The sequence below is a fragment of the Fusarium vanettenii genome (genome assembly GCF_000151355.1).
Source record: "Fusarium vanettenii 77-13-4 chromosome 9 genomic scaffold NECHAsca_6_chr9_2_0, whole genome shotgun sequence".
NCBI classification, from domain to species: Eukaryota; Fungi; Ascomycota; class Sordariomycetes; order Hypocreales; family Nectriaceae; genus Fusarium; species Fusarium vanettenii.
Window position 1 is genome coordinate 803,933 of NW_003315877.1, and position 60,948 is coordinate 864,880.

General features: G+C 53.7%; 10 protein-coding genes across 10 annotated transcripts; 5 read left to right on the forward strand and 5 right to left on the reverse strand.

Annotated features, from left to right (window-relative positions):
• Positions 1-1,545: 1,545 nt before the first annotated feature.
• Positions 1,546-3,167, reverse strand: NECHADRAFT_48671 (uncharacterized protein; the record flags this gene model as incomplete). The annotated part of the gene is made up of 3 exons (XM_003050393.1): positions 1,546-2,055; positions 2,113-2,340; positions 2,394-3,167. Coding segments are annotated over 3 exons (1,512 nt in total), but the record flags the coding sequence as incomplete, so codon positions are not given.
• Positions 3,168-21,894: 18,727 nt separating this feature from the next.
• On the forward strand, positions 21,895-22,403 carry NECHADRAFT_84774 (uncharacterized protein; the record flags this gene model as incomplete). The annotated part of the gene is made up of 2 exons (XM_003050003.1): positions 21,895-21,990; positions 22,134-22,403. 2 exons carry the CDS (start codon positions 21,895-21,897, stop codon positions 22,401-22,403), a joined length of 366 nt encoding a protein of 121 aa, XP_003050049.1.
• A 186-nt stretch (positions 22,404-22,589) lies between these two features.
• NECHADRAFT_71843 (uncharacterized protein) lies at positions 22,590-24,475 on the reverse strand (the record flags this gene model as incomplete). The annotated part of the gene is made up of 6 exons (XM_003050394.1): positions 22,590-23,392; positions 23,448-23,592; positions 24,170-24,198; positions 24,260-24,288; positions 24,347-24,393; positions 24,449-24,475. The coding sequence occupies 6 exons, from the start codon at positions 24,473-24,475 to the stop codon at positions 22,590-22,592; spliced, it is 1,080 nt and encodes a 359-aa protein (XP_003050440.1).
• A 1,221-nt stretch (positions 24,476-25,696) lies between these two features.
• Positions 25,697-34,506, reverse strand: NECHADRAFT_105311 (uncharacterized protein; the record flags this gene model as incomplete). The annotated part of the gene is made up of 8 exons (XM_003050395.1): positions 25,697-27,211; positions 27,261-27,367; positions 27,419-27,979; positions 28,038-28,153; positions 28,204-29,682; positions 30,602-33,738; positions 33,910-34,381; positions 34,432-34,506. 8 exons carry the CDS (start codon positions 34,504-34,506, stop codon positions 26,376-26,378), a joined length of 6,783 nt encoding a protein of 2,260 aa, XP_003050441.1. The 3' UTR covers positions 25,697-26,375.
• Positions 34,507-36,624: 2,118 nt separating this feature from the next.
• Positions 36,625-38,668, forward strand: NECHADRAFT_48922 (uncharacterized protein; the record flags this gene model as incomplete). The annotated part of the gene is made up of 4 exons (XM_003050004.1): positions 36,625-36,676; positions 36,732-36,799; positions 36,862-37,029; positions 37,082-38,668. The coding sequence occupies 4 exons, from the start codon at positions 36,625-36,627 to the stop codon at positions 38,666-38,668; spliced, it is 1,875 nt and encodes a 624-aa protein (XP_003050050.1).
• A 732-nt stretch (positions 38,669-39,400) lies between these two features.
• NECHADRAFT_48391 (uncharacterized protein) lies at positions 39,401-41,004 on the reverse strand (the record flags this gene model as incomplete). The annotated part of the gene is made up of 8 exons (XM_003050396.1): positions 39,401-39,570; positions 39,630-39,929; positions 39,979-40,149; positions 40,209-40,299; positions 40,435-40,462; positions 40,516-40,547; positions 40,603-40,845; positions 40,933-41,004. 8 exons carry the CDS (start codon positions 41,002-41,004, stop codon positions 39,401-39,403), a joined length of 1,107 nt encoding a protein of 368 aa, XP_003050442.1.
• A 1,465-nt stretch (positions 41,005-42,469) lies between these two features.
• NECHADRAFT_49362 (uncharacterized protein) lies at positions 42,470-47,635 on the forward strand (the record flags this gene model as incomplete). Its single annotated transcript, XM_003050005.1, has 6 exons — positions 42,470-42,719; positions 42,769-43,348; positions 43,442-43,992; positions 44,080-46,496; positions 46,547-46,747; positions 46,796-47,635. The coding sequence occupies 6 exons, from the start codon at positions 42,470-42,472 to the stop codon at positions 47,633-47,635; spliced, it is 4,839 nt and encodes a 1,612-aa protein (XP_003050051.1).
• A 474-nt stretch (positions 47,636-48,109) lies between these two features.
• On the reverse strand, positions 48,110-49,376 carry NECHADRAFT_101622 (uncharacterized protein). The gene is made up of 4 exons (XM_003050397.1): positions 49,120-49,376; positions 48,850-48,895; positions 48,641-48,758; positions 48,110-48,453 (listed from the first exon to the last, which is right to left on the reverse strand). The coding sequence occupies exons 1-4, from the start codon at positions 49,275-49,277 to the stop codon at positions 48,335-48,337; spliced, it is 441 nt and encodes a 146-aa protein (XP_003050443.1). The 5' UTR covers positions 49,278-49,376; the 3' UTR covers positions 48,110-48,334.
• A 1,824-nt stretch (positions 49,377-51,200) lies between these two features.
• On the forward strand, positions 51,201-53,273 carry NECHADRAFT_101623 (uncharacterized protein). Its single transcript, XM_003050006.1, has 4 exons — positions 51,201-51,963; positions 52,014-52,083; positions 52,134-52,346; positions 52,399-53,273. The coding sequence occupies exons 1-4, from the start codon at positions 51,544-51,546 to the stop codon at positions 52,728-52,730; spliced, it is 1,035 nt and encodes a 344-aa protein (XP_003050052.1). The 5' UTR covers positions 51,201-51,543; the 3' UTR covers positions 52,731-53,273.
• A 3,099-nt stretch (positions 53,274-56,372) lies between these two features.
• Positions 56,373-58,290, forward strand: NECHADRAFT_48803 (uncharacterized protein; the record flags this gene model as incomplete). Its single annotated transcript, XM_003050007.1, has 2 exons — positions 56,373-56,716; positions 56,781-58,290. 2 exons carry the CDS (start codon positions 56,373-56,375, stop codon positions 58,288-58,290), a joined length of 1,854 nt encoding a protein of 617 aa, XP_003050053.1.
• Positions 58,291-60,948: the final 2,658 nt, after the last annotated feature.

A 60,948-nucleotide genomic window follows, 5' to 3' on the forward strand; every position in this document is an offset into this window, starting at 1 on the left:
GAACCCCCACGGGGGTTTAACCGCCAGTATGTCAGCACCATACAGCATGTACCGAGGATACCCAGAGAGACGGAAACGGATCCAATCTCATCTCTATCACGTAGCATGAAGGAAGCTTGTAATCGAGGCTAAGCCGGGGTTACATACGAGTGCCCCATTCATCAGGCCCTCACGTATCCCGGGAGTTTGGGCATCACTTCTCCCCCATCCCCGGTATCTCGTGAGCTACCTATTCCCCTTGAAATGGGAAAAAGGTAGCGTTCCGTTTGTCTTCCAACAATGGTGTAGTCCACCCGTTAAAGAATGCCATCCCGTCATGTGGCCGGACGAGGCTTGCATGACAGGACGCCAAACAACCTTGCGGCATTTCTTTTTGCTGGATGGGCTATGCCGTGATGGCCTCGCTAGCTCTGTTGGCTACCTATCGCGCGAGACCTCTTCTCGGCTCTTGTTCTGGTGGTGTAGAGGACCGGCTGTTTGATCCCGAAGGGCTGGAGACAAAGTCCGAGTTGGAGGGCGACAAGATGCCAAAGCTGACCCGAGTATTCCCTGTCAAGTTTAACTCTGTCACTTGTCATAGAGATAATCACATCCAGTCACTGGTTTCGAGCGAGACTCGTGTTTTTCTTTCAACATGTTTGCTAGAATTTCAATCAGATCTACTCTGTCCCGACGCCTAGAGGTTCCGATTTCGCCCTCCCCGGGACTACTCTCGCCTTTTCCCGCTCCCATCATGTCCCATTGATTGATTTCAACCCAGAGGCTCCCATCCTGGAGAGTCTAGAAACTCCAATACCCATGCACCAACGCTCCTTTGAATGGTCTAGTAACCAGTGATGCAACCCAAATCCTTTTCCCAAATCCTCATGGACCCCCAAGACACCCGTCTGGGCCCTCCACCAGCCCATCCCATCCCAGCCAAGAAAATGACATGAAAAAAAAATGTGTGAAAAAAAAAATGTTCAGAAAACCTCTCCTGCGGGTGAGACCGCTTTTTTCTCTAGCACCGAGTCCAGGCCAAGAAGCCAATGGACGAGTCTCTTGGTGAGACTGCAGATAGAGCCACCCACACGTTCTGCTCCCTTGCATGAGTCGGATCCAACAGAAGCTTCGTCCCAAATATCAACAATTAAAAGGATAATAAGCATGTCTCTCCTTTTGTACAGAAAAGGGCAAGAAAAGTGCAAGGAAATGAAAAGAAAAATTAAAGCAAAAAAAATGATTGGTATCAAAGTCGCAAAAATTCAACCTCTGGGATAATACCCCTGCATCAATCAATGTTCAGACAACCAACCAAGAAAGCAAAACTTCAACCCCCGAGTTGGTCTCTTTCCGAGACCTTTCCTTTTAACTCCGTTTGAAACACATGTCGTTTTGAAAAGTTTTTGATGTGGAAAAAAAAAATTCGCTGTTTTGCCTCCCTTGTTGGTTCTGTTGTAGTTTTCGTCAAATGAATCGCGTAATGCTGTCAAGTCCTCCAAGCTGCATCATTGTCGTTTTTCTATGTCTTTTTTGTTCTTTTTTTTGTACTGTCATCTCCCTCGCTCAGTACATGCGCTCGTTGAAGCCCATCTCGCGAGCATGCTCTTCCTCGTACATCATGCCGTTGTTGTTGGAGGGTTGGACATGGTGGTGTCCCCCCTGCATGTCGTACATCTCATAACCGCCAGCGTGAGACTCACGAGGCATGTTGTTGATGACGTTGGGGTGTCCACGGCTCATGCTGTAGGCTGCAAGGCTGCCAGGGTGAGACAGGCCATGAGGCTGGTGAGGAGAGGGGATCTGCTGGGTAGGGGGGATCTGAGGAAGAGGGTACTGAGGTGTGACAGTGTTGGGGTTGGTAGGAGGGGACTGGGAAGGCTTCGTCTTGCGCTCAGCGACAGTGCGAGCCTTTCCACGGCCCTTGATACCCTTGTTGCTGTTCTTGTAGTGGGTGGCAAAGTACTCAAAGAGCTCACGCTCGGCCTCGGGGACCTCCTCTCCAGAGTTGAGGATCTGAGCGAACCTCATGGTGAGGTTCTTCAACGTCTTCTTGTGGAAGTTGTTCTGGTGAGTCTGCAGTGAGAGGCATTAGTATTGACCATGTTCCACAAGAGCAGCGAGGTCGCTCACCTTCATGTTGCCAAGTTGAGAGAACGTCTTGTTGCAGTCATCCAGGCGGCAGATGAAGGGCTTGAGACCTTGGTGAGTCTGCTCGTGCGCTCGAACATTGCCACGCTGGGCAAACTTGCGACCGCACTTGCCACAGGAGTAGGGTCGCTCGCCAGTGTGGCGGCGCATATGGGTCTTGAGGTTTCCCAGTTGCGAGAAGGTGAGCTTGCATCCAGGGAATTCGCAAGTCTAGATGTGCCAGTTAGCCCTGTACATGTTGCACAAGTGTGGTTCAGACTTACATAGGGCTTGTCACCAGTGTGTGTGCGGCGGTGGATGTCGAGATGGGTCTTCTGGGTGAAGCTCTTCCTGCAGTTGGGGCCATTGCAAACGTATCGCTTCTTGGATGTCTTGGAATCCGCAGGGGCTGGGGTGCCGTTGTTCTCAAGGCTGGCCTCCGAGACAGGCGACATGCCTGGGGTGAGTGGCTGTTGTGCGACATCCAGCTCCTTCTCTCCCTTGCGTTGGATAGCCTTCATCAACTCATCCACCTCGGTCTCGAAGTTGACCTGGTCATCAGGGTTGATAGTCTCGTTGGAGGTGATGGTCTTGGAGCAGAGTGTTGGGTTGTTGACCGAAGACCGAGCAGTGGAGGCCTGGGAGTCGCTTCGTGCAGGAGAGGGCGCTTGCTCAGCGTAAGAGTACTTGGCACCCCGGTGGTAGGAGGGAACTCGTCCGTTGTCGCTGTCGGGTCCCATGGGGCGACGGTCGTGGTATTCCACCTTGAAGGGGGAGGAGTTATGGGGAGGAGTAGGAGGGCCCTGGTAGCCGCTGAACTGGTAAGGGTTGGGCGCCTGGTAGTGAGTCGCAGTGAGGCTGTTCATCTGGGCCGAGCTGTACGAGTTGGGTACCATGTAGGGAGCCATGATGGGTCGCTGGAGAGGGGCAGTGGTTGCGGTTCGAGAGTCAAAGGGGAGCATGGATGGGGACTCCATCATGGTGTACTCTCCAGAGAGTTGCTGTGGCCAACGTCCCCAGTTGGGGTTGGCCGTGGGTTGAGCTGCGAGAGCCAGTTTGCCGGATAAGTCAGTCTCGCCTCGATAGCAAGACCGACAGGTTGAGAGGTCGAATTGGTTCCCAGAGGGAGACACAGCGAGGTGATACTGTGTTGCTGGATGAAGTCCTTGGTTGTTGACGAGATGGTTGTCAAGTGCTGATGTGCGATCAAATGTTGAACAAGTTGTAGCCAAAGCAAAGAGTAGAAGGATGTATGTGTATATGAGAGCAGAGCAGAGAGGTGATGGCGTAGTAAAGAATCTTTGGCAGTGGCTGAGGAGGAAGTCGTGAATGAAACGGGATCGACTGGATGTTTAAGAAGTCCGGAGGAGAGACACAAGTATATATCCCATGGGAGTGCAAAGGCACACTGATGTGCGACAAGGGTCAAATCTCTTGGAGCCAATCGAGCGGTAAAGCTCGGAGATCCTCTCCAAGGCGGGTCTGCAGAGTCTAGTACCTCTGCGACCAGGCTCCGGGATGTAAGAGAAAGGTGATCCAGGTCTCGTCATAATTCTGGCCTGGGTCGTCGAGTGTAAGCTCCAAAACCCCCCACTGGTGGGCAACACCTACCTAGCAGCGGGCGTGGGCCAGGGGGTGGGTTGGGACGTCGGCCTAGTCAAGACGGCAAAGCCAGGGTCAACATGGAGTTTCTGGGTCGCTGCAAGTTGATCAAAAGGAGGGGGTGAGAGAATGTCACCAAGAGGGCTTGGCTCTTGGGAAAGAGGACAGGCTAACCCATGTCTAGCTCCTCCATCCAGACTGGACCGCGAGAAGCTGTTTCTGTGTCTTTTTTTATAGTGAGTCTGGCGACCTCATAGTCACAGATGAGACATTGGGGAGGAAATCTCGGCAGGGGGGCCCTCCCCCGGAAAGTCCCTCAAGAGTGCTGAATTGACCTCTCTCTTCTCTCAATGCCCAGCTTTGCTCAGTTGCGGCGATTCTGGCGGCCGCCTGGCTGGAGAGCGCAAGACATCACCAGCAGGGCCGTTTCTGCGAGTCATTCATCTCCTGCGAATTAGAATGAACCAAATGCTCCCCAGTTGTGTGCTTTTGCCGCGCTGACAGTGCAGAGCCCTTATAAAACCGCATATCTGGAGATGCTTTCTTTTCCATCTCAAAGATGTGAAGTCGAGTTTAGGGACGTGGGTGTGGCATTGAGACGCGGGATCTTGACAAGGGTCTTGAGACGCTAAAAAAGGCGCCGGTGCTGGGGGAGCTTTGAAGCTTGGGCGATGGTGGAGGGGGGGTGTGGCCTCAAGGGCAGTCATGGACAATGAGCTTCCAGGGCCATCCCTGGGCCTGGGATCCAATCTCGAAATTTTTCTTCCCTCTCCATCAAGGCCTCGCCCAACCCGGACTGTGCCGGTGTTGGGTTGAGCTTCAGCACCCGGCTGTTGATGCCGGTTGTTGGCTTCGGCATACGTTGGCAGCTGCCTCCGTACCGTATCGCATCCATGGATATGGCTGTCAGTCCAGTCCGTCCAGGTCAAAGTTCCGTTTTGTATGTCTCGGCCAGAGGTCCGTCTGAGAGATGTCTCGCTCCTGTTCGGCGCTGATATGAACCACAGAGCAGCACATAGTTGCGGCAAACGTCTCACTTGTATTGATTGCCTCAATCAGTCATCAATGAATCCCATTGACGAATCCACCGGCGGCAGCTTCTTCGGAAATCGCCTCCGCCGCAAGGCCTGGTGGAGGATCCGCTTGACGGCTCCGTGTTCTCGAGCCTGGTTGACCTCCGTCGCCTACAAGATGACGGCGGCTTCCGCTGTGGACAGACCCTGCTGGCGGTGCGGGCCCGATGATCCCGTCGCCCGGCGTCGAGCAAGTTCTGGCCCGGCACCGTTTTGGACTGCCAGAGCCGTTATGCTAACTGTACTGTTGTGCTATGCGAACCTGTTCCGGGGGTAGGAGGAGACCACTGGAGCTTTCGCTATGGGTGTCTCTTGTGAGGCCACCAAACGCCGAATCCCTTGCGTATACCTACGCCGCACGACCGCCTCACTCAGCCTCTGTAGGGCGGTGGATCGTCGTGGAGTCGACTCCATCCTCGTCGTGAGGCGTCGTCCGTTGTGTGCTTGGAGAGAGGAGAGGGCTCGACTTGAGACACGAAGGCAAAGTCAGCGCGGCCGCTGGAAGCGCCTCTGGGAACCCCCTGACTCCTGTTTGACTGCTGAGGAGGCGCTAGATGAGTTCGTGCTGAGCTGGCTCTTCGGGAGGGACGCAAACACAACGGTCAAGCGTTGAACCAGCGTTGGCTCCGCAGCGCTAGAGGCTGGAGGCTTAGAGTCGCCGTTGTAAGACAAGTCAAGACAAAACGGCAGAGTCGGCCATTGCGAAAGCTGGCCCCAAGTTGGGTCTTGGAGCCAATGGCGTTGAAATCCCTCGGCCTTGTAAACGTTGACTTGGGTTGGTTCATGACGGGATGTAGTGTGGTGTAAACGGTGCCCCATTGCATCCACCGTTCGCTACTTCCGTCCAGTCTTGTCGTGCACCGCACCGGCCGCGCAGCCCTACTGCGTACTTGCGATGGGAGGACTGCACCTGCCTCTCCCACGTCGAGTAAAACTTACCCTGTATTCGGCTTAGCTCTTTTGTCTCTTGCTCCTTTTCTCATCCTTTGGTTTCCAAGCTGAAGCTGAACTGCCAACAACAGCCAAGCAGTTTCCAACTAAGCTAGGCCATCCATCGACAATCAGCACAACCCCTGGCTCCCTCGAATCCGCCGCCGATTCTCTAGAAACAAACATTGCCAAACATCGCCTATTGGAAAGCGGCTGAGATTCGTTGCCATGCCCATCCCAGCATCAACAAGACGCCCGACCCTTGGCCGGCTGTGTGCGCGTGGCCATTCTTCTCTTGCCCGTCCAATATCCGGCGCCAGATCCTGTCCGTTGCGTCTTTGAATTACCCTTTATCGTCCTGCGACTTTCATATGGCCTTGAGGAGCAACAGGCCTCTTGATCCAACAAGTTGTTGTGTGAATGCGCCTCTCAGGTCGACCAGGGTAGGGGCGTGGCTTAGCCACAGGGCGTGTCATCCCCAAGTCCCTCTTCCGCAGTGCTATTAGACGACAGGCAGCTTTTGGCCAACTTGGGAGGGTCAACGACAAGGGGTATTCCGATTGCGTTCACGGCCCACGAGCTAGGATCATGCATCTCCGATTTGTTCAATCACAGATTCAAGATGCCTTTCTTGTGCACTGAGACGCGGGCCAATCCCCAAGCGTATTCATGCATCCCAATAGAGAGCACGACAATATGCACGCGATACCGCCCACCAGTTCCTAGCATACCGTGCCTGACTGGCAGGGCAGGCCTTCTCTCTGGAAAAGATAGCATCCTCACGAGACGATAAAAGTCATCGGGCACGTCACGTCTTGCAGACCATGCCAACCCTCCTCATCCTGGCAGTTTCCTAGGATGATGCTGCGACCAGTTCGGCACTCGACGGTCCAGTGAAGTCGAGTCATCGGCACCAGAATTCTCGTCAAACTGGTGGGCATACATGGCCTGGCTGTGTTCAGGGTCCTAGTTGCTGTTGGTGAGCCTCCGACAACTCCGATTGAGACACTGGGCGGCCCGGTGCAAGACAGCCGACGGCCTCGAGGACCGGAAGGAACATCATCCTCAGACAGGACCCTGAACGGGACAAGGCGGCACAGTTCTTGTGGCGGAGGTAGGAACCCCGTGTGCTCAGGAGGCCGGCGGACGGCGGGATGCGGAGGTGCACGGAGACAGACTCAACCAGCCGACAGCTTCTCTTCTCTTTCTCGAATGGTGTCTCGACCACCACCAAGTACGTTCTGAGTCCGGCAAGGCTCGCCTGGTTGAGCGAAACCCCCACAGTATTGCCTTGACATCCCGCTTTTGCTTTCCAGATTCCCTTGATAGAGGCCGTCTTCTTGCGGGTCAAGCTAGGTTGGCCATGATTAGCCGCGGCGCAACCAACTACTGGATTATGGCATTTGCTCCATGTGACCGGGATAGCGGGCGCCAAGACCATGTCCAGAGCTTTCTGATGGTCGTTTTGAGATGCGAATGGTCATGTCCCTTGTCTTGCGGACCTGACAGACCCCGCCCGCTCTCCTCTTGCGAATGGAGTCCACGACACCAGACTGCCGCTCAACGCGCCGTTCCGAGAGATTTTCAAAGCTTCTCAACGGTCGGCCTTGTGACGCCGCGTGTGGCGTTCGGGTTTGGGCCACCGGGCATTGTCGGGAAATGGACGACCCATTTCAATACCTGAACGGAGTCGCTCCAACGGTTCAAGCTACGGTGGTTTCGCAGCCCTCCGTAAGTCAAGTCAATCTCCAACACGGCTCCCCGCCAAGTCTTGTTTTCTCGTCGATTTTGGAATCTGTCACATTTCGCCCTGCGTCGCGATGGGAGCAGACAGAATCAAGGCTCATGGCGGAACCCGAAAAGCGTCGGCCCTGCCCCAGTCTGGGTCCCCCTGGTCAAGACGTCTCAGGCTTCTAGCATCACCACGATATCACGGGACACGGTTTCATAGACGGATGACGAACTTGCATATCAATTTCATAACGGTGTCCCCCAGCGGAGACGGTGTTGTTTTCTCGGCCGATGTCAAGTGAGGAAACATGGAATTCTAGCCAGACACCCCAGCTCACTCTCATTCTGGGGTGCGGGAGGGAGGGGTGTCCCTGAGATCTATTTCGGGATAATCCCACCCTCCTCCTCAAATTGTCCCAAGCAAAAGTGATACATCATCTCAACATCCCAAACCTGGATCCAGGCGACGATTTCCACCTCTGAAGGAGCCATTGGCAGTCCTGGATCTCGCCGCATCAAAATCTCGATTGTGCTGTATATCGAAGGGGTGGTGGGGACCCAAAGACAGAGGTCATGGAAGGAAATGAGAGGAAAACGAGAGAGGCCACGAGGGATCCCACGGTGCCCAACGCAGGCGCTTCTAGCGGAACACTGGATGAGGCATGAATTGCCGAATAGCTCACCTGCCTCGTGGGGTTCTCACTCTCACCACTGCCAGGCATAGAGTTATTACCTGTGTTATTACAGAGGCGTGGGCAGGGCGAGCTCGAGAGTCGCAAAACGACGCTCGCTTGATCTATCACAAATGGTGGGGTAGAGTGGCCCTTGGTCACATGTGCAGTCACTCTTCAGCCCTGGCCCTGCTTTTCTTGGTGAGGGCCGTCCCGATCTGGGATGCAGCTCTCCAGATGGACAATCGAGAGAGCCCTGGGGGCAAGTTCTTGATCGATCTGCGTCACCCTCGACGCGACGTTTGATGGCGAGGCGAGATCAACCTTGGTGCTCGGGTTTGACCCCCAATTTCGCCGTTGGGGAGGGGGAGGAACGGGGGATTGGAGAGTTGTCTCCCACTAGGATACATGAATTGGAGGGCGACCCAGTACCATGGTAAGGACTAGAGGCAGACTGCAGGCCGCTTCAGACTCACGGACAATGGCAGGGTGCCTGAGAGCCGGTGCTCCCAACTAACCGGCAAGCATTTACCAACACGCGCAAGCTTGAGCCAGGAAGGGACACTGTCGGATCAAAGCGGCAACGCCTCTTGAGCCGGCAAGTGTCACAGAGTCAACAAGGCGCCTGTCAAAGGCATTTCGTTGCATCGTCATCAGAGCGCGGCTCACTGCCGCTGCCAAATGCAGCGCGCGTGCCAGGGGGAGCACCATGCTGATGACGCCGAGATGTTCTAACACTGGGGATCAGGACTTCAACCTGAATCTTCGGCACCGGCCAGGGGAGTACGTAGCCGGGGACTTGATTTCTCAGCTTCGCTCACGACAACAGCCACATGAGGCGATGCGTGGACGTGGCCTACGGGGGGGATGTCACTTCAAGACCCTCCCGGTGTGGACGAAATGTGATAAAGGCGTCTCAGTTGTGATTGCTTTAGTTGGGGAAACGAGAAAGCAGCCCTTGAAACCGGCTGGGGGCCAGCAAGGGGGGCACATCATGGATGTTTGCAAGGGCGAGGCCAGGGCCTGACAGGGGCGGTAATGACAGAGCGGGGGGTCAAGGCCGCGTTGGTTAGACGCCCTCCGTCTTTGACTGCCGCGAATCTTGAATGCGACTCTGCGCGCTGGGCGGGAAAGCTGGAGATGGCCAGCCTATCAGAGGCTTGCTCTGAACCTGGTCTTGAGGAGCAAGAGGACCACCACTCACACAGGCAACTTGAGACGATAGCTTTTATTCGTCGGCGTCGTGGGATCTTTTCTGTCCCCGTGTGCTTGTCCGGTCCAGCCATCATGACCTCCAAGGGTACTGGCATGTCATCAATCACAGGATGGTGGTGGGAGAGAACCAACAAGAACGAGTACGGATTCGCATGCTTGGCGGCAAAGAATGCCCAGTCTATTTTGGATGTTTGCTTCAAGGCGCGCGCGCGCGCAACCACCAGCCGCAATGCCAAGGGTCCAGGCTTACGAAGGCTCACGATTGGAAGCGGGAATAGGCCCTGGTCGAATTGGACGGTGCTGAGTTCCAGAGTTCTGGGAGAATGGGCGATCCCCCGGCTGATTGGCTGTCCCACTTGCAAAGCAACCAGGTACATGGACCCAAACCCTTGGAAATGAATTGCCATGTTTACCCTCCAGCTTTGACGTCGAAAACTGGGGGTACTGACGAGGTCAGAAGGGAATCGAGACCGCGATGATGAATTGAGTGCAACCCAAGGACCCTCCAGATGTGTCAATCACGATAAATTGCAGAACAGGCAGTTCAGAGGCAAACATGGCAAAGAGAGCTCAAAAGAGCTCTAGAAACTGGGTGGTAGACAGGGGTGCTGGTTTCCCAGGGGTCTCTGTGGACTCTGGTGGAGGAGTGCTCCGGGGACGAGAGAGCCGAAAACGGGGACGGCGGGGGCCGTCTCTCGTCCCTACGCAAGCCCGTCTGGTCTGGGAGGACGGGCTTAGGCCGGCCGGCGAGCGCAGCCCGAGTCAACGGACGTTTCTTTTTCCTGAACCTTCTCCAGACTCCGCCTTATGCCCGTTATCGTGACAGTGGGCGGTCAATTTTCCGGATCATTCGATCTATACGCATCTCGAGCAGAAAATTTTCCAGTCGGCGACCCTTTGGGTTCCAGTTGTAATCTTGAGACAGGCACATGTGGTTCGGAGCATGGCGCCATGCCGTCTCAGCCCGAATGCAAGCAAGGCTGGTTTGAAGCTTTTCCCATGCAAGGTACGACGGCTCTACGCATGCCACAGTCACAGAAACAACGGCTCAAGGGGTTTACACGAGGTTCTCGCAACGGCTTTTGGCTCATACACGCCCTTGCCAGCCGCAGATGCTGCTGCTGCTACTCGTCCACCATCACCACCGTTTCGACATTCCGTTTTATTCTCTGGGGCTGCCGCCGGGAATTACATGGCCCCGTCAAACTTCCTGGATAAAAGGCCATGATGATGACAGCCGCACCTTTTGGGGTAAGAGGCACGCAGTCAACACGAACACCCCGGGGCGGCTGCTGTCGTGCCAAGTGCATCCGGATATGACCATGATGCCATTTCGAGATTGACTTCTCACTGAAAAGATGAAGAGGGCGTGTTGAGCCCGCACCAGCGACCCTCTTTCTGAAGTCTCGAAGATTTCTAGATGGCGTATTCGCTAATCTTTGCCATGTTGTTGACAGGGACGTTTATTAAACGTGATGGAGGCGAGCTGAGATGGAGACTGTGGATGTTTGGGGTGCTCATGACCTTGACCATGATCCCAGAAGAGAGCCGAGGGAAGACGAGACTGACGATAATTCAGCCCTGACGATCCAGGACTGATGGTGCAGGGCAGGAGTCGTCAATCTCAGTACGGGCAGATGACGGTTGCACGACGTAGGCAAGTTAATACTTCCGATGATTTGCATGGCATGGCATGGCATTGCATCGCCACTGAATGACCGACTTGCCTCCATACTTACACCCTCATGTCATTCATCCGTGGTTGCCGGCAGAGATTACCATGGAGAATGCGAATACGGCCATGGACAGGCCGTTATGCATGGAGGAATGGATATTGACTTGAGCATGGCAGTCGTCTTACTTACACAGATTGCATGCACGTCAAAAATTTTGGTGTATCACGAGTTGAAGAGTTTCGCAGAGCCCCTCAGTGCCATTCACCAATCCCGAGGCAGAGCTTCATCATCAATTCAAACCCGTGACTAACAGCACGGCCTCGTGGGGATAATGCCCAGCAGCAAGTCCCGGGGCTGGAGGCCAATGAGGGGTCAGGATGAGGTTTAAATCCCGACATTTCTCCTCGATTTTCACGCCCCAGAAATGACCCTTGTCGACAAAGACCAGGCACACCCACACCCGTCATGCTTGCATGGAGCATCATTAATTGAGTGACGCTCTCTTGCAGAAATGCTGCGGCTTCTGTCCAATAATTATGTCGACCTCGAGGGCCCCTGCTCTCCCCAACAACCGAGCCTCACGCTCTCGCATTGAATATGCACGACGGGACCGAGTGCATCTCCAATGTGCGTCGGCCAACCTAACGCAGGACCTTCAATACAGCTCTCTCTCATGCTCGTCTCACCCCACTTTGAAGCTGTTTTTACTTCTTCTTCACCTTGGTTTTTCTTCTTCCATCATTCCTCTCCGCCATCTCGCTTCTGCTTGTTTCCTTTTCCTGACTCGTGGCAATTATTCTGATCCGATGTTTAGGGCTGCGGGCCGGCGTTCGGCGAGATCTGGGATTCGCTGAGTGGACGACTCCATGGCAAATGTCGTTGTGCCTGGACAGCCCCGACGCAGGCACCAAGCACATGCAGGGGAATAAAGAAGGAGCAGGAACGCCTACTCGTCCGTCGGATGGCCGCTGGTCTCCATCCTTTGTCACGATCCCCGGTCTATTATACCCCCCCTAGGTAGTTGAGGCGCCTGGCAAGGCTCCATATTGTGGTCTCGAGCCATGTGCTCATCTGCCTTGTGCCTGGTCGAGAAGCAAGGAAAAGAGACAGGTCAGACGCCGAGAACAATGGAGAAGCAGGCAGGCAGGCAGTTTACGAGGCAGGCGTCCTTAACAAGCCGGTCAGGGAAGCGAGGAGTCCACCGCGCGCTGAAGATGGAGAGGGCCAGACCGGGGCGATGGAGCTCCTGTACATGGCAGAAGCAAGAGTCAGACCAGAAACGCGGCGGAGAACGCCAGAAGACGAGAACTGCGAGAATGATGAGTGTCAACAAGAGTCGGAGGCGGCTTGCTCGGCCGTTGAGGACCCTTGCTCGTCGGTTCTTTTTCCTTCTCTTTCTCTTCCATCTTCTTTCCATCCATCCCCTCGCTCCGAGACCGAGTGACTCTAACTCTGATCATTCACTTACACTCTTGCTCACATGTTCGCCTGGCATGTCTCGGGACCGGAATTAGTGTGACGCCAGGCGGCCAAGCTGCCGACGGCGTAGAATCCGTGACAAGACCGGTATTCTCTCAACCTTGCTCGCTCTGCTAGATGACTGACACAGGACGAATCGAGAGGCCAGGACGATCCTCTACGAGAACAACATGTGCGCCATTTGTCACGGCCCCTCCCTCAACAGCGTCAAAAAAAATGTTTGCTTCTACAGCAAACGTTGAAGAACCAACCCACCGATGCTCTGTGCTTTCAGCCCCAACCCGCGATTGCTCCCAGCCACACGTCCTTGGGTCATCGTCAGTGCGGTGACTGTGTGTGATGCACCGTTTGCAGTGCATACATACAGGCTGCGAAAGGGCAGTGGTCAATTGATGGTCCAGGCTGGGATGGGTCGGGGCTGGTGGACGGACGGAGCTCTCGGGTGTTCTTGGGCCGTTGAACTGGAACCCCGTCAAAACCTGCTCCGAGGCTTCGGCACAGCGGCGGGTAAAGGGCCGGGCCATTTCTAGCGGGAGCTCGGACGGAACCGATGGGCAGAGAATCAATTGGCGCGACACCGTTGAGCGAGGGCTTGGAATGCGGTTCACCGACGGCCCTCCCCGCGCCCGTGAGGGAGTGTTCGTCCCCAGCAACCGAGCCTCTCATCAAGGAGTATTTTTTTTTTCCTCTCTCCATTGGTCGTGTGCACTCTGTGCGCTGTGCGGCGCCTCTACGTCTTACCGCACAGGGCGCCGGCTCTGGTGGCTGTCGTCGGCGATAATGCAGGGAGCGCCTGGTGCCCTCAGCGCCGTGCTAGAACTCAGCCAGCCCAGCGGCTCGGGCAGTCATCCATGGCTTCCATTGGGACCTGGAACTTTCCCCTCTCCTCTCCGCAGTGCCCGCGAAGAGCCCTGGGAGCGGGCCGGAGGTCGGGATTAATTTGGGCCGTCCGGGTGTTTGTTTAGCAGGGTAGCATCGTGAGAGTTGAGGCCGCTCTCAGGTCCATGCTCCTCCACCGCTGCGTCGGGACCAAACCCCCCAGCAGGGCAGGTAGCTGGACAGCTGGGCTGGCAGAGATGTGAGGTCGCCCTGCAATGACGATCTTCAGCATTACCAGAGAACATGCATCGGAGAGCGCGTTATCCGACCGCCGGTGTAGGGGGCCTCACACCTGAGCCTGCGCAGCTGTGCATCCAAGGTAAAAAGGTATAGTGCGAATGGATCGCGATTACGCTATCTAGGAGAGTAGAAGCGGAGCATCGGCGATGGTTCAATGGGTTCCATGACATCAATTGGCCGACTTGGTCAAAGCCATTACGAGTTCCATTGTGCAAGGGGGAAGTTTTAGGGTAAGTCAAGGCGATGCCGCGCCGCACCGAGGTGGCTGGGAACCGCATCTCGTCAAAGACGGAATGGAAAACGGAGAGATTCCACGGCTCGCGAAACGGAGCGGTCGGTGCAACTGTAACTGTGACTGCAACCACAACCACAACCACAGGCAATGAAGCTCAACGCGGGGAGACGGGCGGGCACGGGCTGAGCCTAGGGGGAAACTCAATTCGCTCAACCTAACAAAACACAACCTGAACCAACCCAACTCTGGTTAAAGTCGACCTAGGCTGGTCTCGAGACGACATTACGACGATGGAAGCAACCCTGGACGTTGCAATCGAAGGATTGACACACCAAGAGCTGTCGGTGTGGTCCACGGATGCAAGATGCCAGATTGACCAAGAGATGAATGTCGGTCTACCGAGACCGAGAAAAAGAGGCCTGCTGCTATCGCATTTCATTATCTCACCGCGCAGGAACAGTATCCATGTGGCCATCGTCGTCGTCATGAGCCCAGCTTCCGCCTCATCTTTTTCACTGCAAGTCGCCTTGCTCTTTTTTTTTCGCTTCTCTCATCCTATCAGAGCTGAACAACCCTGGCTAGCACAGTCCAAGCAGCTGGTTCTGTTACGATGTGTCATTCCCGACGCCCCTCTTCCTGGTCCCCCCCCCCCCCCCCAATCTGAGATCTTCGCTCGGAGATTCCAAAGATGGGCACCAGGCGCAATGTAACCCTGCGGTGGGTGGGCAGCGTAGCAATTGCCGCACGCACAGCAAAGGAAACCAGTTAGGTAGTTGGCAGCAGGTGACTGATTCTCAGCGTGGGTTTTGGGAATGACCATCGGGCGCGGGAGATTATCTTTCTTACTGGATCAGGTTGCAGTTGGTACCTTGCATCAATATTTGGCCCCCACACACAATCTATTTCTTCTGGTGTTTATGCTTAGTTGTAGGGTAGCCCCCTCGGTATCGCTCAAAAGCAAGGACATGTTTGAATTGCTTTCTTTGTGTGTTGCTTGAGAGCGCAGGATCGGATACCGATTCTGCAAGGGCACACGCAATTAGGGGAGGGGCGTTGTTCGTCTCAGACAGCGTTGGTCCTTGTTTTTCTCTGGTTGGTTGTCCACGTCAGTAGTGCTCACCCGCTGGGTCCTCTTGTTGATGCGAGAAGAGAGCCCGTCGTGATAGCTCATCATCAGGCCCAACCAGGCGGCTTGGGGCTTGCTCTAGTTCCGCGTCACGGTCAACGGGTTTACCTTTTCCGGTACGCCGTCGTCTCTCCACGACCCCTATTGTCTAGGATAAGATCCATGTCATGCCTTGTCTTGGGACCAGAGACAACAACATGTCGCAATTCGTATCTGTGGCTGGTGGTAGCCTTGTGCGATAAGTCATATCCAAACACGCAACACAGCCAACGATGTCATGCTGTTTCTCCTCCAGCCCCTACCCATCTCGCCTCATCCGCCTCCTTTTTTCTCTCCCCACGACAGATGGTGTTTCGTCCCCTTACATCCCCATCAATTTACTTGGTACCGTAATCGGAGATCATTCTCATCACAAGAGCGAGAGAGCCACGATTACACCCCCTTGCGGCCCACCCTACCGGGTTCCCAAGAGATTGGCAATGGAGATGAGATGGGCTCTAGATGGACAAATAACAGGTCGCATAGGGCCTTGCACCCCCTCCCCATGATTAGCCCTGTCTGTAAACCTTGAATTTTTAGAATGGGAAATGTGCAAGCATTTTCGAAACGAGGCTAGGCAGATTTGTATCCAACTACCGTAATTATCTTGCGCGCCGCGGCTATTCAGCTGCACAAATGCGGTTCTTGCCTCTTTAGATGGCACCTCTTTTTTGTTTTCTCTTTTCGCATTTACAAGGTTGACATTGTTTTCGTATCTAATTGAAATTAATCTAGAAATTAAAGACAAAATCTCACCCCTTTTTTACACCCCAACTCTTTGGATAATTATCATCCGGTCTTTTTTTACGTCTGACGCGGCGGCGGACGCGGGAACGGGCGGCTAACTCTGGGGCCGTTCCCGCGCGTGCTTTTGCTTTTTGGCCTTGTGACAGAAACGGAGAACCTGGTGGTTTTTGCGAACCGTTTAGTTTTTTTTCTTTTTGGTACTGCTATTTCGGATTTGCCCCGAGCGTTTTTACTACTTGGATTTTTGTTATTTCCCTCATAAGGCAAAAGTCCGACGCCGTCGTCGCACCGGTGGTCGGGAGAAACGGGCACTAAACAAGACTCGACGTGGGATTTGACAGCTTGCGCGGGAGGTCTTTGGTGTATGAAAGATAGAGAGATGGGGGGGGACAAAAGGGTCGGGAGCGTGGGATAGTTAGTGGTTCGCACGGGGGGTCTGATCACGCCTTACAGAGGACGCGGGATGCAAAAAGGTCTGGGCTGAGTTGAACCCAAGCCGTTGAGATCCCATGAACAGGAGTTCGCAGGAGGAGAACTGTGCACTGCGTTTGCGGACACTGCACCGCAGGACATGGACAATTTGCCAAGCCACAGCAAGGGATGAGATGCTCGTTGTCTGGTTGATTCAATAGCTTGCGATTTGAGTTTCAATTCACGTGAAGTTTATTTCAGCTGATCAAACAGGGGGTTGAAGGTGCTTTGATGCTGAATGGCAGAGCAAATCTGCAGAGTATTGCACCGTATTACACAGTCAGTTGCCCAACCACCACCATGAACCCGTCAGCTTGGGTCGAAAATGATGTGTAGCACCCCTTCCCACGCTGCTGGGTCACCACCATGTTCCATCCCGCTTCCGAAAGTCAAAGCTAGAGGATGTGAGCCTCCTCGTTCGTGGGATATATCCCGCAAATCTGGGCGGCGCTTGTAATCATCCCGTGCCCCCGAGATCCAAGCCTCCCTTGAAGTTTTGGGACGAACCCCAAACCCGTGGCGATGGCGTCGCTCGCTGCAATTCGATCGATAAAGCAAGACAGACTGAAATAATAAAAAAGCAAAAAAGGGGGCAAGGCACGGGTGTGCTAGGCAGCGCCAGCGAACCCAGCAGGATGGGTTGCAGTGTCTGAGCGTACAGCAAATCCCATCCTGGGGGGGGCGGGATTATTTGGTTTTTCCTTGGGTAGGATGGAGATTTTCCCTCCCAAGCTCCGTCCATGGTTGCATCTTTTACACACAGACGTTGGCCAGGTTGCCATCCCCTCCCTGTGGCGCTGAGAGGCCGCCCTGAGCCACAGAGCTACGGCCTCTAGGAGCGGTTCGTCCCTCCAGGGCGGCACGAGGCGCACGGCAGACGGAGGATGGAGGGGGGCGGACCACGCCGGGGGCCCTGCTTGGGGCTGACTGCTCTCTGCCTCTCACGGCGCCGTCTCTGGTCGCACCTAATCTCCCCCCTCTCCCAGGCCGACGGAGCGGAAGAGGGGGAGATCGATCGCTGAGAGGCCGACACTACTGTAACCACACAGACCTTAATCCACGGCCCGACGAGACGGACGGCTCGCCCACTTGTTCGTTTGTTCAACTACTCGGATCGTTTTCCTCGTGCACAGGCATTCTGACGTTGTTCATTCAGCTGCTGTATGCATTGCGATACGTACTTCATTCTCAACTTGCACCAATCTTATCAACCACCGGCCAAGAAAATACCCGGTGGGTCGCCCCCAAAGATGATAGATCTCATCGCTCAGACGCGGCGCAGTGTTTCATGGAAAGATCCGTCCATGACTCGTCCGTGCTCCGTCTGAAAGACAAACAGCAGGAAACCATCACCAGCTGAAAAGGACACTCCGAAAAGGTGGGCTCAAACCCCTCCTCCACCATCGACGGGTTGCTGCTGGATCTGGCAGCGGCTTTGACAGAGCAAAAGAGGGCTGCCTTGGATGATGCATCTCTTGCCATGCCATGTCATGGCTCAAATCGGCTGCGAGATCTCTCTCGAGTACGTCCCCTGCCCCGCATCTCATCGACGATCATGGGTCATCGCCAACCAACCAACCCGCATTCAAGATCCCCTCTCCGAAAAGAGACGGCAAGACACACAAGAATGACGAGTCGCGTTGAGAAAGGACCTGCCACCGCATGTGACGAGGGAGTGCGTTTGCAGACCTCCCCCCAACCCACACGTGCCCTCGACGCAAGCAAGCAAAACACACGGCACAAAAAGAAACAAGAGAAAAATTCTGAGTGTCTCTGATGCACACCATAGTCCACCCAGAGACATGGATGCGCCATCTCCAGCCCTTTACACCATCACAAACGAGACGGACAAATAGGTCGAATCGCGATTCAAACACCCCAAGTCATGGCTGATTGCCCCCGGTCCATGGACGAAGCGTCTCTAGAGGAAAAAATCAGAGGCCAATAAAAAGACAAAGAAGCCTTCTCGTCTCTTCTCTCATCCTCATCAACGGCGGCCAACGGGGGGAACTAATGCTGCTACTAAATTCTGCTACAGTCACTACTGCTCAGCTCCTTTCTCTCTATCACCTCTCACATTCCCAGGAGATGGATGCTTGTGGGATTGAGCAAGGAGGGGCGTATGTCTTTTGCTCAAACGAAAGGACCAGAAATCGAGGGATCAGGCATGTTGCGATGGTGGCTTCCACGCACTCTCCTGTGATGTGATGCGATGCGATGACCCGATCCAGGTTTTATTCCCATCAGCTCGACATCGACAGCGTGTCAGCCAATTGACCGAGACAGGATTGAAATCCTGAAAAGCCTCATTTTCTGCTTTCCCATGTCAGAGGGACGTTTACGCGGTCTTGGCAGGGCGAATGTGCGGCACGGTTTGAATGGACCATGACCATGGGGCGATAAAAGCCCAACTCTCACGATAGGACCGCAGCTCTTGACCCAACTCCATGGTAACGATCCCAGGCAAGAGGCGACACAGCCTCAGGGGATGATGTGCAGCGCTCTCTTGTCTCTGTGAGCGCTCATCTTTTCCCCGTCACAGCGGAAGGCGGATGATATCCCATCCGGCCCTGTCCCAAAGGGTCCAGCCGCTCACCGAAAAGGTGTAGGTACCCCTGGCTCTTTTGCAAGATGCGCATCCTCGTCTTTGTGAGATGCGACGAAAGAGAGAAAGCCGGGCCGCTCTTGGGGACATGGGAGGGAGTGCCCGAAAAGCGTCGGTCTACGTCCATCCTTACCAGACCTTGCTTGCTTTCCCGACGTCGATGTGATGCAAGATGAAGGTTCTTGGTCGTCGGGCGACCAAGGTGCGGGACGCAAGGGGTTGATGGTGTGAACCGGGGCCGGAATAGGCCATGTGCAGACGGGCAAGCCACGGGAAGTGAAGGGAAGAGAAGAGAAGAGAAGCGAAGGAGAAGATGCTGACGGGACTCTATCGTCTCGGCTCGGTCACGGATTGAGTCTCTGTCAGATCTCTTGTTGGTCTTGGTGGTTTGTCGTTTGCTTTCTTTTTCGGTTCCAACGCTGCGGCGGCCGATGGGTTGCTGTGGCTTCGCGCCAAACGGAGCCACTGGTGCCTCTCCCCCCCAAGACCGGATGCAAGATTCGATTGTGGAGGTGCGTTTTTGGAGCTTGTGGGAGACGTCGGCCCCATCGAACCAGGGTCTAAGCAGGTGTCGAGGTGACATCGTTCCCACCGAGAGAATATCGTCCCCGCCCTCTCGAGGGTCACTCGGTCCCCTGCATCTGCGTCTGCACCTCTTCAACCTGGCCCAGCCCAGTCCAGCCTGGGTAGGCATAGGCGTGCCCCGGGCCGCGCCTCACCTCGACTCGACGCACCGCACCGCACTCACGCCGAGGCTGTGATGCCAGCCGCGATAATGCGATATCCGATATCTCCTCTTGTCTCTTTTGAAATCGCATGGTTCAAACACCTCGATTCTCACCACCCTTGTCTTGTTCCGCCCATCTCGTCGGGATCAGAGTAGGATAGAGTGGAAGCCCAACATCCTCCTCCTCGCTTGTCCCCTTTGGCCTTCCTCTTCCAGCCTCGAATGCCCCGTCAACAGGATCGCAAGGCAAGGTCTCGCGCCCCTGGAATCTCCAGGGGGAGGGCCGGCAATGGCCAGGAACCTGAACAGCCGTTGTCCTCGCCCGAGCACTCGGGATCCGGGGAGTTATGGCGGAGGGACACCGGCCGCTGAATTTGGGCCTGAGCTATCAATATTTCGGCTCGTCCCGTCTCCCAATTCGCAAGCTCTGCCTCTTGCGGTCCGGTGTGGTGCCCCTTTTGAGGCCTGACCGTCCGGTGACAGCATCCTTTGCCGAAAGTTTGTCGGCTATTCTTGGGAATGGGGAACTGGGACCGTTCAACGTCCCGGTTGATTACTTACTTCTCGTCCCTGGCCCTACTCTATGCGAGGAATTGCAACTGTGAGTGATCATGCTCTCTCGCTTGACCATGCTCCATCATGGATGCTCGGCGCTACCTCACATCGATCGGGAGCGAGCGCCCTCCATCACAAGGCCGTGATATCCATATCCCAGCAGGCATTCCTCTTGAGGGAACCTGAACCGCGGATCCAGCCATGCTCACAGTGGGACCCTCCATCTTTCCTCCTTCAACATCTACCGGGTGAGTTCCTGATTGATACTCAGAGTCAGGCCAGGTCAAGGGCAGGCGAGAATTCCGCACTGGAGCATGGGACTGTGTGCCTTGCTCCTCGCTCGTGCTCGTACAGGACAGAGGAAGACGCACGATGCTCAACGACATGCAGGTCCTTCACTCAACATTGCCGGGATTGCTTGGGCCAAGCGGACAGTTCTAGAGCAGAGAGTCGTCGAAGTCGGCGCTTACTGCCATGCCGTTTGCGTCATGGATCGCATCGACGGCGCAGAAAAGTTTCTCGCCGCCTGCGTGCAGCGCAGTGCAGCCCCTGAGACGGGCTTCTCCTTGGGTCTAAGGACGAGCTCTTCAGCTGCCAGCCCCCTTTACTGGCTGGGGTGACCTTGCCGAGGGACTTGAAGATGAGCTATGCAATAGTTTGCGGCTCTTGGACTGAAGCTGGCGGACGAAAACGTCTTGGTCGAGGGACACGTATAAGCAGAGACGGGGCAAGAGAGGTTGGGAATATCCATCGTCTCCTCTACTCTGGTCTGTGCTGTGCGTTACACTGACGTCCAGCTCAGCAAGGGCACTCGGACCCGAGAGAGAGCCTTTCACTCCGATTTCTCTTCTTTGCACTACATGATGGATGTGAATGGACTGATTCTCGTCATGGCTCAAAGAGTCGGGGCCTCAAGGGGGCATGTGCGTTCCCCATGTGCGGCAAAGACCCTGGGGCTAGCAGGAGCTGAAGCTGGAGGAGGCGGGAATTGTGTCAAGCCGGGTTCCTGGTCTAGAAGAAAAGAGGGGAAACTTGACTTCGGAGAAAATTTCTACGGCCGTTTTCTTCGACGTCCTGGGGTATATCGCGTGGCAGGGTAAGGGGCGGCTACGATGCGGATGTAACGGGTTCGTCTGGTGTAGCAGGAGAAGGGACAGAGCGGAGAAGATCGGAAGAGGCTCAGGCAATCTGTGGTGTGACTCTCTGCTGGGCGTCGGGATTTTGAGGAGCAGTGAAGAGGGGGGGTGTTGAGAGTCAAATGGTCTATAGGTGAATCTGGATCTCAGGGGTTGCTTGCTCTCGGCTGGAGAAGGAAAAAGCTGGGGTTTCTTTCCTGACGTGGTTAATGATGTGTAATGCATTGTCTGTAAGTGCTTGGTCATGATGGCGATGGGGCTGGATGAGGGCTTGGACAGGGTAAGCCACGGTGAGTTGTTAAAGAAGATAGAGTCTTGGGAGTTGTAGAATATGTTGATGAATGTTTGATATTGTTTAGAAGAGCCAATGGCAAAAAACAACCGAGTTTTGGCTGGTTTTTATTTCATTGATATCATGAGTTGTCGTGGTCATGATTGTTTGTGGGGTGGGGCTATAGGGTAGTTGACTCGAATTCGGGTTGGAATAGCATCATGACTGACACTTGATCCCTGGGATAGGAGATGGACAGTGATTTGGTGCCTGGTTATGGGTAATGTTTATTTATATACATATGTGTCTGGTTTGTGATGTTTCGTATTTGTTAAGGCTGTTATCAAGGAACTCGACTCCCAGCTCACGTTTACAGAATGTCTGACAAGCTGTCCTTCACATATCGTGTAACCGACGTGACGATGCAAACGCGAAATATGAACTACCGAAAGGAGACAATAGAAATACCGAAGGTATCACCAATATATGAATCACACTCAATAAGCCATTCACCTCCAAAAGAACAACTCGACTCCTCTGACTCGAGACATCATCCACACCACACACATCTATCCCATACACCCACCAGCAAACCCGAGAAACATAACAACAACAGACAAACACGGCCATGTGCACCCTCATATACCGCAAGTACGACTGCACAAAGTGCCAGCGCCGCGTCCGAGACGACAAGTGGATCGAAGAGTGCGATCGAGTCAGGGCCGGTCGTAAGGGTACATGCGAGGCCAAGTTTGAGCACGAGACGAGCTACGTTCCCGCTGACGAGTGTATCGTCTGTGAGATGGAGAGGAGAAAGAGGGAGGAGGAAGAGGAAAAGCAGGCTGAGAAGGATGCCATGGAGCAGTCGGGGTGCAGTACAAGCTGAGGATGGACTGCTTGATGAATGAATGATGATGCTGTTATTGGCTTATGAGCGTTGTAATCGTCTCGAGAACATTTAGTTCTTCTTTCAGTCTATATCTAATGAAGCGACATTTCAGTTGACCGAACCCATGCTATATTGTACAGACCTCCCAACGCCATACCATGGATACCATACCATACCCTACCCTTAAACCCACCGCGGCAAGTAATACTTGACATTCTCATACACCAAAAACGTCACCCAAGTCGCAGGCATAACCCTCACAACCCCGGGCATCAACCCGCGATAGAACCCCCTCAACCCGTCCTCCTTCCAGATCCTCACCACGACACCCCTAATACCCCGTCCGAACCTCTCATCCGCCTCATAGTTCTGCAGCCGGCTCCGGAGCACCTGGTAAGGGTAAGTCACGGCGCCGGCGACGAGCTTTGCCGCGCTCGAAAGGACGACCGTCGCCTCGGGTGTCATGGGGGCGTCTCTTGGGACGCCGTGCCTCTCCTGCCGCCGCGCGTAGTACCACCGCTTTGCCGGCTCGTACACGGCGAACTGCACCGCCCCGTGCGACACGCCTATCAACGAGACGCCCAACCCTCGGTACAGGCCTCGGACGCCCTCGGTGCTGAGGATTGAGCGCGCGCCCGAGATCATGGAAGGGTATGCGCCATGTGCGCCGCGGTCAGAGGATACCATGCGTGTCTTGAGGACCCAGACGGGGTTCGTCAGCGCCGACGTCGATGCGCCGGCCAAGGCGCTCGCGACAAAGTAGTCTCCTGCCGAGGGATGACCGTCGGGTCGGCTGTGCCAGGTGGCGAGGGCGCGCTCGAAGCGCGACTTGAAGAAGAAGAAGGAGGCCCAACTGGAAGCATTCCCGACGAGGTTGGGCGTTAAACCGCGGTAGAGAGAGGCGAGTGGTCTGGGGTTAGACGTTAAAGAGCGGAGGAGCGAGACTGTCGTAGGGCGAACGGCAGAAGACGCAGAACTGCGGTAGACTGAAGAGAGTTTGTTAGTTATAAGTGTTCAGGTATATATATGAGAAGGACTTACTTTGCATGCGAGTCTTGACAATGTCAAGAGGATGCACTACCAACGTCGCGACGGTACCGGCGCTGAGGCCGGCGATGGACTCGATGGCCGCGGGGGAGAGACCCGCATGGTTGAAGTCGGGCATATAGTAGGGGACAAGTTTAATCTATAAGAGACTGTCACATTTTATGAACAGGGTCAAAAGAGAGAGCGTTGTTGTTGAAGATGTCAAGTTTTTGATACTAAAGATGGTTGACATAATCTTTTTTTTTCCGGAGCGGAGCTATCACGGAAGCTATGCCGAGCTTTCGACGTCACAAGGCGCCTTGTTTCGGCTTCATGAACCAATACGCCGATTCAACAAGAGGGACACCCAAGTAAAAAGAATTAAGAGTGGTTTTTTCCCTCTTCTCGTCTCAGACTCTCAGGTCCTTCAGAGTTCAAGTACTCTCAGCGTGATACATTCATTTCGTACAATCAACCCCCCCCTTCCCCTCCCTCTCAAGCATGCGTCGGATTTCCCGGCCATCGATTATACACGACATAAACCCCAACGCCCTTGAATGCTGGTGGTTTTGCTGCTTCAGACCCTTTTCTTCTTTAAAAAGATAATGTACATTGTAAGGTTTGTTTATGGTGTTTGCTCTGCGCTTAGGAGAGAGGAGAGAGGAGGCTGTGTCGAGACATGTTAGTTGGATATTCAGATGTTAATGGCTCGTGGGGATTTGGGCATACCGGATGACCGAGGGTCGAGGCTCGCTGCGGGTGTAGCCTATCGAGAGGGGTTAGTCTTGTCGAGATGAATGTAGTTCGTTATTCGAGCGTCTTCGTACCGAGGTAGAGGATCAGAGGAAGGTAGCCACTGGAGGACAAGTCAGCCATATTGGACATTGCAAGTTACAATAGAAGGATAAACATACTAGTGAATGGCGACGCGAGAAACGTCAATGAGCTTGGCAATGCGCTCCTGCACAACTCCATTAGCGATGCCTCCATACCCATCCTCTCGAGCTATCGCATACCTTGGACTCTTCGGAGAGGGCAAACATCTTGAAGACGGGTTATAGTCGAAACAAAGAACAGAAACCTGAGGAGGACGGGCTGCGAGATAAATCTCTAAAGGGCGCGGGAAATCGTTTAAAGACGCTCGAGGCTGATGTATCGCAAAGCGGCGGGCGTTGAATTGACGTTCTCCAAAAAATTCGGCCGGGTCATGGAAAAATGTTCCACCTCCGAACTTGCGCGGGCCAACTTCGGCAAGCCACACCTTCAAACCTTTGCCTCGCTGTGGCTTGTGGCTGGTGACAAGGCTGATCCAAAATTTCCCTACCAAAGCTCCCCCAGGATTCAAGGTGACACCCAAGCTTCACCACCATCATCAAAACCTCTGGATTTTCTTGCTTTTACGCTCTTTTATCCAGGGATCTTACGAATCGCGAAGGAGTTAGCTCCTCATAACAAACCGTCATCATGGCGCAAAATAGGCATTGGTAAGTCCTTCAGTCGCAAGGCTTCACACCCTCCAAGCTAACACGCGCTTCAGGGAACAGGACAAGGAGGCGACCGTCTACATCGGCAACATTGACGAGCGCGCGACGTCGGCCATGGTGTACGAGATCATGCTCCAGATGGGACCCATCCACAACATCCACATGCCTCGCGACCGCGTCACCCAGACGCACCAGGGTTTCGGCTTTGTCGAGTTCCGCACGCCCACCGACGCAGAGTACGCGGCCAACGTCATGAACGGCGTCAAGCTTTACGGCAAGTCGCTTCGCGTCAACAAGGCGAGCGCAGATAAGCAGCGCGCAGCAGAAGTCGGCGCTGAATTGTTCGTTGGAAACTTGGATCCCATGGTGGATGAAAAGATCCTCTACGACACGTTTAGCCGCTTCGGTCCGTTGTTGAGCTTGCCCAAGGTCGCGAGGGAGGAGTCGGGTGCTAGCAAGGGATTTGGGTTTGTCAGCTTTGCCGACTTTGACAGCAGTGATGCTGCTATATCGAACCTGCACGGCCAGTATATCCTCAGCAAGGAGGTGTCGGTGCAGTATGCTTTCAAGAAGGATGGAAAGGGAGAGAGACACGGTGATGAGGCCGAACGAGAGTTGGCTGCTCAGGCCAAGAAGCGCAACATTGTCCCCGAAGCTCAGCCTGTTCCTCAAGCGTTCCTTCAACCACCGCCCGCCGCAGCTCCCGCGCCCCCAGCTGGCTTCGATCCGACTTCCATGGGTAGGATGCCTATGGGTGCTCCTCCACAAGGCATGCCCGGTGGCTTCGCTCCTCCGCAGCGCGGTCCATCACCATACAACGCTGGTGCTGCTCCGCCTCCGGGAGCACCTCCTCGCGGCTCGGGGCCTCTACCCCCAGCGCCGTCTGGCCTACCTGCTCGGCCGCCTCAATCACAAGCCGGATTCACCAACCCGGCCGACTTCCACCCCGGCAGCTTCCGACCTCCCTCAGGATCCCCCGCGCCCCAAGGATACCCGGCCGCGCCTCCGCCCGGCTTTCAACCTCCTCCACAAGGTGCTCCTGGCGCTCCTGGCGCTCCCCCTCCAGGCTTCATGCCTCCCCCTGGCTTCCAGCCGCCTCCTGGATTCCGTCGGTGAACAAACTCCTCTCGACAAACATCACAAGGACCATATTTGGCAGAATATTCTCTCATCTGAGCTTTAAAGACTCGACCGAGTCGTAGACTCCATTGACCAGACCGTTGTTACGGTCAAACAAACGACCTCGCGTCGTGCATCTAATTACCCCTTAAACCACCAAAGGAAGAGACCATGGACGTCCATGGTCAGGTATCGTACAGACCTCCTTAAAAAGACCCCTCCCCCGAATTGGTATACAAATCATCAAAAATGAATTCCTTCCTCTCTTAAAAAAAAAATGCGGCCAAATACCATGCTCCAACGCCGGATTTTGAACCTCCTCTTCTTACCCTCCCCCTATTCAGCAACGCCCTGAAAATGCCTGCCCTGCTTCCATCGTCGCCTTTTCCCATTCTCGAGCCGCTTCCTCATGCTGGCCTTGAACCTCGTACGACTGCGCGAGCATGCCGTCTGCGACACTCTGCCAGAGGACATTGCCGCTGCGATGTGCCTGCTTGGCTGCCGCCAGTGCGCTCTTGAGGGCCTGTTCGCCAATGACGTTCTCGAACAGCCGGTTTCGCATAATGGCAAGCGTCACGGCGGCGCCCAGCACATTGTTAGTGGACTTGGACCCGCCCATGGCGGCTTGGATGTGTTGCTTCTGTTGGTTGAGCTGCTGTGGAGGATCCGTGGTGATGGCAGCCATGACATTGTGCCAAGCTGTGCGCAGATCGACATTGTGATGGCTCGAGCAAAGGGGCTGCAGCTGCTCCATCAAGTCAAGGGTCTCTTGGTCATCCCGCTGCGAGTGGTGCTGCATAATCCAAAGCCTGTTGAGGCCGGCAAGCATGGCCAGCTCTCGATGCCCCGCCTTGACGCCGGTTCCGCGCTGAGCAATGTCGAACGAAGGGGTTCGGAATATGTCGAGGGCGGTCTGGAGGTCTCCTGTACCCTGGTGATAGACACCGGATAGATAGATGGCTAGCAGCCTGAGGATGCCCTGCGTGGATGGAGTAATGAGAGTCTCGAGCTTAACGATGAACTGTTTCACCTTGTCCCATTGGCAGTGACTGGCTGTGAACAGGCCGAGCAGGATGTTGAGGTACGCTTGAGCCTCCATGCGCCACTCGCGTTGTTGAATGGCCTCCTGCAGTGAAACAGAAGGGCCATAGCGAATGCCGGCAGTAGTGTTGTCCCCTGTCAAGGTTAGCACCCGCTCATTGCTTTCAACGTGAATATCACCTACAAGAATCGAGAATCTTCAGGCCCTCTCGCCAGAAATCGGAGGCGGGTCGACGGACATGTTGGGATTGAGATGTCTTGTGCAGGTTCGCCAAACCGCTAAAGGTGAAACTGACTCCTAGTTAGTCAAACACAGGTAAGATTGTCAAAGGATCAACTTACACAAGAGAAGTCAGCTCAATCTTGGTCATGAACGACATCACCAAGTAATCCACAGGCCCAGCATCTCCATCTCCATGACGGATAATGGCGGCTGTATCGCTGCTGATGGTGTGCGCCGTCGAGGGCTGCTTCTTGACAGGGATGAGAAAGTCCGACTTCACGTTATGCCAGTCGCCGCACTCGTCCAGTCGATTCTGCACCGCCCGCATCTTCTGAGTCGTTACATCTGGGCTCTGATGATTGATGCTCGATGCGAGATCGAGGAGCAGCATGAGCATGTCGAGCTGCATGATGTGAACTGACGGATCAAACTGAAACTTGGCCGCCTGGGCGATGCACTGCTGCACCTTTTCGATGTTGCCGTCTTTGGATGCCTTGAGGAGGGTGAGTCCTTCGAGGAGTGAAGCGAAGGCGCTGATGGCATTGTCGCCGCGCGAGTTGGCCAGGACTTGGATGGAGCGGATGTTTTCGAGGGCGCTGGCATCAGCGGTCTGGCCAACTTCCATGTAGAACGAATTCTTCAGCAGCCTGAATGCATACGCCCAGTGTACGTGTTTGTACCTGAAGAACCTTTTAGCACAAAGATCTGGGAAATGGGTGTTCATCTGAGACAACTCACGTCTCGCAGTCTGCGATATGGCGGTCGACGGCAGTCAGGGCAGCCTTATGGGTTCGCTGGAACAATAGCTTCAACTGGATATACTGCATGCAATACTTGAGATCAGACATGCGGTGCTGTCACATGGGTTAGTTGTGCTGAGTTGGGACGTTGAGGCTGTACTCACTTTTTCGCACAGTGAGATACCCTTGGCGAGCGCTGTCTCAGCCTCCATCAAATTCTCCGTCTCCTCTAGTAGTACAGCAGCGTATCGTAGTCGCATCCTCGCCTCTTGACGAGGGGAGAGCCGACCGCCCTGTAATGATGCCTCCAAACATGCCAGACCAGTGGATATCAGTTTCTGGTACTCCTCTACGTGGGTATCATTCAGAGACATGGCGACATCGTGGACGGAAGCGCGAGCTTTGTCGAAGCACTCCTCGGCCACCGCCACCATGATGTGAACAGTCTCCGGCGGCCGAGCCTTTGGTGTGGTGGCCGGCGACTTCTTGGTGAGGCTCGGAGAGCGTGCAGTCAAAGCCGGGGAGTTGCCAACGGATGAAAGAGGACTGGGTTTTATTCGAGGTGTGGCAGCGCCGGGCCTTTGTTGATGTGTTTGAGGTTGTGGTTGAGGCGGAGGGAGATGTTGAGATTGTGGACTTCCCAGCATAATATCCATGGGTGTCACAGTTATAGTGTCTTGTTGCGGCGGTTGAGCTTTGGGGGGCTCATGTCTTGAAGAGCTCTGTAGGTTTCCCATCGTGACTGGAGGGAGGGGTGGTAGTTGTTGAATATCCTGCAAATTCACATAGTGCATTTGCTGTGGTTCAGGTTGGGGAGGTTGGTGATGCTGCACAGGCTCGGGAGTAGGCTCAGGAGCTGCATCTTGGACAGGTCGCTGGGTGGTTTGTTGTGGCTGCTGCTGAAAGGACTGGGGTGGTGGCGGTTGGACGGGTTGCTGCCGCTGCTGCTGCTGTATTTGTGGCTGAGATTGCTTATGAACAGGTTGCGGTGACGGCTGGGAGACGGGTATTTGAGATTGATGCTGCTGGACATGGGTCTGTCGCTGCTGCTGCTGCTGCTGCTGCTGCTGTTGGTGCTGATATTGCTGGCGCTGTTGCTGTTGCTGCGAGTACTGCTGGGTCTGCTGTTGGGGCTGCGGCAATCGATATCCTTGGCTCTGGGGAATCGATGGTGTCCTTTGTCGCGGTGAAGGAACCTGACTCTGCTGCTGAAAGCGCTGCTGTTGCTGCGGCGAGGCGACGGGCCGCTGATACATCTGCTGATGATGCGGCTGCTGAAATTGCTGCTGAAACATCATGCCCTGACCCCCAGGCGACTGTTGCTGCTGTTGTTGCCACACATTAGGCGGCGGAACATACTGCGCAGCAGCTGCTTGCATCTGATGTCCTCCAAACGCCTGGTTGTTGGTCTCATATCCCTGATACGCCGTCGTTGGCATCCCCCCAAACTGCGCCATCTGCTGCTGAGCATGTGTCGGCATATATGGCTGCTGCCCCTGCTGTTGTTGCTGAGGCATCGAGTAGAACTGCTGTTGTTGTTGTGGACTCGAAAACTGTTGATATCCGCCGCCGCCGCCGCCGACGTATGACGGAGATGAATTCATGCCCGGTGTCGGCAGCGGCTGCTGCTGGCCCTGCTGGCCCTGACCGTGATAGGGCCTGTAGCTCATGGCCTCTCGCTCTCCGTGATGCAGAGTGGTCCTCGTCTCTCAGCATCCGATAGATGTCTCGTCGTCGCGGGGCGCAGGCCGGCGCGATTCTGCTTCATGACATGGCGCTCTGTCGCTCTGACCTGCTTCCTCTCTGCTCCTTCGGGCTCCCGCTCCCGGTTTCTCGTACGTGCGTGCGTCGCCTCGATTCGTCGGACCGTATCGGCTTGCGATTCGATTCGCGACTCGATTTCGTTCGATCTCTTGGTCTCGTGTCTCGTCGACTTTGAATGTGGTTGGTTTTCGGGCGTGAAGGACGGGAAACACGAGTGCGACGGGTTGGATCCCGTCGTGTCGCGGGGGTTCCTGATTGGTCGGATTTCAATGGCAGCTGGGGAGACTATTTTAGACTATGCATAGGTACGGACTTGAGTTGTGACCTCAGCCTCAACATCAGGGGTGCAGTATCTTTCTCTTCATCTCAACAAAGGCAAAGGCAAACTTCAATTTTATCATCTCAAATTCGCGTTTAAATCTCATTATACAGGTACTCAAACATTGGCTGAAAAAAACGTGATTATTATGCCGTCAAACATGAATGTTACTTTTCATCAAGAACCCCCAAATGCAAACAAATGTAAAAAGCAACAAAATCAAGGCCCACGCTCGTTTCTATACTATCTCGAAAAACTTCAAGATATTTGATAACGTCCCTAGCGCCAGGGCATGCAACATCCCCATCGGGTATTAGAATAAAACACAAGAAAAGAAACGCGCAAACTCCACCAATGTCTTGCCTTGCTCATCCATCATAAGCATGATTCCATCCAGAGCGCGCTCAACCCATGCAGACCCATTCAGCAAATACACACCACCGTGCTGTGCGATCTGCCAGCACGAGGCCTCTCCATACACCCTTCTCTGAACACTTGATGATTGTCTCCCAGGTGCCGCCGTCGCTAGCGGCTCCTCCACCCGAGAGACTTCCGCTTCCAACATGAATGCCCCTGCGATCCTCCTTTCTCATAAGGCGCAGGATCTTTCCTCCGGGCGTCTGAATCGCGAGCTTGGCAGGCTTCTTCCCAGCCACAGTTCCCGTAGCTGAGCTTGGGGTCGAGCCACTAGCACTCGAGGCGTTGATGCTCAGCGCGGAACCAGGTCGGGCAAATGGAACAGGGCTTGTGCCTCCTGGGTTTGATGAGGGCGTCAAGGCAGATCCATTCGATAGCGAGCTTGGATGTTGTCTGATGGCAAAGACAAACGTGTTGTTCAGTGCCAGTCGTTGACATTGTGGCTGAACCACGTAGATGTCGTGTCGTTGCGCATGAGGAGTAGGATGCCTCGTGACAAACTCGTAAGGCGGGTTTTCACCCGTGTGAACGATGGGCAACGCGAACGCCATCGGATGTGGGATGTCCTTGATGCTGTGCATCAATCCTCGCTTGCCCGCGTAGACCTTCAGAGTGCCCTGTCCCTCGTCTCCTGGCAGCAGGGCCTTGATGGTGTATCGCTTGATTCCGTTGAACCACTCTGCTTGAGCCAGAGCCCTCTTCTTGACAATGTCGCCGCTCTCAAACACATCTCCATCAGAGTCTCGCGAGTAACCTCGAACCTCCACCTCAGCTGCGACTTCGACATCGGATGGGACGTTGAACTTGATATGCACCATTTCCAAATCCTCGATTCGGGTCAGAGCTGTGTTATAGTCGACCATTTCAATCTCGTTGCGGAAGAAGGGCGCGCAGGCGCATGGCAAGTTGAGAAGCGTCTCATGCGCAACCGGGGGAACGATGTGCTGCTGGCTGTGATGCTCAGGAATGTGAGTCCAGCAAATCTCCAGTGGCCGAGAAAGGAACCACCAAGAGTCGGCTGAACTGTTACTGGCGCTCGAGTAGAGACCTCGTCGAGGATATGAAGGGCTGGCAACACAGCAATCGATCATACGCCATTCGTTGTCCACCATGACAGCGTTCCACCAATGGTTAGGCCGAGGCATAATGTTGATCTCAGACACCTCTCCAGGAGTCTTGAGATAGCCTCGCACGACCTCACAGTGAATGCCCACGGCAGAACACATTTCCATAACCAAAACAGCATACTCCTCAGCACACCCTCTCTTGGCTTGGATCACCCGTCGTGTATCGATTTCTCCTTCGAAATCTTCCTCCCAGCAGATCCTTTCAGATACCCATGTGAAGATGGCCCGTAGGCGCTGTACGTCGCTTCGATACGGGCGGCAGACATACGTGGTAGCCAATTGGGTAGCTGTGATAGCAGGAGGGAGACCGCTAATGAAGCGAGAGTTCTTGTCGACCTGGGATAGGTTGATGGCTGCATAATTGATGGGCTCGGGCACCGGCTCTCCATCTACGCCTTCGTCTCCCTCGACACTCTCGTAGAGCTCATCGACAGGATTTAGAGCCGGGTGGTCCATCATTTGGCATCGTTCTCGACGCTCAGTCAACTCTATTGTGCTGAGCGAGTTCGAACGGTTCACATCACGACGGACCTGGACCCAATCAACACCACCAGACAAGCCCATTTCAGTTGCAATGTCTCTGCTAGAGGGCGTGCTCCCCAAACCACCCATAGGAGAGGATCCCGGTGGCATCGAACGGGCAAAGGGTGATGACTTGGGAGAGTCGATGCCCATTCCACCTGACACAAGCCCACCTCGGCTGCTGGCGACACCTGTCTTTGCAGTATCCAAAATCTTGCGGAAGATATTCCTCTTGGGAGGTTTCGGCTGGACAAGTCCTCCAAGTCCCAAGGCAGGATCGTCATGGAAGCCAACCTGAGTCTGCGGCCGCTGCAGTTGCTGAGCAGGGGCGTTACTGGCGTGACTGCTGTGGTAAGAGACTCCAGTAAAGGGTGAGTCGGGTCTATCATTGTCCGGCTCTCTCAATCCTAGAGCACTCTGAGCACGGTTCCCGGACCTAGCAAGACTTCCCGCGCTGGTTGAGCTGAAGGCGCCTGCTGAGGTTCCACTCCACAGAGTTCTGGAACTGCTTTGGGTCGAAGAACTGCTATTGCTCTGGTTTCCGGAGGAGGCGTTGGTCGAGTTGGTCTTGGTTGTTAGGGTACGGGCAACGCCTCGACCTATCTCATAAGCTGACTTGCGAGCTCTCAACTTTCGAGGTGGATCAGCAGACCGTCCCATTGACGACTTGGGCCGCTCGAATGGCACATTCTTAGGGGGCGGGGGAGGCGGAAGGTCGTCGATATCGTCCTCTACTCTCGAACTTTGCCGGTGCAACTGTTGAAACTGCTTCTCCATGCGCTCGACGTAGCTGCTGAGTTTCTCGTCACGGGAGCCGCTCTGATAGGACACCTCCTGTGAAGATTCGCCGCTCCAGGTTTCATAACCTTCGTCCTGCTGCGCTATGCCCATTGATGTTCTAGGTCTGGACCGTTCTTGCGTCTTCCTGCTAGAACGCTGGGTTGAAACCATGTCGAATTGTTCTGGGGACCAGGGGTCGTGGTTTGGCTCTGGGGAGCCGCGATCTCCAGGCCTCCTCGAGTTACCTTCAAGGACTCCCAATTGCTCTATTACTCCATCCATAGCCTCTCTGAGGGGTGAAGGGGTCATTCCCCCAGCAGGCGATGGCGGAGCGGGAGACATAGCGCCAGGTGTGTACGCCCTATAGGATCTGTCGTCAAAAGAATTCCGCGACCTATGGCTCATGTTGGGAGGTGGTGGTCTGTAGGAATTATTCGAATTTTGCCTTGAACCAGCAAAGTGGTTATATGAGGCATTGGATCCATGTCGTGACATTTCAAGAGAAGTCCTCTGAAGATCCTTCGAACCAGCCCGTGTCATTTGCCTATGAGGAGGCGGCGCTGGAGGGGGCGGAGAGTTATCCCGTCCTTGGCTTTGGTAGCTGGAAATTCGATGGAAGGATGGGACGGGCGATGGACCTCTGGAGCTACCGTAGCCATGGCTATGATGCATTGGAGGAGCAGGAGAGGGACCTCTTGCGCCATAGCCATGAGGAGGCGCAGGTGAAGGGCCTCTTGAGTGGTAGCCGTGCATTGGATTTGGAGACGGAGCTCGTGAGTTGTAGCCGTGTGATGGCGCAGGCGAGGGTGCCCTGGGGTCGTATCCACGGGGAGGTGCAGGAGATGGGCCTCGTGAATGATATCCGTGAGGAGGAGCGGGAGATGGAGCTCTTGGATCGTAACCGCGGGGGGGAGCGGGTGATGGAGCTCTTGGATCGTAACCTCGGGGAGGAGCAGGCGATGGAGCCCTCTGATCGTATCCATGAGGGGGGGCAGGCGATGGTCCTCGTGAATGGTAACCTTGAGGAGGAAGAACAGGCGATGGTCCACTCTCAACCTCGTGTGTGCTGGGTGCGAAGGAAGCACCTGAATCTTGTCGGACTCGTGGTTTGGGAGTCTCTTTGAAGACCTCGGGCTGCTTCGCGCTGGTGTAGTGAGGAGCCTTGGCGTATGCCTCGAATGGCTTTCGAAACGTCCTCGACTTGGTGGGCGCGTTGCTTGGGGTTGTGCTTGCTGGCGAGGGGACAGACTTGGTGGTTGGCCTGAATTCGGAAGGGAGAAGTTCGACAAAGTTGGATGGGAACGATCCGACGGTTCTTCGATCTCGATATAATCTGCCCACCCACCATGAACCGTCACCAGCATTCAAGCATTCTATCAGATCACCCTCGATGAATCCCAGATCGCGTTTTGACTGTGGCGTCCTGTCAGCGGCAGATTGATCGAGAGTTAAATGGCACAAACCTCTCCTCCCCAAGAGTAAACAGCTCGACACCAGCATGGAAACCGCGTCGGCAACGGTGGTGGAGCCGGTGGCATCGTGAAAGAATGAAGGACTAGAGATGAGGCCAAGAGCTTGACAGGATACAAGGCGCAAAGGCTTGTCTCGAAGGATCGAGACGCGTCTGAGGTGAAGCTTTACAGGGCGACAGACACAGGCATGTCAAACAAAGCTGGTCCAGACACACAAACTGCTAAGACACCAAAAAAAGAGTGGGAAACAATGAGCGTCGATGTGGACAGGGTCTCGTGGTGACCGAGGACGGCGAGGAATTCGAAGCAGCTGCAAACGTCGTCGCGAAGAGATGGGAGGAATGCAGCAACGAGACAATGGCCTTGTAATGAAGCGCCAGTTAGGATGGGATGAGAGACAGAAAATACACAAGCGTCGGGTGGTGGGAAGAAATGATAGATGGGATGAGGCTTGAGGTCGCCTGTCAAAAAGTCGGTAGGCGGCCGAGGCGCTGGAGTCTTGGCCCTGAGCTCTGGTCTCACCGAGAAGTCTGGCCAGTGACAAAACAGAGGGGAGCAGTCACCACGGCAACCGACGAGATCTGCCAGTTTTCCGGGGTGGCTGGCCAGCGCTAGCGGTCGTCCCGCCCACGACAGCTGTGCTTTAACCTGCTAGAGCGCTAAAACATGCGCTGAGACAGTCTAGCGGGCAGCCAACCGAGGGCTGGGCTGGGCATATTCGAGCCTGGCGTGCCTGAGGCTGAAGAATACGCAATTGACGAGAAGCTGGGCCCTGCTGTGCCTGGGAGCTAGAGGTGAGGCTGCTGCAGCATCTGTCGGTCCCCATCTCGACTCGGCCGGGGACCTTGCATGAATCATGGTGACCCGGACGCCTTTTCACGGTGGATGACGGCGAATGGCAAGAGGATACGAGAGCTGACGAGCCGAGTGCGGAATGATGATGATATGGATGAGATTTATGTTGCACGGGATGCACGAAAATGATTTGCATTTTGGGCGTCTCGTCGTGGTTACTTTTTGTGAGCACGAAGTTATTTCTTTTCTTGGGGCAACGCAGAATGACGGCCGCCACGACGAGTAGTGATGAGAGTATTATTTCTTTTGATCTGGCCATTGATGGAACCGTCTCTCGGTGGTGTTCTTGTCCATTTCCCTTCTGAGACTTGCCTTTCTTTATTGAGCACTCGTTGACATCAAAAGTCTCAATTGTTGGGCGCAGTAAGCGGTTGAAGGGGCAATTGGGTCTTGTGGTCCAGGTTAGGACCAACCTAAGCCTTATGTGAAGACGGAAACTTCCACGACTAAGGCAGGTACATCCAGGCTGTTAAGCAATTGTCTGTAGGTAACGATAAAAGAACATTGGGCATTAATCGACAGACACATTTGGTGCGAGGTGACTCAAGTTATACATGGATTATTCGTAAATCGCAAGTAAAACTTGGTCGAGGTCATTGTTTGACCATGTTCGGCCCATTGTCTGGACTCCAGCGGACGGACATTAGGCGCTCCATAGCGCTAGGCAATGTGCCAAGGGTAGCGAAAATGACTGGGGTCGAGTTCCATTCTCTGAGCACAAGCGGCACAGGTCATGGGGCCTTGCCTCCATTCAACCCAGGGCCCTGGAGAGGACCGTCTTGGAGGTATGCGCCGACTGTACCTACCTATATAGACTCCACGACGCTGCATTCGCTCCAAAAGCCCTGGAACACTACGTTGAACTTGAATTCAAGATATCGACTTGAACATTCGAATTTCGTCAAATTTATCATTCGCAATCGCCTCATCCTTTGCCAATCTCCCCCGCCCCAGCTGTCCGCCCGTCGCTCTCGAGCTGTCCCAATCGGGCTAATTGTAAACAAACCAGCGCTGAGGGCCTTAGCTTCAGGCTTCCCGGGGACCCTGGCGCCGCTGTCCTTGACAACCGTCGCTACCTTGACATTAACATTGCGAGTGCCCGCAGACTTTAATAAACGGAGGATCCAGCTTTTGCTGTACTCGCTCTGCGCCTCGACGGTTCTCGATTCATTCCTTCAACAATCAATCAATTCTTTCGCATCTTCCGGATTCAGCTTCATCCTCTCGCTCTTTCGACGTCGTCTCATCCGCTTGCGCCCCTGCCCGTTTCCTAGCCGCGCCGAAACCGATAAAAACGTCTGGGTATTCGTTGCATGACGTCAATGCAAAATGGCCGACGAGGGCGTTGCTGAGCATTATCAAGTGCTTGAGGAACTTGGCCGTGAGTCTTTAGACGCCAGCTCTTTCATTTGCATTTACTAACTTTTCGCCTTCAGGGGGAAGCTTTGGTGTCGTCTACAAGGGGATCGAGAAGGCGACAGGCGAGACTGTTGCCATCAAGCATGTAAGTCCTCATCGCCCTTGGTTGCTGGGCCCACCAATCAGACTAACAACCGCGTCCTCCAGATTGACCTCGAATCAAACGACGATGATATTCAAGATATTCAAGCCGAGATCGCTGTGCTGAGCACTTGCGCCAGCTCCTACGTCACACAATACAAAGGCTCTTTTCTTCGAGGCCACAAGCTATGGATTGTCATGGAGTATCTCGGCGGCGGATCCTGCCTGGATCTTGTATGTCTCCCCCGATCTGCGACTCGGAAGCTCAGCTACTGACAAGGCATAGTTGAAACCCGCCAACTTTAGTGAGACACACATTGCCATTGTTTGCCGTGAACTTCTCCTGGGTATCCAGTACCTGCACACTGAGGGCAAAATCCATCGAGACATCAAGGCCGCCAACGTCCTTCTCTCCGAGACGGGCAAGGTCAAGCTGGCCGACTTTGGCGTCGCCGCCCAGCTGACCAACATCAAGTCGCAGCGAAACACCTTTGTCGGAACACCCTTCTGGATGGCCCCTGAAGTCATTCAGCAAGATGGCTACAGTTTCAAGGCCGACATTTGGTCACTCGGCATCACAGCAATGGAGATGGCCAATGGCGAGCCCCCTCTGTGTCATATTCACCCCATGAAGGTCCTTTTCCACATTCCAAAGAACCCTCCCCCTCGCCTGGAAGGCAACTTCAGTAAGGAGTTTAAAGATTTCATTGCGCAATGTCTCACCAAGGATTATGACCGTCGACCCACAGCCAGGGAGTTGCTACGGCACCGGTTCATCCGCAACGCCGGAAAGGTCGAGGCCCTCCAGGAGTTGATTGCCCGTCGCCAAATGTGGGAGGCCAACCAAAACAGACAGAAGCATCCCATCTACTACCAGGAAACCCTACAGACCATGACTCCTAAGGACGAGCAACAGGAGTGGGTATTCGATACGGTCAAGTCGATCGCGCCGCCACCCAAGAAGCCCACAACAAAGCACCACCGAAAGCCTTCGTCCATCTTCTCTGCCGAAGAGGCGATGCGGAAGTTGGATGTCAAGGACGGACCTCTGGGAGGAACCTCGCCTGCCCCGGCCACTGTTCGAAAGTCAACTGTCCGCCGGACACCATCCCTCGCCCAGAACACATCGATGCGGTCCAGTGGCTCGCCCCGATCATCTCTCCTCCCTAAGAAGCCACTCCAGCCGGACATGTCCTTTGGAAATTCGGGATCGACTATGCGTCTTTTCCGAAGAGTGCCCTCCGGCGGCTCAGACCACACCAGGCCAACCTCTCCAGATGATGTCTTTTGCGATGAGAACCTCCCGCCATCTATGGCGGCTCCTGTTGAGCCCTACGGCAAGGAGGCTGTTCTCGGACGTCGACTATACACCAAGGCTGTAGAGCCCTCGCTCGCCGAGCTGCATGCTCAAACTTCTGCGATGCAGAAGCGAGAAGCGCTGGCGAAGTTGTCGGATGCCTTTGCAGCCCTGGACGCGGTTGACCCCGAGGGAGCCTATCATCTCATGAGCAGCATGATGTCGTCCATGTCCCAGGATAACAAACTGAGCGCTGCTTTCCTCCGTCAGCCTGCCCAAAAGATCCCCGATGACGGCACTCCTCAGGGCACTGTGATTGTCAAGAGCTCCACCCCTGTGAGCAGCCCATCAAAACTCATGATGAGCTCCAGCAACCCTCATCTCCGAAGCCACCGACGCCGCCATGCTGATACGCCTAGCATGTATGAGAAGAACTTTAACAACCAGAAGGGGACCATTGAGTCCAAGTATCCCGGTCAAGAGGCCAAGGCTGGCATGGAACACTCCAAGCAGTTGTCTGATGTTCTCTACTCCCGCTGGGTCGACAATCTTCACGTCCGGTGGCCCGCTGTCTAAGACAGAGCCAACTACACCTTATTGAACCATGAGAGAGCGCCATGGCACGGCACGAACGATTTTATCATGGTTCGTGCTCTACCCAATTTGTTGTACGATGTTTGTACGAGGATAGTTGTACTCCCCATTTTGCATTTGGATGTGCTTTTCAAGCAGGGAATTGCACTGAGAAGGGAAAAGCGAGGCATCGAGGATGATTCTTGGTTGGTTGCATTTTCATCTCCAATTCGATGACTCGGGGGATCCTGGGTTCGCATGGCGCTCATGACATCTTTGACGGCCTTACTGGGTTGGCCTATTATTTCTCACTTCTGCCACTTGCACATGTTGTCTGTTTTACTGCTATTTTGGAGCCAAGGTTAGGCGGCGTTACGAAGGCAATGCATTTTGACTTGGACCTAGGATGGGATAGGATGGGAGGGAGGCATATTTGGCTTTGATTGTTTCTACTGGCATGGGCATTGGTGTGGGAATTTGGCAAGTAGATAGATAGATATAGGCAGTATCTAGAATCACAAATCGAGTATCTGTACTCTGAGCATTAAGTTTCTTGTTTTCAATGACCTCTCCATCGTATACAATATCAAGGAACATTAAGCATCAGGTTTGAGATGCAATCCGCACGAGATCAAGTAATGTGAAGGTGTTGGCTTAGTTGTGATTAAAGGGTGGCTGGTATTACAGTGCGGTGTGTTTGCTTGTTTGAGATGGAAAGGCTCGCTCTATGCTGTGTTACGTTTCATCGCTCGGGCCAAGAGCCAGCTTGATCCTCCAGTTTTTGAACTCGTCAGACAGGATATCCCCATGACCCGTCTCCTCCACCTTGAACAGCTCGATAGTTGGCGATTGTGGTCGACGCTGTATTCTCCAGACGCCCTCGTCGTTGATGTTCTGTGTTAGCCCTTGTAAACAAAGTTAGTCTCATCAAACGAGTTGTCTGTACGGGATGAAAGAGACGTACACTCGAGTACAGTGGCGGCAAAATTGACGCACATGTCGGCGTTCCACTTGGGGTTCGGCTGGGCATTGACCGTCTCAGGGATCCTGTGCGTCTCTATGTCTTGGGTGCTGACCAGGACACCGTCACGGGTGCGGAAACCGACGACGATATGTGGGACGCCGAGGAGGAAGGACTGGATCCAGAACTTCATGAGCTTGCGGTTGAAGTTCTCCATGTCGCCTGGGTTTCGGATCTCTGCAGATGTCTTGAGCTCTACCCAGTTGATGGGCTTGCCTGGCTCTTCGGGCTTTGAGTCCCAGACTGTCAGGGGTGAGTGGGTGTTCGGCTCAGGGGATTGGAAGAAACGTACTGGCATCGACTTCGCCACCAAGGCACAGGACTGTCTTGCCGATACCTGTGCGGACAACGGAGCAGTACTGGGCTTTGTTGTTGACGATTTCGTTCTCGCGGTTTTCGATGAATTCGCGAGAAGTCTCTGCCCATGGACTTGGCAGTGTTGAGAGCGTCTCAAACTTGTATCCTGTTACACAACATCAACAAATGGGTCGACAGTACTGTTGATAAGGGTTGAGGTCTTACCCCAAAATTGCATCACCTCCAGAGGGGGGCCTCTTCTGCGTTTGCCATTTCCCTCGTTGGCTCTTGAGGCGACCTTGTAGGCATGATTTTCCTCAATGAAGCTACTAGGTTAGCTTTTACCTCAGCCAAAGGCTGGGTGATGTTTCTTACATGCAGTCCTTGATGAGGTATACATGTCAGTGGATTGAACTAGACGGGGAGGAAGAGGTCGTCATATTGGGCATACTTGATATAGCGTGGCATTCATTTCGAAGCTATGTGCCAGTCAGTCAGAGGACTGTATATTACTGACGGAACTGGGACTTACCCGTCCCTATCTTCAAAAGGTGCTGCCATGATCTGAGAGACTGTTAGCTTTTAGGGGACTTTTGAGAAACTGAGCTGAGACTCGAACCTTGGTCATCATGCCTCTCCAAGTGACAAGATGGGCATCAATCTTCTTGCCCGTCTCCTTTTCATAGGCGATGATGGTCTTGAGCAAGCTGTCTAGGTGCTCATCACCACTATCATCCTGCTTCTGAAAGGTGTCAAAGCCCTTTGAGAGATCTGCGCCAAGCTGTGGCGTGTAGTAGTACTTGAGGGATGAAGCGTCCAGATGGAACTCATGGTTGTCGTCATAGGAGAAGCAGGCAAATTCCTACACAACGTGAGCATGTAATTGGCTCTGAATGATGATACGAGTATATGGGAAGCCGAGTGAGTAAATGGGGACACGGATACATACCTTGGGTCTCTTGACAGCCTGGCTTTCGCCAGCAAAGCGGCCTATGGGCTGGATGGAGAAGGACGCCGACATGGATGGCGGCCAATGTCGTGTTCAGTTCAATTAGGGCTCAAGACTGAAGATGCAAGGGATTACTTGGCAATATAACCTGTCACTATCGAGATAGCCGAAATCTGCAACAAGAAAATGGCGGCGACAAAATGTCTCTCCTAGGATGCGTTGTGAATGGATGAAAGTGAATGTAGGTGCTGAAGCTGGCGCTGGTGCTGGCGCGTGAGTGCAGTGCTCCGGCCGGTCAAGGGTCAGGTGCTGCAGAATTTACGGTGATACGCTACGGGGACGTGCAGCGAGTTGGCGGGCCATCAGTTTTAAGTGGCTGCAGGCACAGCGTTCTATGGATGATCAGCCGCACTGGTTACCACCCTGGGGACTTGAAGAATAACCTTGAATAGAAGTGGGTATTTAGCGGTGTTAGGCATGGTGTTAGTTGACTGCTGGTATCCAATCTGGGGAGACATCCAGGTGTTGAAGAATGGCCACTGGATATAGACCTCTGTTACACACGACTCCTTCACTTCCATCCCAAGAAATATCATCAAGTGAAAGTGCAGCTAGATAAAGATATCCACTACTTGACACACTGTGCCATCTAGATTCCCGCCCTCAACATGCCGCCAACGTCAAACGCATGGGATGGGCTGCCTCAGTCGACGGTCAACAGCATATATATGCACCCAAGCAAACAATCATACTACATCTCCATTGGCTCCGAGGCGCCTCTTTACCTCCCAGCCGAGTCTTGTAACTCAGAGCAGGGATCATAATGGGTTAACACCAATGCGCTAGTTCTCTCACGGTTGCCGGCATTCAAACGATTGTTCTTTGTCCCTCAAGAGCGAGGTCCTGACCTGGCGGGAGGAGGTGGGGTCGTGTGCACTGCACGGCACTTTCAAGGTGAGGAACAATCGAGGAGGTGAAATCCATTTCGGGTAAATAAAATTCTCTGCTCCTTTCAAAGGAAAAACCTCCGCTCTATCTTTCTTTCTTTCATCCCACAGACATCCATCTTCTGTGCAACCAGAACAAATTCACAGTTCTCTCGCTGATCAGACCAACGTTCACCAAGCTCTCTACCACCAACATCACCACACTAAAGCTCCTGGTCCCTTACAACCCACCCACCCGCTAAAGTCTGCCCCCACTGCCTCCCATCACCCCTACTGGACCCTGAGCTTTAGCGAACTCCAGCAGTAATCACGTGCAATTGGTGGGACTGGATCGCCTGTCTCCCCCCCCAGATCGCCAGCCGAGCTCTCGTTGGCAGCCTCGTTATCATCGCCCGTTGCCGCGCGCGCGCAACCTCCCGACTTACACCCAGCGTTGATCGCTGAGCCCGGTCGTCGCGAGACCCCCATCGACGACCAACTCCCGCCGCAGCTTCGCCCTAGGCTGCGGCTTATACGACAGCGATCACAGCTCCTGTCGTCCTCCCTCCATCGCGCGACTAATCTCCCACGGACGCTGTACGATAGTGCCCATGCCCCGACCGCGCGGACGTCCCAAGAAATCAAACACCCCCCAACTTAAACCGAAACCGAAGCCGAAACAGAAATCCAAGACTAAATCCAAGAAACGAAGAGTGACGGAAGAAGAAGGCTGGTGGACCATCCGCGAAGTTCTTGATGAGAGGGTTGGCAAAGCAGGACAAGTCGAATACTTGGTTCAGTGGGAGGACGAAATTCATACAGGGGAAAGCTTCCCCCCAAGTTGGGTTTGTACTCCGCAGTGTTGTTGCTGTGTTGGCGCATTGTAATAACAGCTTATAGATCGAAGAAGTGACTGACGACGCTCTTCAAGAGTGGGAGGACAAGAAGAAGGCTCGTCAGGGGACCCAAGAACCCGTATCCTCGGTGGAAACCACAGAAACCACGGAATCGGAGCGCGCAAATGCTTCGCCCCTGACCCGACGTCGGTCTGACACCTTTGATCCCAACCCGCGACCAACGAAGAAGGTCAGGGCTGAGCAAGCAGTAGCAGGGTCTGAGGAACCCGTCCCGTCTATCGTTTCAGGTTCATCTGTTGATCTGGATGCGGAAAGCACATATTCTCTAACTGAGGACGATCTTGCTCGACTCCAAGCTCAAAGACTTGCCATTGTTTTCACTAAGCCCGACAACTTTGACGCCTCCGAGTACCAGAGTGTGAGCAACAGCCAGACCAGTTCCCATAAGGTGTCTGAACTTGAAGAGAACGACCAGCGAGCTGCATTTGCGTCGCAATTAAGCCAAGGTACCATCCCCGATTCGCAAGATCTCTCCGGACACCTGTGGACTCGCCCGGAGCCCAGATCACCATCTGTCGTTGAAGAGGTTGACCAGTCAGGGGCTCCCGCGTCTCCTGAACTCGGATCTCTTCCGTCCGAACAGCACCAAGCTCTCACATCCCCTGAACCTTGTGAGCGCTTGGAACTTGACGACTCGTTTGTACCCAGCCAGGAGGAAAGTTCTAGTCATCCCAGCACCCTCCAGGAGGGTCAATCCACACAAGACGACCACCTGCCCAGCAACAACGAGGCCATTGAGGAGGACCAGCAGGACGAAGACAGCCCTCTGCTTGAAGAGGACAACCAGGACGACCACGACTATCAGGACGACGAGGCTTGCCAGGACGACGAGGACACTGATAACTCCCCCATCGTGCTGGACCTTGAAAACATCTCTGACGATTCGACAATCTCCGATATCGAAGAATCCGCCAGCATTCCTGGCGATCCCACGCTCACATACGTTGATAGTGCTCTCGACAGTACCTTGGAAGATCGAGACCCTCAAGTAGACCACGACACTGCAGTCGATAGCCTTTCGAACAGCCAAGATCTCGGAGACGGCCATATCGCCCCTGAAAGTGAAATTGTTCAGGATCAGGATAGCTCTCAAGACGATCAAATTGTTCAAGACGATCCAGAGCCTGCAGACGACGACGACACTCAAGACGTTGAGAACCAAGGAAGCACAAATATCGACGTCGGCATATCCCAGGACACCCAATCTCCCGTGGACAGTTCATGCGCATATACCTGTCGAGCTTCCCAGGAGAAGCAGAGTCTTGAAGAGAGCCAAGACGTACAGGACCAACAGTCGAACCGAGATCGTAGCCCTCGGGTTATTGACGACTCTTTGGACAGACAAGATTCACCGGTTGACCACGCGGAACCCCAGGGTTCGTCGCAAGTTTCTTGTCTTGAAGAAGACCCGGATACTGGGAACAATTACGTGCCTGAGCCCGGATCAACTGCAGCCCCTGAAAGTTTTGACAACAATCATCTCTCCAAGCCAAGCAACGAAGCCGGTGTAATTCCGCCTTTGGGATCGCCGCTATCATCCCAAGCATCTAGGCCAGGACAACAACCCACGCCGAGCTCCCGAGTCTCGATTAACTCTCTGGTCATTCCGGACTCCCAGGACCAGTCATTAACCACACGAGGACAGCATCTTTTGTCTGCACAGAGTCAAGATTCATTGTCATTGCCACAGCCTCAAGTCACACTGGTCCCATCGCAGATCGAGGTTGTCCCAGACTCGGTGACAACCAGCTCGGGAATTCCATCCCATCAACCCGACCAGTCACAGCCAGCTTCAGTACAGAGCCAGGCTTTAACAGAAAGTGATCGGACGAATCTGAGCGCCCAGCCCTCGACTGAAGTCGGGAACATTGACCGGCCATTGACCTCGAACGTGACATCCAACTCGCAGGTCTTTTTGACCCAACCACGGCCGCTGCGCCATTCCTCCGAGCTTCCAAGCTCATTCCCTCCCCAAACCTCCCTCCCTTCTGAGCTCGAACGGCCTGCTTCTAGTCCAGGGTTTCGGGCACTGTCTCCCGACAAACCCCAAACTCCCCAAGCATCGCAGGTGGCTCAAGAACAACCGGAAAAAACGCAGCCTTCAGAAGACGAAGAGACTGCGGCCTGTCCTATTCGAGCTATAATCCGGCGCTCGCTATCTGGGGCGCCTTCGCTGCCATCTCAACCAGAATCCGATACAATGGATCCGACCTCACCCAACCGGCGCCAGAGTTCGGCAGTCGATGAGTTGAAACGCTACATAGACTTTGGCAAGGATTCATTTTTGACACAGGCCGAAGAGCCAGCAGAGCCTCCCACATCTTCAGAAGCGCCGAACCATGAAGACCCTATGGTTACCACGGCGGTCCCGGAAGTCATGGTGAGCTCCTCCGAGTTACCGATACAATCTCAACCGGCCTTCTCGGTGGAACCATGGAAAGCAGAAGTTCTGGGTAATACACCAGAAGAACCAGCTCCGTCCATCTCGCCGGCGTCTATCATGGCCAACCCCAACCAGTCTGCGGTCGAACGAATGCAAGAAATAGTAAACATGTCATTTGGCGACTCAGCAGGTTCTCTTTCACAGTCCTTGATTGTCCAGGAACCCGAGATGATGCCTCCAGGAACCATTTCTCCGGCTGCTATCATCAGGTCGGTTGATGCGGTTGAGTCGACACATACGTTAGACTTCTCAAACCAAGGTACACTGTCCTCAAGGATCGATGAGAGTTCAGGGCAGGAGATCACCTTGGGACAGGTTCCTGACGAGCAGGAATCCGATGTTTCATCACAATCTTCTCATCGGTATGAAAATGCCTCGCCTCATATCGTTACTCTCCCAATGCATGCAAGTCGGCGACCATACTATGAGGCGATCATCGTGGATCACAAGAATGATATCCACGAGTTTGGCTCGATGTTTACCGAAGGCATGGACGAAGAACCTAGCGAGGATCTCAAGGACAAGATTGACAAGCTTTTCAATCGCCTATTGAACATTTGCGACTATCCTCAGGACATCGTTGGGACACCACTAGAACGACTCCCTTCCCCCGACCTAGCCAAGTACTGCTGCGATGCCAATCCCAAATTCAACTTTTTGTTTGAATTGTTGTCCGCCCTTGGAGAAAAGGAGACAGGAATCCTGATTGTTGCACGCAGTGCTGAACTCCTCCGGCTTATCTTTGCCGTCACCGAAGCCGTGGGCATCGAGTGTTCAGCAGAGAGCATTGGAAAGCAGAGCGACTATCCATCAGTGACGAGAATCACTCTAGCGCTAACTACTGAGGAGTTTGATCCATACAAATTCGATGTTGTCATCGGATACGATTATGGCTTCAGCAGTTCATCCATGGCCAAGCAGTTGTCAAAAGAAAACGTCCGAAAGCCACCGCTTGTGCTGTTGCTCACGACGACACACACGATCGAGCACATCGCACTTCGCAAATCGCAAGACATGTCGACATTAGAGAGCAAGAATTCATTGCTGGCGAGTGTCATCCTTGCAAGGCGTTATCTGGAAGACCCAGAACGCGGCTACGGTGACCCTCATCAAGTCGCGGAGATCTTTTCGAATTATCTAAATGGCATGACTGATGCAGTGAGCTGGGAGCCTCAAGGCATACCGGACGATGTGCTTGATGTTTTTGCAACAAACTCGCAATCGCAATCTTTGCCTGAGGACAGGTTGACATCTGGAAACAACCTCAAGCGAAAGCATGTAAGTGATGGCACGAAGCAAGAAGACCATAGCCATTGACAGCTTCTTAGGATGACGATGATGAGGACGAGTATTCCAAGCGATCACGCGTGCTCCCTCTCACAGAGTTGCCAGTTGAAACTCGAGATCCTCCTCTGACCCTCGCAATGCGGCAATTCCTCGAAAGCATCACGCCTCGGGGACAAGGAAGGAAGGACAACGACTCCACGATCGAGATACCTATCTCGCAGTTGGAGTCGATTAGAGAAAAGGTTAGTTTGCGAACAAGGAACGTGTTGTCAGGGGTTGACCGTGATCAGCACGACGAATACAAGCGTCAAATTGCTTTGGGGCGAGGGATCGAAGTCGACTACAAGTCCGTCATCCACCGGCTTGAAAAGGAACTCAAGGATTATAAACGGACTGCCAACAAAATCGAAAGATCAAATCGCACTGCCCTCCAAGATCGAACAACGTTTGAGAAGGAGAAGCAAAAGGCCGAGACCAAGGCAAAGGCAGCAGCAGAGACAGCAGAGAGAGAGAGGAAGAAGCTACAGAAGCATATCGAGGAACTCGAATCCAAGATCGCGCACTTGACAGCAAGCCCTGAAGCGTCGAAACTGGAAGACATGCTCAGAGACGAGCAGAGTCAAGTGGAGCTTCTGACGAAGAGGCTGGGCAACGCTCAAACAACACAAGATTTTTATCAACACCGCTACCAAGAGGTCGATGGCCAAGCCACAGAGCTGGCGACGGAGAACAAAGAGCTCAAGAGTCGGCACGAAGACTTGCGGACAAGGGCATCCGATAACCTGAGAAAGATCCAAGAAATCAACGCCAGCCAGCAATCGGACGCATTGAAGGAACAAATCAAACAACTCACAGCTCAGGTCAATGAGAGAGAACACCTTTTGAACTTGGCCCACGAAGAGCTACGAACATTGCGGAATGGGCGTCCACAGACTCGGGGGACTAGCGTGCCACGGAGCCCTCGTGTGCCCATGATGAGCCCACGGCCAGGTCGTGGATTCACTGGTTCTGCTAGCAGAGGAACAAGCCCAACTACGGCGCCGGGTCATGAAGGCTTCATGGTACCCGGAGCCCAGTTCATGGGCCAGCAGTCTAGGAACGGAAGATGGGGTCATCATCTCCAAGACTAGGCAGGTTGACGACGGTCGGAGACGAGATGATTGAGTTAGAAGCACATGCAGGCTGGTCACGGTAGACGATGAGAAGCCGAGCAAGATTCTTTTTGTGTTAATACCACTTTTGTTTTGGAAGCGATACGATAGCATTTGGGGTAGCAAGGCAGGCAGGAAAGGAAAGTAAAGTCAGAAATAGGACTGAGGATAAAGGGATAAGGGATGTATATATATATCATTTCAGCGAGAACTGTTAATGAACGATTAACGTTTGGCGAGCTTGAGCGTTGAGTTGAGACTTGACTGTGAGACTTGACAATGAGATTAAAGCGATCGGCCTATGATCTACCGTAGGTATAAGAAAGTGGCCTGATCATGGTGGTTGGTGTAAGCGAATAAGCACAACTATATCCCGAAGAGCCGGGTTTTCAACTCAGCTGTGAGTTGTGAACAGTAGTACAACATCAACTCAGTCACCATGTGATACAAAGATGCAAAATACTCTCAACATTGGAGGAGATTAGCAAAGAGCAAGAGTCGCCAAGTCGCGCCTGGGGCTATAACACAATCGATTTGGGGCTGCCGCAACCAAACTCCCCCGTCTACCTCTTGTACTGGATTTCTTCCCTTCCGTCTCGGCTAACATGTACACGCGGGGCTTGCCCGGTTTGATCGGGTCTTGCCCGGAGCTCAAACACTCTGAGACCGAGTCATCGTCTACTTCTCCTCGGGGTACAGCTCCTCCTTCAGCGGCACGCCGAGCTCTTCCCGGAGAGGCTTGAGCTCCTCGAGGTACTGCTCGTACTGGCCCTTGTTCTCGACCTTGGACTTGATGCCTGTGGAAAGTCAGTAACTCGAAACTCGTCGTATGCTGCACTCGCGTCCGCCGTCTCGCTCGTCGTTCTCCGGGTCCAGCAGTTGACGTTGGTCAATTGATACGAATCAAGTGAGTTAAAAAAAGTGGACGGATCCGGTCGGTCGGGCGGACGGCGAGGCTAGCTTCCAATTGACCAAAAAGCATACCTTCGAAGATACGGACGGCAGTGCCAAAGTCGTTGACCCTTCGGGCGGCCTTGAGGGCGGCGGCAATCACCGAGGGAGCGGGGACGAGATCGTAGGCGAAGGCGTTGTTGAGGTTGCGCTATGGTTTGGTGATAAGCCAAAAAGTCATACGACATTTTCGGAAGCGGGACGGAGAGCGTCGAAGCTCAAAGCCCGTAGGGCGGGCCTACCTGAAGCTCGAAAACGTCCTGGACACCGTCAAACTCCTTCTCGAACCTGTAGAGCGTCGTGGTTTAGCCATTGAACCAAGCAGAGACAATGTGCGGCCGCATTGAAGGCATTCGGGAAAAATCGCGTGGGGAGAGCTTCCTGGCCCATTTTGCGGCATCTTTTTTGGCCCATGGGCGCGAACCACGCAAAAGCAGCCAGACTCAGAACCCCATTGCGAAGCCTCCAGAACTTTATGTCTCCTTCAATTGAGGCCATGAGGGTGTTCCTACCTGGCGGAGAACTCCTCAAAGGTCTCCTCGGCGTGCTCGCTTCGTCGGGGCATCGAGGTGGTGAAGTGGGCGACGGCCGAGCGGGCCACAAGGGGCTGGACGGCAGGGCGGACAGAGGCGGCGCGGACGCCGCGAGCGACACGGAGGAAGGCGGACATTATGGACGGGAGGAGTTGGTTTCCTAGGGAAGAGTGGCGATGGGTCGTCGAGAGGGCGATTTAGAGGTTTGAGAACAAGCTGGGGGGGGTCGGCTCGGGTGATGACTGCAGAGATGTTTGGGCGAGCAAAGGATGGGCTGAGGGCCTTGGGATGATGACTAAGGCCCGGCTATACCAGAATGAGGCAGCCGTGCGAATTGCGTTGTCTAGGGCTGGTTCTGGTGGGCGGCCGCACAGAAATGGACTGTGTCTGACGTCTCTACGCACTGTAGTTCCTGCGAGCTTATTTGACCACTTCTTCCATTGGTCATTCCCGTCAGGTCCCCGGCAATCAGGTCAGATGGCAGCCCATGGAGTGAAGGGAGTTGGTGATTGAGGAATTAGGTGCCCGAGGGTGGGATCTATACCCCGAGACTTCAGCATGACATAATTCGACAGTTTTAAGACGGCAGAACCTCTCGTGGCACGAATTGAAGAGTCCATGCACTCAATCGGCAAGGCTGTCTTTGGAACCAGGGACGTGGGTGAGAAAAATGTAGACGGTCCAATGGCCTGGTCGTAATTAATTTATTACGGCACCCAATTGACATGAACGTCGCGCCACAAGATGCACGGCCACAGGTGTCATGGCACGGCCACGGTTAAGGCCACGGTTGACGATGAGAAGTTGACGAGACGTTTCGCGATGGCGGCATGTTGAAGTTGGAAAGAGAATTTGTTGGGTTTTATAGCAGTTTTATGTTGTTCAGTAAACATCCACTAGCAAAACATGTGAAATCAGCTACCAATACGGACCTAATATCTGGCCACAACGAATTATTACACTTGTCAATATATATCAACTCTTGCTTCACCGCGTGATTGACACACGATGTTCGTGAACCCCTTCAATCGAATTTATAGGAGTTTTGTCTACTGAAACCCCGACGGCCTTTACAAGCCTCTAATGCTAGGTTTCGAGTCAGGTATGAAGCCTGTCTCTTGAAATTGAAATGATGTAAGATGCAGATGGAGACGACCAATCAGCCAGCGCAGACACGACGATAGGAGTACCAATACCCACGCCGAAATTGCCGGCTACTTTTTTTTTTCTGCTGCATCACCAACGGGGAGTTCCTCGGTCCAAACGACGGACAGCCCGGACAACAACGTTGCATGCTCTGGAAACCATTCTTCTTGGTGGAATAAAATAAAAAAGTCGGGATGAGATGTTAGATCAAAGTCCGGTTCAAACCACCAACAATGCCACCTCATCACCGCGGTCTTGGCATCCACGAGAACCTCGGGACACAGCGAATAAACGGCTCAGGCACAAGGGGAAAAAAAGGTAACGATGACCCCTGGCCTCCGCTCTTTTAGCACCGTCCCTGGGGCCATGTTTGGATTGGGCGACCACCCCGTTTCATTCCCTGAGAATCACGTGCCATAGTGTTCCTCCTCCCCGGAGATTGAACATAGATCCAGGCGGAGGACCCGCTATGATTGGCGGTCTCGGAGGACTCGGTAAATCACATGTGAAGGATGACCTCCTTTCCCATCATGCCTCCTGCCTCTTGTTGTGCTGGAAATTCACAGGAGGGCAGGCAACGCCAGTTGCAGAAGGAGCGCACGAGCCCAGGCGGGCAATTGCTGCGTGAGTAGTACTCCGTAGTCCATGCCCAGCTGGCTCGCGGTCCGGGGCGGGCCTGTCCTGTCTGGAGATTAGGCCAAGATGGCCCTACAAAGACGTACTAGCGGCGCAATTCGAAGCACCCACACCTGGGCATGGAAGGTGCGCGGTGCAGGTGCAGGGTGCCACTTTCACTCTGCTGGCTGCAGTGCACGTACGCCCAGAGTCTGAGCCTGAGAGAGACCTGGAGACCTGGAGCCAACTCGATCGGATGGAAATTTCCCCTTTTTTGATGCGCCGCGTCCTCCTCCTCAATCAAAACTTCTTCTCCTACTTCCCCTTCTTTTTCAACCCTTTGTTCTCCCTTTTTAATCCTCCTCATTCCCCAATCGCCGCCTGCCTGGCTATTTTTCCTTCCTCCCCCTTCTCTCTCCGGAGGTCCTTCTACTTCTTGTCATTCCTTCCCAAGTCTTTGCTCGAGCACCTTCACGTGTCCTCCGCCGTCGCCGGCTTCTGTCCTGTCGCGTCCTACCACAACGTCAGACAGAACTGCCTCGAGAATCAGCCACGTCGACACGTCACTTGGCGCCTTTGTTCTGTAATTAAAGAGCTTGTTGGTCACCCATTCGAGTCGGTTCAGCCTTCAGATCGCCCATCATGTCTTCGTCTCCCGCAACCTTTTACGAGCAGCTTCCTCTGCCTACCATCGACCGACCCTTCGGCATCCACCTATGGCCCATCTTCGACAAGGCATGGACTGCCGTCATGGGCTATTCGGTCAACGACTTCAAGTTCGTGCCCTATGAGACGCCCATGTCGACCCTCAAGTCCACCTCGATCTTCATCGTCATCTACTACGCCATCATCTTCGGTGGTCGCGAGTTCATGCGCAACCGTGAGCCCTACAAGCTCAAGGGTCTCTTCCTCATCCACAACTTCTACTTGACCGCCATCAGCGGTATCCTCCTGGCTCTCTTCATTGAGCAGCTTCTCCCCACTGTTGTTCGCGGCGGCATCTTCCATGCCATCTGTGATGCTGAGGGTGGCTGGACTCAGCCCCTGGTTGTCCTGTACTATGTGAGTACTTCTCGTTCGGATATGTTATGCGCTCGTACTGACTGCCACAGCTCAACTACCTCACCAAGTACCTCGAACTCCTCGACACCGTCTTCCTGTTCCTCAAGAAGAAGCCTCTGAGTACGTTCTTCTAATACCAAATCTCGAAACATTGGCTAACCCCTATTTAGCCTTCCTCCACTGCTATCACCATGGTGCTACCGCTTTCCTCTGCTACACTCAGCTCATGGGCTCTACCTCGGTCTCTTGGGTCGTCATCTGCCTGAACCTCACCGTTCACGTCGTCATGTACTGGTACTACTTCCAGAGTGCCCGTGGTATCCGCTGCTGGTGGAAGGAGTGGGTTACCCGCCTCCAGATCATCCAGTTCGTCATTGATCTCGGTAAGTCCAATTGCATATCCCTGCAACATGAAACATGGCTAACAAAATTCAGGCTTCGTCTACTTCGCCTCGTACACCTACTTCACCTCGACCTACTGGCCCTGGGTGCCCAACGCTGGCAAGTGCGCTGGTGAGGAGTTCGCTGCCTTTGCTGGTATCATCACCCTCAGCTCCTACCTGGTCCTCTTCATCTCCTTCTACTTCGCCACGTACAAGAAGCAGGGCAAGGCGCCTAGCGGTCGCCAGAGCCTTCGACGCATGTCCCAGGCTCCCCTTCCCGACCCTCACCTGGTCCAGACCACCCCCGTCAAGGGCAAGTCGAACGGTGCCACCACTACCGGCTCCAGGACCAACGGTGCCACCACCCGATCTCGCAAGGCTTAAACGGTGTCGGACGACACTGTCAAGCCTGGCGCGCCGTCGTAGCAGGAGGACTTCCCAGGTCTCTAATCCCTGTTGGTTCTTGAGGGTATAGCTGCGGCGTGCGGTACGAAAAACCAGAGGCAATCTGCATTGGAGTTGGATCCGGATCGATCTCGGCGACACCGACATATATAAAACAGTTGTTTGGAGATTTCGTTTTTACCGAATTGGGCATCTCGGCTCCATTGACTTGAGGGCTGGGATCCGCCACGAGTAATATTGTCTTTATGGGCAGTCATAATGATGGAGGGTGTTGATGAGGCTTCTCATGGATTTTGTGTTTACCGGGCGAACATGGGGCATATTTGGCAGGGCGGGCATGGTTATTGGGACGACAGTCTCGGCCGACGTTGCGACCAGCAGCAGTCGGCCCCAGGCTACGACGATCTACCTAGAACCCTTGTAATCACTCTTCGCGGGTCATGTATGATAGATATTTTGGATGGTCCCTTTGGGACTGCCAACAGGGGGTGTGATAGATGATGCTAATTGATGTATAAGTCCAAGATTGAGTCATGACATGCCTGTGAAGTGATGTGCAGGGGTTCAGAGTCGTAGCGGCGAATGGTAGACTTGATGATTCTATTGCCAACTATTTGAAACGCGATGACTGGGTTGCTTGACGAACACTGCAGTGTACCAATCGTTCCAGAGTCTTACGGATCGGGTTGTTCTATATGACCGAACAAGCATGCGGTTGGTCACGACCCTGGGATTAACCATAATCTTAACGGTGGTCAGGATTCTACAGTTGACTACCTAGAACTTGAGGCTGCTTGTGATTCCAAGGTTGGGACTGGGAGGTGCTTTAATGTTGCTGAAACTGGACTCGGCCAGACCCCGAGGCTGACCTTGGGTCTGGGGAAGTTATTCCTTACTACTTGAACTGATGCACGTCTACAGCAGTTTTTGGGAGGTTTTGTAAGTATGTTCATAATGCTCGAACTTGTTAGTCAAGACTGAGTGTCAAGACGTGCCGAGCAACAACAGCTCATCAAGATGTTATCTAGAAATCGGGGCATTAAATCAACGCTACGATTTATTTCTAGACTTGCGAAATTCTAACCTGCTAAGAATGTAGAAGTCGGGGAGGAAAGGCAGTTTTACCTGGGCGTCTCCTCGACCAACGTCTATCACTAAATAGGTGATTGACAATAGGGGGGTGGGGGCCAGGGAGCAAGGCTAGAGAAGGAGAATATCCCCATTCCCCTTAGTCCAGTGATTTCCACAAGGGCCTATACAAGGAGACCGTCCTCGTCGATCAAAGTATGGTAGCCAAAGGCTTAGAGAATTGAAGGAGCCGAACATCTTGGGTAAGCCGTATGAACTCCAGCTATCTCAAGCCATGATTGAAAACACGACGCTTAATCTCCAGCGTGATCCTACTTTAAACAGATTCTCAGAACTACGCAAGGACATGGTTGGAGACTAGGTAGGCTACCAATACATGGTAACCTTACACTTGATGGACAACATGGTGCATGTGTTGAACACAACAATTAATTATAGAACATTCATTATCAACGGAGTAACCAAGAAGCAGTCCCAGCTATGTCAATGCCCAGCCTGGCATGAACGGTGTTGGTGATGTGATGACAGCCGGGTAGATGGTAGAACTGGCATTGCGAACTCGCCAACATCACTGTTGGAGCTGAAGCTTGCATATTCGAGAAGCATTTTCCCTTAAGGGCTGACATGATGCTTCTATTCAATATATGATGTTCGTCCAAGTCACCTCTGTTGGGATGATGTCAATGGTAAGAGTCCAGTCAGACTAACCCTTATGCAGAGGTACTCTTCTTTATTGAAGACCGATATTTCACTGGTTCTTGTGTGATAAAATTCTCCTGGGCTATGTCTCAAGCATAATTCTCTTGATTGCTATGGCCAAGACCAGATTACTACCTGACGGGTTATCGTGAACAATACTCTTCACCCCAGACAAGATACCTGCTTGCATGAGAACAAAAGACACTACTTAGGTAGAGGACAATTGTGTATATGAACCATGTCTATATCCATCTGATTCTTTCAAGGAAAAAACGAAACATGATTGCCTCGATCAACATTGGCCATTTAACGCTTACCACCCCGAGTCCACGCACTCTTGTTTGCGGTGCACTACCTTCACCATGGGCTTTTTGATATGGCCACATGTACCCAATTGTCGGACAGATGGCAAACTGGTCTAGATCGGAATTGTACAGTTGGCCAATATCCCTTTTCACTTTGGCATCACAGGGCTTGGCATGTGTTAGCGAGGGAGGGAGGTCTAAGACTTTAACCCATAGATGTCTCTCCTCAACTCTCATTCAGTCTTTCTCTGCATCGTGCCAAGCTGTGAAAGCCATCTTGAACTTTGCAACACTGCACGATGCCTTAATTCCAAATCCAAAAGTCTATAGAGATGAATTGACGTCATGTCTGGGGTTGATAGGGTCGGCTATACAGGGACAGGGTGAAGGAGAGACGAGAGGAGGAGAGGACAGGCATCCCTATTCCAATGAGTGTTAGTCTGTCCAATTTGCTGGCTGCCAATACCCGTTGGGGCTGGTTCAAGACATGGATCCGCATCCCTCAAGCTGCTATAAAGGGAAGTGTCGGTCGCATATCCGGGGGACTTTGTAGGCTCGGGACGTGTTGAATATGCATTCGCTCCTCTGGCCAAATGTCAGCCATTCGAGCTGGCAGTCCTCGTCTTGGCGTGCGGTCACTGCAGGGCCGTTGCTTGCCAAGGGTTACGCGAGGAAAAGCTCCGGGAGGGGCCATTCGCGCTCGCGCTTACATCGATGGAGCAGTGGCACCTGTTGGTCTCTAACTGAGATGGATGGACGCAGGCTTGTAGTCGTGTGTATTACCCATCTCGGCCCCTTTTCAATTTCAACGCCCAAGGGATACACGAGCAGCCCCTTATGGATAAGCACTACCGGCTCTCCGTGATACAGACAGACAGACAGACAAAGACTCTTCCCCCCTTGACACCTACTTCTCCCCCATTCTCTCCCCCTGCCTTCAACTCCGTCTGCTGTTGATCAGAGCGCGCGCGCTTGGGCTCCAAAAGCAAGGGCAGACGCCACTCAGCCTGGATTTTGCGGGGCAGCGAATCGACAGGCGCTGTTTGGCAACGATTCACTGGCTCAGCAGCTCCCGCCGACGTTTGGATCCAACGCGTTTATTGCATGATTGACCTCCTGAGCTGCCATCTACCTGTCAGTAATTCCCCTTACTGCAGCTGTAGGTTCCTTCCTGTTTGATAAGAGGAAACTGGACAGGTACATCACCACGTGCCCTCCCGCGTTCCAAGAGGAAGGTACCCTGCTGGTACCCCTGCAATTATTTCCAAGTCCCTCCATCATTCAGTCCCTCCACCGTCCGTGTCGCGCCCAACTCCCCTCCTCTCCACGACTTCTCCCTCTCCCTCGGCTTCAACCTGGACCTGAATCCTCCTCCTTCTCGTCCTCTTTTCCTCATTCTTTGCCTTTCATAGTCCAATTCTGTTGCCTCAAACTTCCTTCCGTCCTACCGTTGTGTCCTCCAGCGTCCAGTTAGTCGCTCACAGACACCCTCTCTCGACGCTGCAACCCATCGAATTCACCTGCCAAGATGCGGAACCCTTTTCGGCGCCGAAACAAGAAGGATAAACTCGCCAACGGCCGCCAAGGATCCGACGCCGGTGTCGTCCCCGACGAGTTCCGGCCTCCGGGCGCCGGCCGACCGCCTCTGTTCCCTCCGACTCGCGGCTCTGCCTACCTCCTCGCTCACCTCCCGCCCAACGTCCTCCAGCGCATATTCGCCTTTGTCTGCCCGCACGCCCGAGATGAGAGCTATGAGACTTGTGAGGGTAGTGCGAGCGCAAGCGATAGCACATGTATGCTCTGTGACTTGCGCGACCTAGCGCATTGCGCCCAGGTCTGCCGTGTCTGGCGTCAGAACGCCGTCAAGGTCTTGTAAGTCTCGCGACAGCTGTCTTGAACGCGCCGTAACTAACAGCTTTCTCTCTAGATATCACAGCGTCCGCATTGATGCCGTTCACTACTGTCCCCTCGAGGCATGGCTGGCCGAGAGACGTAAAAAGACACACCGATTCGATCGCAATGGCATCCCAGAGGATCCTGCTCAGGCCCGTCTGCGCCTCCTCCGCCGTACCGTTCGCGACGACCCGACACGCATTGGCAAGCTGGTAGAGTACCTCAAGATGCCCTACATGCTACGCGAGTCCTCCCAGGTCGAGCTTGCCCAGACCATAGCTGTACTTCCGAACCTCAAATATGTCGACCTGCCCGAGGGCATGTTCTGCGACGACCCGAGCTTTGCTACCCTACGTCTTGAAGTCCAAGCCCGATGTCCCAACCTCCGGAAGATGACATACGTGGGCGGTTCTGAGCGGAGCTTTACCATGCTCGCCACAGGGCAGGTCTGGCCTCGAATTGAGGTGCTTGAGCTTAATAATCTCAACATCGATCCCATGACCATCCGGGCTGTGCTTGGGAGCCTTACCCATTTGCAAGCTCTGAAGGTGTCTGAAACCCCAGGCCTCACAGACGAGGTCCTATCATCATCAGACGGAATGCCTACCCTACCACCAATGAAGGAGCTGGTACTCAAGGACACGCCTGGTGTGACCTTGAGGGGGCTCATTGAGTATCTGGCGTGGCAGGAGACGCAGCAGGCTCTAACGGTCTTGACCCTCAAGGATACCGGCGTTCACCCTGCGACTCTGCAGGAGATTCTCACAATGGCCTCGTCTCTCAAGACACTTGCTATTCAGACAAGCGTTGTCGAACAGTTTCCTAACTCTTCCAAAATCCGTCCTCTTGCATCAAGGACATTGGAGACACTACGATTTGAAATATCCCCTGCTTCATCCGGTCCCTTTGCAAGCGTAACGCAAGGTTATTATACCTATCTTGCCTCGTCTATCCTAGGAGGAGGCTTTCCCAGGCTTCGGAGACTATATGTCCATGACGATACCTTCCCTGACCAACTCCAGGGACTTCCACCTCCCAACGCCGCCTTTGCTGGAGGCCATGTCCGCTCTAGCTCTAACTCGTCAAGCAAGTCGACTCCTGCTTTCAATCTCTCGCCAGCTGGTGGAAATCTCCCCCCATTTGCGCCTAAGCGGCCGGTTTCCAACATACCTCCCTCCAACAAACGCTTTAGTTCCAACAACCCCTTTGCTCGTGGCCCTTCTTCTCCTCCTCCCACACATCATCTGGAAGTATTTACCAAAAGTGACGAGTTTGGTAAGTGGAACTTTGCTCGGATTGACCCTATTCGGTCTGCCGCAGCCCCCTCTCGTCGACCGATCAGTAGCTATGGGCTGGCGGCCGACGTTACGGGGTTGGGGTGGGATCAAGGCGATGCCCGGCGAAGTATCATGGTTGGCAACGGAACCGGTGGCTTCCTAGCTGTGCCAGGCCAAGGGGGCGATCGTGAAAGTACGGGCAGTGCGCTATCTGGAGATTGGCGGCCTCAGAGCAGTGGAGGGGAGCCTCGAGGCAGTCGAGATCTGTGGAGATAATGATATACGCGGTATTGCCCATCTTTTGGGGTTCATCTCGGTGTATCATCTCGAGGGCCCCTTTCACGAACTTTATGGTATGAGCCTTTGCTTTCATTCTCTCCCGACTTCCTGGTCCCCTGGCTAGGAAATCTCAGCAGAGCCGGCGGGAGACAGCTTCGATGGTACACATTGAGGGCATGGGGAAGAGATAAGAGGCAGCTTGAGGCTGATATGTTTCATGTGTTTGTTTGTGACGGTTGCATTTTTTTGGAATCAAAATACCCTAGCAGTTACATGGAGAATTGCATTTGTGTTGATAGTAGTTAGCGAGCGGGCGAGTTTGTGGGCAGACCTAGATTGATACTAGGAGACTATTACTTAGACCTAGAATAATCTGTATTCTTTGTAGATTTCGTGTTTCTTCTTGTTGGTGAAGGTTGGTGTGGACATGGTAGGGGTCGTTCTGTATCATGACGACACTTGGAGGTGAGTAACGCATACTCCTTTCAGTCTCTTCCATTCATCTTGAAACGCAATTGTACTAGGCTGATGCAATTCCCATTGCCACGACCTTGCTTTGGTATCTTTGATGCGTTGTTTCATCTTGTACATGCGCATCCTCGAAATACTGTGTCAAGTCCCTCGCTTATCACCAATTGCATCACATCCACGTTTGCAAAATCCAAGATTTTGCCCTCTGTGCAACCTATAACGAACCCGTCGATCGCCCTCCTGTTCATCAAGTTCTGAACTGCTTGCGGCCCGATGACGTTGTTGTGCATCTCAAGCAGGAGGGGACACCCTTGTCGGTGAGCGAACTTTACTTACCCTACATCAGCGGCTCCAAGGTTCTCGACGATTGTGTCACACCATGGGGATACAGATTACAGAATGGACAGTCTGATTATTGAAATTACATGGGACGGTTCTTGAATGTAGGTTCAACGACTTCGGTTTGGACCGACATTTCTTTTCTTTTTTGTTGGGTTGCAGGACCCACGGGTTGCGCGGGCTGATGAAGCTGCAGAACATGGTGGATTTTTTAGAAGCAAGGGAGAAAAGGAAAGAAAAATTCCGTCAAGGTCATGTGTGTTGTAATATGGTCTGATACTGAAATCCCGAATGCGAAGGGGTTTTCGGAAATGCAAGTAGGGCTCTAGAGAAGCAAGGTACCGTCGGTACTGGACAGGAGCCGTGGAGAGAGACTCGACTGATTTGAGTTGAGTTGTTTGTTTCAGGAATCACCTGACGTGTTGATTCAATGCCTTGAGCTATGCCACTTATTTGAATCTTTATACAGAGGTCTATCTGTAACATAACTGTCTAGGAAGTGGCTTATATTGGGAACAACACGTAGAACATGTTCAGGAATAGCAACCAAGCTAGTAAGCACCTTGGACGACCCAAGGTTCAAGCATGTCGCCCTCATAATAACAGAATCCCAAGAAGAATAACAGAAGCATCCTCAAGCAAGTCATCCGAGAACCAACCCAGGATCTTCCCCTCTCCCCAACCACACTGCCAACACATACTCTACGCACGCACGCACAAGCCTCCCCCCCTCCCCTTGAGCATGAACGAATAACAGCACATCAGTTGACCGTCAATCAGAGGGACCACCCCAGCTTTTTGGGGTGCGGCTCAGCTTTGTGGCGACCGGTGACTAACGCTCGTCTTCTCGTGTTGCGTGCTTGCATATTGCACCGGGCCTTTTTTTTTTTTCTTGCCAGCCAGCACACATTCTCTTGCGGGGTTGGGGGACGAGAATAGTAACAGTGGCGGCGACTCCGCAATACGGACGATAATACATGTAAACTGAGGAGAAGAAGAAGAAGAAAAATCTGCACGGATTCTTTTCCACGAAGGATTCTTTTGCTTTGGAATATTTTGGGTTATTTTCAGCTCGTGAGGTTGTGGCTGCATCATCACCCATTGGTTCCCTCTGCCGAGCTGTCATCCTCGCAGCTGAGAGAGAGACAAGCAACCATCTCGTAAGCCCGACGTAGGCGCAGCCGCGATAGTGGATGTATATCTTTGCTCTCCGACCGTAACTACAGTACACCCGCTATCAAGTTGGATCCCACCTCCGCAGTCCACCGGAAAGCTTGCGCCCCTCCGTGCTCCCGCGGGAGGCAGTGTTCCCGAATACCTGTTTCGTTTCATCCTCTGACCACAGCTCCATCGAGTACACTGTGCATTGACAACTTTGTCGCGTAGGATCGCGGGGTAGAAAAGAATGTAAAAAAATGTCATCTATGTGAGGGATGTTATCGACATGGGGACGCATTAACAAGGCGAGACTCGTCTTGAAACAACCGGGGAATGGGGACGAAGCAAGGGACGAGACAGTAGAGTCACGCTATAGCTGGCCACGCGCGACGCGGACAATTGTTTTAAGCCAGGGAGGAGAGGATAGCATTGAAATCGTCGTTGAACTAGCCGTTCATCGCGACCTCCCTTGAGTCAAGAGACGGGAGGCTGGAACTTGCAAGGGAATAGTTGTGTCAATAACTCTCCTTGGGCGCATCAAGTTTCACATCCCGTCGATCATCCAGGGAGTCAAAGTGTCAACTGTCTCTTTTCCCCGCTTGGTAGTAAATCGCACCGAGAAACCGGACACTGGTTCCCTTTGCAAGGGCGAAACCGTCTTCGTAGCGAGGCACTATCTTCGAGACA

Coding starts and splice junctions, on each gene's coding strand:
- NECHADRAFT_101622 (XM_003050397.1), bottom strand. CDS start 49,277: ATGTCCGCCTTCCTCCGTGTCGCTCGCGGCGTCCGCGCCGCCTCTGTC. Junction 48,896..49,119: donor TTTGAGGAGTTCTCCGCCAG/GTAGGAACACCC, acceptor GACGCTCTACAG/GTTCGAGAAGGAGTTTGACG. Junction 48,759..48,849: donor AGGACGTTTTCGAGCTTCAG/GTAGGCCCGCCC, acceptor ACCAAACCATAG/CGCAACCTCAACAACGCCTT.
- NECHADRAFT_101623 (XM_003050006.1), top strand. CDS start 51,544: ATGTCTTCGTCTCCCGCAACCTTTTACGAGCAGCTTCCTCTGCCTACC. Junction 52,084..52,133: donor CCTCAAGAAGAAGCCTCTGA/GTACGTTCTTCT, acceptor ACCCCTATTTAG/CCTTCCTCCACTGCTATCAC. Junction 52,347..52,398: donor CCAGTTCGTCATTGATCTCG/GTAAGTCCAATT, acceptor AACAAAATTCAG/GCTTCGTCTACTTCGCCTCG.